Source organism: Bubalus bubalis, chromosome 2, assembly GCF_019923935.1.
Source record: "Bubalus bubalis isolate 160015118507 breed Murrah chromosome 2, NDDB_SH_1, whole genome shotgun sequence".
NCBI classification, from domain to species: domain Eukaryota; kingdom Metazoa; phylum Chordata; class Mammalia; order Artiodactyla; family Bovidae; genus Bubalus; species Bubalus bubalis.
Window position 1 is genome coordinate 5022188 of NC_059158.1, and position 71750 is coordinate 5093937.

General features: G+C 43.6%; 2 protein-coding genes across 6 annotated transcripts; both read right to left on the minus strand.

Moving 5' to 3' along the window:
- Positions 1–869: 869 nt before the first annotated feature.
- On the minus strand, positions 870–25864 carry BLOC1S5 (biogenesis of lysosomal organelles complex 1 subunit 5). 2 transcript variants are annotated; one of them, XM_044926828.1, is made up of 5 exons: positions 25810–25864; positions 24615–24697; positions 16340–16469; positions 10189–10247; positions 870–2805 (listed from the first exon to the last, which is right to left on the minus strand). In XM_044926828.1, exons 1-5 carry the CDS (start codon positions 25847–25849, stop codon positions 2626–2628), a joined length of 492 nt encoding a protein of 163 aa, XP_044782763.1. In that variant the 5' UTR covers positions 25850–25864; the 3' UTR covers positions 870–2625. The 2 variants fall into 2 exon arrangements, with proteins under 2 accessions (XP_044782763.1, XP_006044829.1); XM_006044767.3 differs by lacking the exon at positions 25810–25864 and adding an exon at positions 25643–25803.
- A 9678-nt stretch (positions 25865–35542) lies between these two features.
- EEF1E1 (eukaryotic translation elongation factor 1 epsilon 1) lies at positions 35543–51504 on the minus strand. Of its 4 annotated transcripts, none has more exons than XM_006044764.3 (5): positions 51346–51504; positions 47112–47312; positions 42329–42424; positions 40984–41146; positions 36621–36799 (listed from the first exon to the last, which is right to left on the minus strand). In XM_006044764.3, exons 1-4 carry the CDS (start codon positions 51430–51432, stop codon positions 41021–41023), a joined length of 510 nt encoding a protein of 169 aa, XP_006044826.1. In that variant the 5' UTR covers positions 51433–51504; the 3' UTR covers positions 36621–36799; positions 40984–41020. The 4 variants fall into 4 exon arrangements, with proteins under 4 accessions (XP_006044824.1, XP_006044826.1, XP_006044825.1 ...); XM_006044763.3 differs by lacking the exon at positions 36621–36799 and adding an exon at positions 39277–39946; XM_006044762.3 differs by lacking the exon at positions 40984–41146 and having other exon boundaries at positions 35543–36799.
- Between the last annotated feature and the right edge of the window lie 20246 nt (positions 51505–71750).

The following is a 71750-nucleotide window of genomic DNA, read 5'->3' on the forward strand; positions in this document are numbered from 1 at the left end:
CAATTCTAAACGTGATAAATAATTCTAAACTTCTAATATACTGAAAACAAAGTTTCAGAATATATAAAACAAAAACTAACGTAATTACAGAGAGAAATTAGAAAATCCACTAGAACACAAAATTTTAACACCTCTTAGGATCTGAAAGATCAAGTAGAAGAAAAAGAACATTAAAATAGAGACAATTTGGCCAATAGAATTAACAGTTTGGTCTAATGAACACCCAACAACTGGAAATACGCATACTTTCAAGCACTAACACAACGTTTACAAAAACTGACCTTATTTTAGGTCAGATGGCAAATCTCAACAAACTGTAACATTTCAGTCTTATATGAGTCTATTCTTGGACCACAGTCTAATGAAAGCAGAAATCAATAAGAACAGAACTGAGAAGTCTACATGTTAGGGAAAAAAAAAAAATCCACATATGCAAGTAAAAAGAAAAGAAATCATGACGAAAAATAAAAAAAAGTGAGAATTTTAAAACATTTCTACAGCACTTTATATTGACAAAACAGTATTTCATTTCATTAGAAAGTAATCCTGTGAGCCACCCAGAAGCTATATTCTCTCTGCTAGACAGCGTAACAGCAGAAATGCTGTTTATTATGTAACTACTAAAGCAAAATTTTATATATAAATAAAATGCATATCAAAAGTGATTTAGAAACTGAGAAATATAAGTGAAAGTGTTCACTACTAAAAATATTAAAAGGAAAGAGAACCAACCATCTCTTTTAGAAGGTATATTAAATAGCTAAGAAAGTTACAAAGAAGAGATTTAGCATCAATGTTTAAAGCTCAAAAAGTTCATAAAGTCATTTGGTTTAAGAAGGCCCTTAGATCCTCATATAATATATACAAACTCATATGGTAAAGTCTTTATTATTCACACGACATGAATGAACATGGTCAAAAATCTATGCACAAGTGGAGGAATCGTTACTGCTCACACGCACGGTCCTGGTTTCCTGGTTCCAGCCTCTGTTCAGTGGTGCACTGGCAATTAATAGCTCTTCTGAAACTGCCTACAGTACAAAGGGAATTTTCATTTAGGGTTCCCCTCCCTTTTCATGTGCAGGATATTTTTGGAAGTATGTTTTCTTTTTCCATCCACTGAAAAGAGAATTAAGAAAATTCCAACATGCCTGCGTGTCAGCAAGTACTCTTTTTGGTCCAGGTACCAGAGGATGATGGATGAGCTTGTCAAGCCTACAGTAGCGGACAGAGGGAGTTGGCAGAAGTTCTGTGTTATTGAAAGAAATTTCAAATACTTATTTCATCTCCTCTATTAACTTTAATCACATTTTCAACATGCAGCCAAGAATGAAGCTTTGACAGTAAGCCATAAATTTACACAGGCAGGCATTGTCACTTTTCTGCAGGAGCAACGCTAAGATAACACAAGCGAGCTGGGTATTTTCTTTCTTGTGCCTCTCTTCACTGAAGAGCAATGAAAAGACCTGAAAGGTCTATCCATACCTCATTCATTTGCCATAAATCTCTTGAAATTATTGCATATAATTCTGCTTGGTTCATGGTAAATAAAAATCTATTTTGTTCCTCAATTAGACTGTTAAATGCAGATTTTTAAAGATCACAGTGATGACAGAACTGGTACATGTTTCATCATAATACACCTGCTTATGAGAACAGACGTTCAACACTAAAAAGGATTTACATTTAACATGGATCATTTGCCGTGTGGGCAAATACTTCTGGTTTACTCAGAGCCAGGATCTTTATACGGTTCCAGAGGGAGGCCTTGGCAGAATTTGCTGATTACTCATTAAATGGCTGAAACATGTAGAGACGTTATTTATCTTACAAAGCTTACCCACAGCAAAAACAGACGTAAAAATGAGGTAAAGACTATGGGCAAGATTATGGTTCTTGGAAAGGTTAAAAGTCAACCGTGTTTCTGGTAAGCTTTTCCTTGTAAGCATGTTTTAAACAAAGCTGAAAACATGAAGTGTTGGAAGGCCACAATCTTAACAAGCGTGTCTTGTTGTCCAGCGAAAACACAGCATTATACAACTTCTCCCAGCGGGCCGCTCAGAGACCAGCGTGGCCCCATGTCACAGCAGAGACGCAGTTCTGATGCTCCTCTCTCTTCAACATGATCTCTGCTCCCAGGACAGCTGTTTCTGTCTACATTACTCACGAATAACACTGTATACATTCCTTCAAGAGCCAAGGAGGCCACGACAGGCAGACACCATCTCTGCTTTCTAAGCCACAATGATAAACTAACATTAACCCTGCAGAAGGATGAATTAAATTACTTCCCTAAGAAGTCTGTACTTACGGTTAGTTCTCCGAGATAATCAATCAATGGAAAGCAAGACTGGTCCACATTAACCGAGAGCACGTGGATACCGCTTTCCTCCAACTCCTTCCCCTTTGAATGATCATTTAGAGGCACTTGAAACTGGAAAGATGTGGCACTCCTCTAGGAAACAGGGAAGCCTCCAGGAGAGGGCTCCATCTTCCGACAGAAGAGTGCCATCGAGTATATTGCTAAGCTTGAAGCAGAGGCTAAATGGTTTGGTGGGAGGTTTTTTTTTGAGGGGGGAACGTCAGTTTTTTCTCGTTAGTTCGTCACTGCTGTGGTTCACGTTCTCAGAAGGTTGAGAACCTTGCCAGGCCCTTCTCCATCTCGGCGTACTGCTCGCGCAGCTTCTCCACGGCCTTCCTGTGCTCCTCGTCCACTTCTGCCTGCTTGCTGTGCTGCTCTTTCATGAAATCCTCCCACTGCGTCACGTGCTGTTTCTCACTAGCTATTAAAAGGTCATTATGAATCTGAGAAAAGAAAATTTGAAAGTCACATGACATTTTCCAGACAATTATTTTGCCATGCAGGGAGACAAAAATAATTTTATCTCTTGACATTTGCTCACTGCAGCATAACAATCAGCTTGTAAGTCACAATGATAAAACTCCGTTAACAGTTTTAATGTCCAACAAGAAAACAACATATCAGACACATCTAAGGCCTCTCTTACTATGCCTGAAAGTGGGCATTCACATTTCTGAAATTTCAAAAATATCTAGTATTTTAAACAACAGATCCAAACACAATCCAAGTAAATTTTCATACGTCTATTTCTCCAATTCCATTTAATTGCATATAATTTAAAATTAAAGAATATATGCCAAAAGAATTGCTGTTGCAAGAAATTAAAATGCATGTCTTACACAAAATATCTTTTAGACACATTTAAAAGAACCACAGGTTATTAATCAATAGGCAAGAACTCAAGCAATCTCTTTAGTTCAGTTCCAATTCTTAAAGCAAATAAACACCAAAAGTATCTGCATCAAATATCCTAAGTTCATCTTGAGATGTTTCTTAATATTTCTGTATGAGGACACTAAATGGACTTCTTCATGGCCACTGAGCTACTAAATCGTAGATGCAAAGGTAGGACTCGCTGACACCCAAACCTAAGCCTTTTCTATCACAAATGCAAATCAGATCATTTCAGGGAAGTTTTTACACAGATGGCTAAAAGTCTTACATACACGCACACACAAAGCTATTGCAAGAGTATTTTTCTGCCAATCTGATCTAAAGTTCCTCAGCACCAAGGCTTTCCAAGTAAAAAGAGGTCAGGAGTGAATCTGAAGTTTCAGTTAGAGTGAAACAACCCCCTCAAGTACGCCCCTCGACCCAGGGGGTCTGAGCAGGCGGACCGTCGTGTGGAGAGACCAGGGTGGAGGTCTGCCGATCCAATGCGTTGGGGAAACAGGTTAGACAAAAGGCAAAACATGACTTTAACCTTTCAGCCTCAGAGGCGGTCCTTCTTCAAAAGATAAATAAAACATTAAGAGTTCATTAAATTCTTTTCATGGAACTTTGGCAAAACTATTATATTCTAAGAGAAAAGCCATAGTCAGATAAGAAAAATGCAAATAAACTTTATCAAAATGACACCCTGGCGTGAGCTGGAAATTAATTTCTAATAAGCACAGAGGACAGGAACTAACTCCGCATGCTCAGAAGCAGGTTAAAGAGCGCCCTAAGCCGGCAGGAGCGAAGGTCGTCTCGGGGGTCGTCTACTGCAGCTGTCAGGGAACGCAGCGCACCTGGCTGTGACTGCCGAGAACGGAGCCTAGACGGGGCGCCCACCTGCTCCTCCCTGAAGCAGCAAAGATGCCCCCAAGCGCATCCCAACAGGAGCACGCCTCCTGGCCTAACAAGCCAGTGACTGTTCACAATTAAAAAGGACTCTCCCAAATAAGGGACAGGGTGGGTGGGAGGCAGGCTCACGAGGGAGGGGATACATGTATACTTATGGCTGATTCATGTTGTAACACGGCAGAACCAACACAACATTGTAAAGCAATTATCCTCCAATTAAGGTGTCTCCTGTGCCTCAAACCGTAAAGAATCTGCCTGCAATGCAGGAGACCCAGGTTCGATCTCTGGGTCAGGAAGATCCTCTGGAGAAGGGAACTGCAACCCACTCCAGTATTCTTGCCTGGAGAATCCCATGGACAGAGGAGCCTGGCGGGCTGCAGTCCACGGGGTCGCAAAGAGTGGGACACGACTGGGTGACTAACACTACTACTACTACCCTCCAATTAAAAATAAATTAAAAAAAAAAAGGAACAATCTTTTGTAAACAGTGAGCTAACTTCAGACGACCACCTCCTGGGCGCAGTGATTCTGCTTTGAAGGTCAAATAAAGGGACTCTGTGTCAGTGTGAAACAAGGATTCCTCTAGCTGAAACACTCTTGAAAAATCATAGTCACATCTGTCGTTATGCTCAACAGATTCACACACAACTAAGAGAAGAACACAATATAGCAATCAAACTATTTACCTGTAATAAGTTAAAATTACCGGTAATAGGTAATTATGGTTTGCAGTTAAAATTTCTAGCAGCTACCAAAAATGTGCATATTAAATTATACATTCAAAAGTTGATGTTCATGGTGGTGGGAGTAATTAGTATTTTTGGCGAGCAATCTGCAAAAATCGATTAAAACAGAAAGTGTAAATATTTATGGCTCAGTAGTTTCTCTTGGATTAGCATTTCCCCTTCATTTTTATTAAAGAAGTATTACAGAGCCTAGAAACAAATTCAAACACAAGAATATAAAGGGACAGCCCCCTCCTCCACCCCACACACACATCAAATGCATTTCCTTTTTTCTAGCGCTGTTACTAGTTGCATGGCTGCACCTGTAGTCTTTTTCCTATGTTTATACAAACATGTACTTAACAACTAATGGAGCCATATCACACGCGCTGGTCCGCATGGACAATTTTTCAATAATGATACAATACATACTAATGGTGCACACAGCAGGAGCGGGGAGAGCTCTGCCTGAGTGGAGGCCACAAGAGGGGGCACTGTGCGAACAAAGTTTACATCCGTGACACACGCAACAGAAAGGCTGGTTTTTATTACCACCAGGCGCGGGCAGTGCTGAATAAGGTCAGTGACGCAGGACTCCTCACCCCCAGAGCCTTCTTTGGTCTGAGTTCTAAACAATTGCTGAGGTTACTGCTGAAGTTCAGTAATACCCAACTTTCAAATTAGGACATTTTCATTGTTTATCCTTTAATAATAAACTCTGAAGTTAATTTAAAGGACTTCAGGTACAGAGCCAATCCTGGACAAACTGAGTTGCCTACACACATTTCATTTCCAAAGTAAACTCCGAACAGCTCAGAATCATGTCACATGCTTTCCTTAGATGCTCGGCCCCTCTAACCCCGGGGTCACTCAATATTCTTGCGTTTAAAAAACAACAACAACAACAACAAACAGCAGAGCAATCGCAGAAATCAAGTCTGAATTAGTTCAAATCTAGAATTCTACACTACAATGTTTACCTAAGTTTACATATTTTTACTCTGTACTTAAAATTTTTTATCCTGTGGAGACTGCGACCCACTGCAATGGTTTCCAAAGAAATATAGTATTGCAATTTCTAAAATTTGCTGTGAAATGTACTTTTTATGAATCTCTTCCAGACTTATGTTTAATACTTTCCCGAACTATGTATGTGTGCATTTTATTGCAATTAAAAAACCTTCTAGTTTCAGGGTGGGTGGGGTTCCCAGATGAAATCAATTTCATACTCAAAGATGTAGACACATTTGTTTTCTCAAGATAAAAAAAGAAAACCCCACTATAAAAGAAAATAAAGGAGAAGTTTACTAAGGAGCTGTAACTCGGTACTAAAAGTAATTAGCTGTAAAGGTTTTGTCTCTTTCTACAACAGAGAAATAGTAATAATAACCCAGCTTCCTTATGTCCCATTAGAGATAAACGTGAAGTCAGTCCTGAAGGCAAACTGTGTCCAGGACCAGGTCTATAAAAGAAGTGATGGACACAAACATTTTTGCATGCGTTACTCTAAGCTGGTAATTCTCAACTGGGGGGTGATTCTGACGCTCCTGTCCTCTGTCCCCCAGATTTTTGGTTATTACAATGCAGGTTGGGGGGAAGGGGTTATACTGGCATCTGGTGGGTAGCGGCCAAGGATGTGCTGAACATCCTACATAAGACTCTACAACAGAGATTTATCTGCTCCAAAATGTCAACAGTGCAGAGGGTGAAAAACCTGGATCTAAGGGAAATCTCTGAATAAACCAACGGTCGTCTAAAAGGTTCTCTGGAGTATCTGTAAGCAATACATGTGCCTTTAATCTTACATATGCCTTACGCAGATAAACGAGAAAGTACTAAGTGTCAGAATAACAAGTGTAGTTATTTTCAGTACTTAAAACACTATGTACGGTCACCCTGAGGGATCTGTGGGGTGCTGATTCCAGGACCCTCATGGATACCAAAGTCCGCAGATGCTCAAGGCCCTTAGAGAAATGGTACAGGACACGGCATGTAACCTGTACATCTTTCCACACGTTTAAAGTCATCTCCAGATTACGCATAATACCTAATACAATGTAAATGCTATGCAAGTACAATGTAAGAGGTCTAGAAACCGCTGCTGGCATGTGGCAAATTCAAGTTTTGCGTTTTGGAACTTTCTGGAATTTAAAAAATATCCATTTAGAACATTTTGGGTGAATTCACAGATGCAGAACCAGCAGATACAGACAGCCTAGTGTACTGACCCACTACCTGCCATCCCCAAACTCTATCAAGAGAAATGGCTAAGCCACACTACCTCACTGCTCTCCTAACAAAACAAGATGACGACTAAATCTAGTAAGTACTTGTGGACAAGATGAATCAAAGGATTCACATTCACTTTATTATTATCTCTAGTCTGACTGAACAGAGCTTCAAAAGTTGATGCTTGTGCGTGAACCCTGTAAACTAGTGTCAGATATCAATCAACTCAGCGTCTGCTTTTGACGGCTTATTTAAGTCACTGCATTTTATCCGCCGTGTATTTTCATTTCACTGCTCTTATTGGTAGCACCCAATATGCAGCTTGCATTAGTTACTAGTTTTTAAGGCATATGTCAAAGAGCTGGGGAATGTGCCTTTGTTGTTCTGAGTGTACTTTTAGGTATCAATTGCGGGAAATGTGACTTGGATGAATGACGTTTATCATGATTTACTTCCCACAGAATTCCACAAATTGTCTCGATATGAAAGCAATAACGATCAAAGGCAATGGTCTATTTTATTCCATTACTACTCCCATCTTTCTTTGTTCTGAGAGCCATTCAAACACACAAAATGCAGCCAAGGGAATAACCAAGGAGCGGTTCACATTAGACTGTAAAATGCAGCTAGAGGTCAATTTTGCTTGGTACAGACTTGCTAGATGAGAAAATAAACCTCACTTCTCTGTCTTATATATATGTAGTCCCAAACCTCTGCCATACACAGTTTTGGCAAAACCAGGTAGGACAGTTGAAAAAGAAAAAGACTTTAAAGATCCTTATTTCAAGTGCTCTGCTAACTAGATAAGTACAAATAAAGATATTTCAATATATTCTAAAATCCTGATTTTTAATGTGTATTCCATTAAAAAAAAAACAGTTCAATAACAATCTCTGAGATAACACCTATATTTAAGATGAAAATCCCCAAGGGCTTTATTATTTCTTGAGGCTCTCTTTTTTTTTTAATCAAGGGACAGTATCTTTTAATTTAGAAAATCATCAACAGGAAGGATTCTCAAGAACTTCACCAGCTCTACAGACCACAGCAGGGCTCTTATCCATAGTGATTGCCTGCATCTTACCCCAACACTCGAGCTGGTGGGGAAAAATGCCACCTGACACTTGGAGAGTAAGACTGTTTCACATAAATTACGCAGCACAGCGGGCCAGGCACCTGAGCCATCCACCACCCGGTGAGCACCACCAGCATTTGTGGTGAAGCTCAAGGGCTTACCCAAGGGCACGTGGTTAGCTAACAAAGGCAAGCAGCTAACAACACAAGATACCACGTCTTTTTTCCCCAATCTGGTAATTTTCCTACTTAGACACTGTTAATACACCAAATGTGAAAAAAGTTCAAAGAGTCAAGAAGAACCATCCATCCCCAGTATAATTTTAGGTTAGTTCTGCTCAAGAATGGCAAGAATTGCCATTTTATAAAAAATCAAATTGCTCTGAGAATGTCTTAGAAACGAAGATCAATAACGAGTGCACAGTCACATTAAGAAAAAAAAAAAAGACTCTTTTTCACTTTTATTTTGAAAGCCATGAGAACTCCACGTTAGCCAGGGCTCTATCATAGTCTCCCTGATTCTCAAACGCAAACACGTCCCTGGTGCTTCCGCAACAAACTGCTTCACATCTCACGCCTGGTTCTTTGTGCTCCTCTCCGGAAAGACCCACGTGGATACTCCACGGGCCAGCTCCCTGGACCTCTCCCATCCATTGCTTCGCTCCCCTTGTCCCCTGTCCTACAATATCTTTCTTCCCATCTTCCATCACTCACATTCCTACACGAGGATCAAGGTTGGGCTGGGGTGCCCCCATCCTCCTAGTAAATACACTTTTTGCCCGGACCATGCAAAGTTCCCCACAACTTTATGACAGGTCTTAACTTCATCCTACATTCTATTCGTGTCAGTGGTTTGGGACTCCTAGATCTTTAGCTTCTGCATGTACAAACTGCCTTAAACTAAAATTTTTCACCCCCAGTGGCACCTAGTCAAGTAGAGACCAGAACAATACCTGCGGTCCAGCCGGCCCCGGCCACCCCGCCCACGGTGGCGCCCTCACCGTGCTCTCTGGACACCGGGCGGGTACGACACCCCGACTTCCCCGGCCAGCACGGCCTTGCCAGGTCACAGGTGTGCTGGCGACAGCCCTGCTTACCCCCCTGGCCCACTGGGATCCTGTTCCTCCCAGGCAGCCTTCCCACCTGGCTTAATCATCAAGTCCTTTTGGTAAGGCTTGATTCATCAAACTGCTGAATCTTTAAACTTCATATCAACATTAAGAGTTGAACAGAAAGTTGAGAAATTTAAACTTGGGCAAGGTTCTTTTTTTTTTTTTTTTTTTTGCAGTGGCAGATCTATACCATTATCAACCACACACTGCAGAGAAATGGAGACAGTAATACTTGCTGATATACTACATGCAAAAAGGCAGTATTTTCCATATTTCTTAACAAGCATATTTCTACTGGCTTAGAGCAAAAAGTAAGTTATGAAAATTCTTTAAACTATAAGTTAAAACACCAAAGTATCACGGGAACTTAAATTCTTGTGCTGTTTTTCCACACCTGAATTTAGTTAAGATATAATTTAAATAAGCAAAGCACTACCCAGCAAGTGATTCACACACTCTCAGATTAGTCATTAAAGAGCCCATCCACAGGCACGAATGCCTCCTCCTCTAGAAAAAATATACATCATACACTCAAGGCCTCAGGCTCAAAGACTGCTATTTCCAAGCTGGTGAGTATTTTCTGTTTCATGTAAAAGTCCTATTCTTTCTTCTCCTAGACAGAAATCCATTTTCAGGGAAAACACGGAAATGTTGAAAAGGAAAAAAAAAGAAGTCTGCAATCTAAATTATAAAAATACACAGTGCAATTATCTGACTTCACTGACTCAGCACAGCTTCAATGAATCAGCCATTTTTTAATCTTTAAAAATCACTGCATAAAAGAAAACAAATTCAGAGGTTTTTTTTTTTGTTTTTTTTTTTAACCAAAAGTAACTGCTAATAATATGATGATAAAAGCCCTGGAGTTACAGGCTCCATTATCCAAAGGTTCCACTTTTACCTTTTTTTGCTCCTGTTCCCTCTGCTGGAGTCTACGGACCGAGTCAGTAGCTGCTTGCACTGAAATAAAACAGACAGTGGATTTTCAGTCACCAGCCCTTACTCAAGGGGAGACTTATCTGGATTAAAAAACAAAAGGACAAACAAAAAAACACTTGGATTGTCTTAGATCTCAAGAAACTACACCAAAAAAACTGGTTTTGTTCACAGCATGGTGGCTAAAAGTGAAAAAAAAAAAAAAAAAGGATTCGGAACGGCATAATGAGTACTACTATCATTTGTAAGCCAAGGACATTTAGTACCGATTTCGATGACAAGTCATCATTAACAACCTCAAGATTCTCTGAAAAGACATAAAACACCTGATAAACGTATTATTCCCTTCTGATGGAGGCAGCCTTTACAGCGTCTCTGATTCATCAACTTCCTCCCTCCTTTTCCTCACCCGTACTGCCGCTCCCTTGCAGGCAGGACTTGATACCCAGAAAGCGCCAATGACCTTCTACTATTCTTCTTCCCTTCTCTCCCATCTTTTAATTCACCCTGGCCAGACTGCCAGACTCAGGTTTCTCTGGACTGCTTGCTTTCGAGTCAGTTCCCTTTTCAATGAATTAAAACAGCTGGTAATAATTACTGTAGCTAATTGCTGAGTATGACTATGTGCCAAGAGCTGTGCTAAGTACTGTCCACGTTTTACTCCTCTCCACTTTCCTACTAGGTGAGGATCACCGTCCCATTTTACAGATTTTTGGCATCTATAAAAAAATGGAGGTGTGAAGAAGTGAAATGTCCGTAATGGCATAACGTGACTGACAGACACGAGAGCGGGGCTTAAAATCAGACCCCGGCTCTGCAGACTCGGCTCTCACCTTCAATGCTCTACCCCTCTCACGATTTCAGCAAGGACAGTGGTCCATCACGCCAAACCTCTTCATTTCCCAGACCCATTTTATTTCTGCACACACGTTTTCACTTACTGCGCTGGCTGGCGTGCAGGCTGAGAGTCAGCCTCAGTCAGTCACACCTAGAGTTGAGCTCTTACTACCTGTGTGACTGCTCTGGAGCCTGTCTGCTTCCTCACTCATTCAGCCATTTGTCAGGTGATCTCCTGAGCAGCTACTAGGTGCCAGGTGCTACCGCTGCTGCTCCTCACCTCTCAGAATCCTTGTTCCTCATTTGTGAAATGAACGTAATGACTGGTGAGAGGACTTCAGAGCTGATAGGAGAAATAGGTAACGAAGTAGACAGCATGCTTAAAAACCACGGAAAGAGTAACACTAATAGTAAAAAAACACTAATGAGTGCAGAGCAGAGGTTCTTGCACATAGTAAGCAGTCAAGAAAGTTACTGCTGCTATTACTCTACACCCTGGCCCCTCCCTAGTGCTTTCCTCATTCCTCTCCTCTAGTTATAATGTTTACGTTTCAAAAGCCCACTCCCACGAAAGTGCCTTCATAAAGCCCTCCAGATGAACCCTTTCCCTATGTGGACTTACTCTTATTTGAAATTCTTTTCTCAGGCAGGTGTAAATCCTACCACGTGACCTTGCACCGCCTCAAACAGAGGCTTCCCCAGCTGTTTCACAAGCAGGCCTTCCACCCGCCCCGAGCCAGCCCCAGTGAGCTCCGAGCTCCGTGCAGGGCAGGCGCTGGGACTTCCTCCAGAAGAATGTTAGGCCCTCCCTGTGCAAGCATGGCAAAGAGGAGGATGCCACTGTTAAAAAGTCAAGTTTTTATCAGCAGCCATTTGTTCTAGTCCTATCAAAGATAATACTGAAGTACTAAAAGTGAAGGTTCCCAATCATTGTTTGTTCTAATAGAAAAGCTGAAAACAAAATAGGAGTTGATTAGATCTGCCTTCTTTCTGTGGTATATTAATATTACATCATGTCTCCTGAGCAGTGGTTCCATCATTTCCTGGTTTCCTTCCCCACTGGTTCTGCACATAACTTTTAAAAAGTACATTTTATGGACTTTGGGTGCTTCATCATTTTCTGGGCTTAATCTAAGAGTTACAGGAACATGACATTTATTTTTTCGTTTAAAAATTTAATTCGAACACCTCTGACAAAGGCACACTTTCCTTCCTTATCACAATTATCTTTGTATTTAGAATATCCATTTGTAGAAATTTCAGTCTCTGAAGTAATGTATTTTTTAACTTTTCATCCACATGACCAAAAAAAGGTTTGCTTTCCGAATTTAAGGAAACCCGTTTTCCTAAAATCTAAGAAAACTACCTTAGAAGTGACTACACTTTTCTTTTCCCTTTCCTCACAAGTCGAGACTCCACGAGGAAAAGGCTCATTTCTCTAACCTTTCCTGTCTCTTCTACACCACGTTTCGGTTGTTCCTAATTCAGTAGCAACAGGAACAGATTCTATGAAGAACTGAGATGCCTCACCCCACCATAACCACCCCACCCCCTGAAAAATGAGAAAAAGAAAGTGGGTTGACAAGATTCTTAGAACTCTAACATGCTTTAATTTGCAGAGAAACAGAGCGGGGGAGTAGGGAGAAAGGGATACAATAGGGAGAGACAGATAAGACAATTCTGAAAGGAAGCCTCAGCATTCTCCACAGATGCTCCCTAAGAAAACTAATCATACGAGTTTATTAAAAGACATCAAACACACAGCATGAAAAACGGGACTAAGGAAACAAACAGAACTATAACCACATCATTATAGATCTAAAAACCAATCAAAAACAGAAAGAAATTGAATAGTCTTAAGACTAAACAATTGGCAGCATTATTACTGCAGAACGGAAAGCAAATACTGTAAAACCTCACTTGTAGACAAAGTTAGGGGTCACAACTGAGAGGCTGGGGGGAGAAGCAGAGGGAGGGGTGAGGGCCTGGCCCGCCCCGCCCCCGGCACCTAATGCAGAAACGACAGCGCTCTAACTTCTGCCTGTCTTTTAATCATTATTTTTCTGAGTGATCTTTCAGTAACAACTCTCTCTTACAATAAAGAAAAAATTATTTTATTATATTTCCTTCAGTTTTACTTGAGATTTTGTTCTGCTAAATTCAAGTAAAATTTAAAATTAATACCTTAACTCAAAAATTGCCCGAGCCCATTCTTACCAAAAGTTCTCTTCTGCCCCTCACACCTTCCCAACTGTTCATTCAGTTGCCACCTCCACTCAGCCTTCTATTTTGATACATATACACAAAGATGTCGGCGTGATAATTCACCAAAGTTAAAAACCACCGGTTATCTTTAGATAATTAAACTGATTTATTGCTTTCTTCTTTTTCTTATTTTCTTATTTCTACTTTCTTATTACTTAGACATATATCCTTTTGTTTAAATAATGAAAAATAAAGTCTTAAAAAGAGAGAGGAAGGCAGGAAGGTAGAGAAAATTCTTTTACTATGGCCTTGTTAATTAACTTAAATTGAGAAACACCCTAGAGACCTTCTGTCCTTCTTACCCTCTCAAAGGAGGACTGGTTCCTGATTTTTTTTTTTTTCTTTTTTTTAAATTTTATTTTATTTTTTAACTTTACAATATTGTATTGGTTTTGCCATATATCAAAATGAATCTGCCACAGGTATACATGTGCTCCCCATCCTGAACCCTCCTTCCTCCTCCCTCCCCATACCATCCCTCTGGGTCGTCCCAGTGCACCAGCCCCAAGCATCCAGTATTGTGCATCGAACCTGGACTGGCGACTCGTTTCATATGAGATATTATACATGTTTCAATGCCATTCTCCCAAATCATCCCACCCTCTTCCTGATTTTAAGCAAGCAGAACAGACACTCAGCAGTGTCTCTGGGATGGAGAAATGTAAAGGCTGTGTCCTGCTGACAGGGTGCTGCGTGGGTCACTCTCCCCGCTTACGCACCCTCCCAGAGCTCAGGGACTTTCCGGGGTTAAGATTTCCAGAAGCCACAGGTGATTCTTGGCTCTGTCGCCCCTGCTCACCCAATGCTAAGACACTCAGCTAGGATTCTATTTACGTCTCCGTGTCAACAGTCCAGGATGCGCCCCCACCCCCAACGCCCCACTGTAGCTCAGTTTCACGCACAGTGTTAGACCAACAGCTGGAGATCCGCACTCCAAGCTCTGGGAGTCTCAGCTGACCGCATGCCCAGCTCAGCTCTTAGATGTGTGGAGCTAAGACAGGCCTGACGGGCACAAGACAAAACTCCACCGTCACTAACCTTGCCGCTTAACTGTGATCTACTCAGATGAGAGTGTGTCCCATAGATAAACACAAGCCAGCACCGCGGCTTAAAAGATCAACTTTTCAAACATGAGATTCCCCAGGAACAGCAGCTGGGCCCGGGCCAATTCTTAAAAAACTATGTTGGCTCTAAAAGCAAACGATTATCTCCATTATACCTGTGAGGTTTGTGATAACAGATACAAGGACATCTTCAGGCCGGAGCCTACTGGGGAAGCCATTCCTGTTTCTGGCAGCAGCAGTACCCCCAAGGCTGCTGTGCGTTTCTAATGCTAAAACTTTCATTATCGCCTCACATTTTAATTCTACCTTTTAGGAAAATACATTTACCGTCTGGATTCCCTGTGACCTCTAAAAACTTTGCTATTTCACTGTGAAGACTATGCTTTAAACAAAATTTTTTTTAAGTTATTTTTGGCTGTGCTGGATCTTCACTGATGCACGTGGGCTTTCTCCAGCTGCAGCGAGTGGGGCCACTCTCTAGCTGTGGTGTGCAGGCCTCTCACTGTGATAGCTCCTTTTGGTGTGGAGCACAGACGCTAGAGCGTGCAGGCTCAGAAGCTGCGACGCAGGAACGTAGTGGCCCCACGGATCCAGGGATCGTGGGCCAGGGACCAAACCTGGGTCCCCTGCACTGGCAGACAGATTCTTAACCACTGGGCCACCAGGAAGTCCAAGACTATGCATTTAACATGAGGCTTCCCATCAGAAATAGCAATGACCCAGGAATTAAACTGACTGAAAAATCCATTCATAGTTTTTAAAAAATACTAATTGTAATCCCACTTATTTTTATATACTCAAAGTGTATAAAAGGAAAGTTACAGCACATCTCAAAAGCATACACAGGCATTCTGATCAATAAATCTGAGTTTTATTTCCAGTGTAAGTCTAGACAGCTTCTCAAGGTTAAGGAATTGACTGTATGAAGGAGCAAGGGCATGTCTGCAGCGACACGTAAAGCCTGAGATCAGGTTTAGACTCTTCCCTCTTCCACTCAGAGAAACCACATGTCGCCCTGTCCTTTCCACCCTGCTCTGAGCATCCGAGGGCGCAGACTCACCCGGACTTGCACACACACCCTCATGTAACTCGGTCATTAACCAAGCCCTCCCGCCACTTCCCCTCACAGGCCACTATGTCACCAGCCTTTGCTTTCTTTAAAAAAAAAAAAAAAAAAAAACTTGTTTACTTGGCTGCACCAGGTCTCAGCTGTGGCATGCGGACTCTTAGTTGCGGTATGTGGGATCTGTTAACAGTTCCCTGTCTAGGCATGGAACCCAGGCCCCTGCAGCGGGAGCACGGAGTCTTAGCCACTGGGCCACCAGGGAAGTCCTGGTGCTTCCCTTTTCCCCTAGAAAGACTCTGCTTCGTTTTCCACAGCCTCATTATCTGCCAGCACCTCTGTCCTTGGACAAACTGAACAGCATCAATGTGGGTTTGAGGGGAAGCCCCAAGTTTCTTCTAACACCTCTAATTTTAAACTCAGTTACTCATAAAACTCCTTTGATTTTGTAATTTGATATGTTTAAAAAATATTCTTTTTAGCAAACATCTTTCCACATTAAAACATTTTGCTTAATGCAAAAAGTGATAAAACACAAACATTTACAACAGGACTTTTTTTTAAGTTAAAAACTCTGGTGTCTTGCTTGGCAACGAAGCTTCATTGCAAACCCTAATTCTTGGCCATCAAACATTTTCTTGCAGAATCATTTCTTAAGGTAAAAAAAGGTTTCAATTTTCTTATGTCCTGGAAGGGTAATCTTGCACGCCCACCTTGCTGGGGAGGTTGATGCTCTGAACATCAAGGGGGACACACACTGATCACCTGACTTCTGAAACTGGTCGGCTTCCCTCTCTCGTCTCCACCTCCCACCAAACACCCCGGAAATCTGTTTGGGCAGAGCGTGCGTTATGAAATAAAGCAATATAAAAAAAACGCTGGCTTACATCTCTGGAGAACTTGGTTTAAGCTGTCTTGCATTGTTGCTCTACACGTTGGAAGAGTATATTCATTTGTCTCATGGATCATATTCTTCAAATTTTCAAGAACTCGCATTTCTCGAAGACCACGTTTTTCCTATTAAAAGAAAAGTACATATTGTGCCTTAAATCTTAGCAATTACTTTCTGAGACTTCCACCCAAGTTCTGGTTGCTATGCTACTACTTATTACTGAAATTCATACAGCCTTCTTCTAATTATTTGGCGATGACTGAGGTCACAACCTGGAGGTATTTTTTTTTAAATTATGAAATGCTTCAAAAGTTGCAAATATGAGTCATATTTTCATACCAATGTTTAAAAATGGGCATGAGAAACACTAAAAGAAGAAGAAGAGAGGCCTAGACTCCATGCCTTTCATCTGTGGCAAAGAAATGATCAGATTTTAAGTTATATTTTGTTGTTCTTATCATCATAAAGCTTCTATTATTATGCTGATCCCACTTCACTCAAATAAAAGTGTGTGGAAAAAGTAGTAACGTGTGGGTTCTTCCCTGTGTAGAAGAGAGTTACCACTGAGGGCCTGAAACCACCTTACAAAGGCCTGCCTGCATGGTTGGCTTTGTGGGGAGTGGGAACTTGACCAGCCAACAGCTCCCAAGCAGGTAACACTTCCCGTGAATGACAAGACACCTCTTTCCTTCCAGGAGTCCGGAACTCTGATACGTGCCAGGCAGAGGCCGTCTACTTGTCGGGTCCCCAATAAGAACCCTGGACCCCCAGGCTCAGATGCGCTGCCCCGGAAGACAACACATCACATTGCCACAACCCACTCCCGGGGCAGTGAAGCGTGCCCCGTATGACTCCACCGGGTGAGACACTCTTGGAAGCTTCTGCCTGACTTCCTCTAGACGCCTCCCCAGGCACCTGTTCCCTTTGCGAGTCTGCTCTGCCTCCTTTGGCCACGATAGACCTTGGGCACCAGCCTGCTGAGAAGTGCTGGTGAACTGATGCATGGGGGTGGTCCTGGGACCTGGAGCCCAGCCCCAGCTTCAGAAAGCTGAGCTTAACCCACCCTCCCGCTTGGGTGGGGTCGACTGAGTGACTTGCTTCCAGAGAATAAAGCGGGGACTGAGAAAAACATGGACTTCACAGTGGAGTCAACAAAGGTGACCTCGTGAGTGACGTCATGATGACGGCATGCACCTCCCGAGGTGACGTGACCAGAAGGACGTGCTCCCTCGCTGGGACGCCTTCCCAGAGTGTGTCAGCCCCGTCTAATCCTAAGGAAAACATTAGACAGACCCAGACGGGGCCACACTCTACAGGATACTGGCCAGAACTCAAGACTGTCAAGATCAAGAGAAACAAGGAAAGCCCAAAAAATTGTCACAGACCAAAGCGGACTAGAGAGACATGACAATTAAAAGCAGTGTGCTGCCCTGGATTAGGTCCCGGGACAGGAAGAGGGCTGTAATGGAAAAACTGGTGAAATGTGCGTAAAGTCTGGTGTTTCATTAGCAGTAATGTTCCAGTGTCAGTTTCTTAGTTTTTACTGATGTAGCACAGTAATTAATATAAAAGATTAATAATGGGAGAAAGTGGGTGAGGGGTACACGAGAACTTTGTGCTGTATTAGTAAGTTTACTGTAAATCTTAAAATAATACAATGCAAAAAGTTCATTGAAAATGAAGACTGGTAAACGTGATTATGAGGAAATAATGGTATAGTTGTTACTAGAGGTTTTGTTTTGAACCATCTTATGGAGCAGCTGGGGTAAGATATTTCACTCTAATTTTTCCATAATAAAAAATTTTAAACTTATACAGAAGTTGAGAGAGAATGAAAGAATGAAACTTGGTTTCTGATGTATAACACCCCATAAAATTACAGACCCGGTGAACTTTTCTCAAATTGAAACTGATAACAAGTGCTCATATAATGTGCTTAAGACAGTACTTGGCACAAAACACTTAAAAATGTTAGCAATTATTCAGAGTATTAGTATAGTTATTATATTTTTACATTAAAGTCGTAATTTAATAGTATCAGAGAGGAAATGAGACTGATGTAATATTTAAATTTTCTTTTCTTCAAATAATATTCCCACAAGTCCTAAAACCATACTGTATATATATATAAATTTATTACATGTCATATGGGGGAGAGACTTTTTCCTTTTATTTAATAATCTGAGATACTTTTACAACCTAACCAAAATGAGAGATCAGATGTCAAGTGAAATTTTACTTTGTCCTGCCTTTCAAGCGATTTTTCTCTTTAATAAATCAACATTCAAATGTATCAACATGAACCTTCCCAACTCTTCTCATTACTGTACCTATGTGAACAATCTTTTTTTCTCCCTCAAATTTAATCCACATTGCCTCCACCTTTTCTGTATTTCTCTAACATCTATGTTTTTTCTCAGATCAAACATCAGCCCCTCTTCTGAAAAGTTCCCTCCCAACTCAGCTGAGAGTTATTCCCTCTTCTGAGATCTCAATCACTGTGCTTATTTTATCATCATAATTTCATCATCACAATCTGCTCTCTGCAGATGGTAAATCCCTGGAGGTAGAGACTGTTTCTTATTTGTTTTTGCGTATCTGCTGAGGCAGACAGTTCTGGATCCGTTCCCCTCTTCTCTCTCCCTCTGAACACCCAAATACCATTTGGTGGTGATCACCAAGCATTCCTAGAGTCGCTGCGGTGGTGGTGTGCCTGCTCGGTCGTGTTCAACTCTTTGCGACCTCAAGGATTGTAACCCACCAGGCTCCTCTCACTCTGGAACTTTCCAGGCAAGACCACTGCAGTGGGTTGCCATTTCCTCCTCCAGGGAATCTCTCCCACCCAGGGATCAAACCTGTGTTTCTTGCATCTCCTGTGTTAGCAGGTGGACTCCTTACCACTGAGCCACCTGGGAAGCATTTGGTGGTAAAGGTGCCTGTGGAACAGATACCACTAGCTGCCTCCCACTTGCCTTCCCTACTGCTGCAGGAAACGCACACATGATGGCTGGCTTCCCGAAGCCACCCTGTGAGCAAGAGGACGTGAGCAGCCCTCCCGGAGGAAAGGCTGAGGTTGTGGGCCTCTGGCCACGGTGGGAGGAAAGGAGAGCCACTCTCTTCAGGGCTCTGTCCCTAGGAACCAGTACGTTCCTCCAGACACAGTCGGGTATATTCAGGAACTCTTGAGTAAAACGGAGAATGAAACTTGCTGAAGATGAAGCAAGGAGCTGGTGCAGGACCGCAGGTCATGAACTGTGACCCATGCGGGCCTCCCCTCTCAGAGGTCCGGCACCTCCTTACTCGCTGAGACCACCAGGCGGACGCACACCAGAGGGGCCCCGCCGGGATCTCTGTTCACAGCACTGACTGGAATCGGGGGAATAAAAGCGCTGTGCAAAGTCGGGAGCAAGACAGTCAAGGGTCCTGAAACTCTAGCAAACACAAAAAGAGGGCCTGCAGTATTACACCAGGACGCCGATAACTGAAGTAACGCTGCCACCGTGTGGCCCTTACTCCTTTCTTCTGGAGACAAAATTTTATAAAGAAAAAGGTCATTGTTGCCAGGGGCATTAACTTTTAAAAATACATACACTACAAACAAGCTTCTCTTTAAACGTGAGCCAGTTTGCTTCAAGTGAACCACATTTAAACGGTCTAGAGAAGACGAAACTCACCACGTTCAACGTCATGTAATCTGTAATGGAAAAGAATCTGAAAAACAATGTGTGTGCATAACTCAATCCCTTTGCTGTGTACCTGAAACACTGTTAATAACTGTACTTTAATTAAAAAAAAAAAAAGAAAGATGGGAAACTTCCAGGAAGCCCTGACCGCTCTCCTCACCCTTCCTCCGCTTTCGTTAAGTAGAGGAGGGTATTATTTGGGCCAAGAAAAGAGCTGTAAATAGCGCAGGTATCTACTCAACTCTAAATCTCTAAAACACTCTCAGTGTCTCCCTCACAATTTGAAGGGGAAAGGTTAGAGTGTAACAGAAAAGGCAGCTGAGCCCGATGCAGAGGAATTTCCACTGAACTCCCAGAAAGACCGCCCCAGAGGTGACCGTGGGAGAGGCCAGCACCAGGGATCTTTCATGAAGACGACCCAACAGGCAGCTGCAGAGCGCACCAACACGCTGACGAAACGCTCTGAGCCCTCCAGAGACCATTCTCCCGTGAGCACAGGAGTCAGCCCGGCTGCATGAAGAGGGGCCTGGGTCTGGCTCACCCACAGATACAGCGCTGGTTCCTAACTCGAGTCTCACACAAAGTAAGTGCTCAAGACGCTCTGTTGGACCTTCTACAACAAGCTTACATCTACCACATCCAGTGTGAACATTTTCTTCTTTAGCAAACAATCTCCTTCCCAGGTGGTGCTAGTGGTAAAGAATCCACCTCCCAATGCAAGAGACATCAGAGATGTGGGTTTGATCCCTGGGTCGGGAATATCGCCTGGATAAGGGAAGCAACCCACTCCAGTATTCTTGCCTGGGGAATCCCATGGACAGAGGGGCCTGGTGGGCTGCAGTCCACGGGGTCACAAAGACTTGAACACAACTGAGCACACGCACACACACAGGTCTTTAGAGACACATTTACAAACTTTAAAAAAAACAAAAACTGTTTAGTATTTCAAATTAGTCAGCCTGGGGCAGAGGGGAGAAAGATGACATATGGAAAAACCAGTGCATGTTGGAAAAGCCAAGTTTTGGCCCAAGCTCTACCACCTGCTCCCCTGGATCATACTAGGCACCTCCAACACACCAGACACTCTTTCAGGCACTTGGATACAACAAAGCATAAGAACAGTTAACTGTCTACATTCTCGTGAAGGGCAACAGGCAATAAACAAGCAGAGAGTAAGAAAAACATAGGTAGTAATATGGGAGGCAGAAGTCTAAGGTGGTCCCTGAGACCCCCACCCCCAGATACACCCTGTGCTGTGATGTGCCCCAAGCGGTGTCAATAGGACAAGAACTGAGAACTTCCAGAGGTTCAAGCTGGATTTAGAAAAGGCAGAGGAACCAGAGATCCAATTGCCAACATCCACTGGATCATCGAAAAAGCAATAGAGTTCCAGAAAAACATCTACTTCTGCTTCATTGACTATGCCAAAGCCTCTGACGGTGTGATTAACAACAAACTGTGGAAAATTCTTAGAGAGATGGGCGTACCAGACCACCTTACCTGCCTCCTGAGAAATCTGTATGCAGGTCAATAACCTCAGATGTGCAGATGAAACCATCATTATGGCAGAAAGCAAAGAGGCACTAAAGAGCCTCTTGATGAAAGTGAAAGAGGACACTGAAAAAGCTGGCTTAAAACTCAACATTCAAAAAACTAACATCCTGGCATCTTGTCCCATCACTTCATGGCAAATAGATGAGGAAACAATGGAAACAGAGACAGACTTTATTTTCTTGGGGCTCCAAAATCACTGAAGATGGTGACTGCAGCCATGAAATTAAAAGATGCTTGCTCCTTGGAAGAAAAGCTATGACCAACCTAGACAGCATATTAACAAGCAGAGACGTCACTTTTCCGACAAGGGTCTGTCTAGTCAAAGCTATGGTTTTCCTGTAGTCATGTATGGATATGAGAGTTGGACCATAAAGAAAGCTGAATTGATGCTTTTGTACTGTGGTGTTGGAGAAGACTCTTGAGAGTCCCTTGGACTGCAAGGAGATCCAACCGGTCCATCCTAAAGGAAATCAACCCTGACTATTCCTTGGAAGGACTGATGCTGAAGTTGAAGCACCAATACTTTGGCCCCCTGATGTGAAGAGCTGACTCATTAGAAAAGATCCTGATGCTGGGAAAGACTGAAGGCGGGAGGAGAAGGGGACGTGCTGCAGTCCATGGGGTCGCAAAGAATTGGACATGACTGAGTGACTGAACAACAGCAACATGGCTCAGTCCTGCTGGACTCTGCGACCCCACGGACTGTAGCCCTCCAGGCTCCTCTGTCCACAGGATTCTCCAGGCAAGAATGCTGGAGTGGGTTGCCATTTCTTACTCCAGGGGATCTCCCTGACCCAGGGTCAAACCTCTATCTTCTGCATTGGCAGGCAGATTCTTTAGAGCTGCACCACACGGAAAGCCCAGACACCTGTCAGTTACTCAGTCAAACCCCAATGAAGTCCTGCTGTGAAGCTATTCTACAGTTTACTTAAAGTCTCACATCAGCTGACTTTAAGGGAGACCATCCCAAGGAGGCCTGACTTCATCAGTGAGTTCTTAACAAGGCCTGGGCTCTTCTTGGCAAGAGAGACTTGAAGCATGAAAGGGATTCCACCTGATGGAGTCTCCACTTGTTAAGTCTTTGAGTGAGTGAGTAAGTGAAGGTTGCTCAGTCGTGTCCGACTCTTTGCGACCCCATGGACTATACAGTCCATGGAATTCTCCAGGTCAGAATATTGGAGTGGGTAACCTTTCCTTTCTTCAGGGGATCTTCCCAACCCAGGGATTGAACCCAGGTCTCCCGCATTGCAGGCAGACTCTTTATTAGCTGATCCACAAGGGGAGCCCAAATCTTTGAAGAGGAGACCATATGGCAAGGAAGGTGGGTGGCTTCTAGGAGCTGAGTGACTCCCAGCTAACAGCAAGCAAGGAAATGGGACCTTCGTCTACCTCAGTGAGGAAGTGAGTCCCGCCAGTCACAGGAATCAGGAGGACCCTGAGCACCAAGTAACGATGGAGCCTGGCCCAGCCCCGGATTTTCACCCTGTAAGACCTTGAGCAGAGTACCCACCACACTGTACCTAGACTTTCTTCTCACTAAGGAACCGCCAACGATCTTTACATAGCAGGATAAGGGGACAGGGTCTAGTGAGTTTTCCGTGTGAGGGATAACTATTCTTATCCTGCAACAAAAGTAATGATGACAAGGAAAACCAACAGCCACCTTCAGGTACCAGAAAAGATTCCAAGAGACACACGCCTTTCATCTTCAGAACAACGCTGTGAAGCAGGTGTTCTGCAGACTCTGCGTCTGCCGAGCCCAGAAACGGTGTCCAGAGCAGCGCCCTGTCCGTGCCTCCTGGGTGCTCTGTACCAGAGGCTTTCTGGACTTGTAAAGGGTTTATGGAAACCTTCCCTCCTTTTGGCAGACCAAAGACTTCCTGCTTGGAGTCTCACTTGAAAATAAAATCCTGACTCATAGATCACAAAATTGTTTGTGTAACACCATTAACCACCATCAACCTATCAGGAGCTTGGGGTGTTACTACACAATGCACAGTGAACCAATTATACATGTGAAAAACCACAGTCAAACGCAAGAGGATGGCAGGCTGGCGCATCACGACTGGGAACAGAACATAAGAGGCTGGGTGGCAGATGGTCCCGCTACAAAGACAGGGACCAGGTCACAACAGGATACTGGCCTTTGTCTACAGACAGAAAATGACATCCGAGGGCTTTAAACTCTCTGGCAGAGTCCCTTCGACTGTCAATCCTACAGGAAATCAACCCTGAAAACTCACTGGAAGGACTGAAGCTGAAGCTGAAGCTCCAATACTTTGGCCACCTGATTCAAAGAGCCAACTCACTGGAAAAGACCCTGACGATGGGAGAGACTGAAGGCAAAAGAGGGAGGCAGAGGATGAGCTGGTTAGACAGCATCACGGACTCAATGAATTTAAGCGAACTCTGGGAGAGTGGAGGACAGAGGAGACTTACATGCTACAGTCCAGGGGGTCACAAAGAGTTGGACACGACTGAGTGACTCAACAACTACTACTCTGGCAGCAGCGTGAAGACTAGATTTGACTGGGTTGATAGGGCAGGCACACCGATCAGAGAGGACACATTTATGCAGTAATGTCTAGAAACTTGATCGCCGAATGTGACCTACAGGGGAGGGAATAGCCAGGGGTGATTCTCATGCTTTAACTTGAGAGCTTTGGGTAGATGCTGCTGCCTCAAATGAGAAAAAAAGAATACAGAAAAGGGGTCTGGAAAATTGACCCATCCATCTTTAAAATCTTTTCTTTTTTTTTTTTTTTACTATACCTCATCTTACAGAAGAAAAACTGAGCTCAACAGACAGTAAACAAGCCAAAGCAGACCCCAGACCTGGAGCCCAAGACTCCTCCCACCTACACTTGTGCTCCCTCTATTCATGTCAATGCCTCTTAATAAATTTTACTTTGTATATTTTATGGACACAAGAACAGAAATCAGAGATTTTAAAACTAGAGAATTTCCCTTCTGTGTATTAACACACTAGCAGATCAGGGTGGTATCTTTGCAAAATGAGTTGCAAATACTCACTTCAAATTCTTTCACAAAATAACGGGTTTCACCTTGGATAACTGGTCTGTGATCTAAGAGCCTTGAATGAATTTCTCCAAGATCTGTAAAGAGAAAATGAAATTCAAGGTCAACCCATGCTAAGTGACACAATCTCTAGCTTGTTTCACTCTTCCTGTTCCCCATAAACATAAGCAGGTTAAAATCCGGTTGAGACTATGGATTATCCCGTTAATAAATTGGTAAAGCAGTTTTGACAACAATTAGGCAATATCTAATAAAGTGAAGGCATATACACCCAGCAATTTCATGCCGAGATTAAAATCCAGTTCAGACTATGGATCTGGTTAGTAAATCGCTTAAGTAGTTTTGAGAGAGCAATTTGGCCACATCTAGTAAAGTTAGAGAAGGAAATGGCAACCCACTCCAGTGTTCTTGCCTGGAGAATCCCAGGGACGGCGGAGCCTGGTGGGCTGCCGTCTATGGGGTCGCACAGAATCGGACACGACTGAAGCGACTTAGCAGCAGCAGTAAAGTTAGAAGACATGCACACCCAGCAATTTCATGCCTAAGTATGTGCCCTAGAAAAACCTCTTATACAAAAGAGAGAGAATGTATGATTGTTTACTACGGGACGAGTATAAGGAGAGGGAAAAAAAGGGAGGGGAACACCCTAATATACTCATGGATACTACAAAGCAGTGAATGGAAATGAATACAGTGGGTTAACACTTATTAACATGGACAAATCCCACAAATAAAACGTCAAGCACAAAAGCAAGTTTCAGAAGGATAAAGCAAGTAATATAAACTTTCACAACAGGCGGCTTCTACAAGGAAGCAGGAGGGGCTGGGTCGGTTTGCCGTTGCTGAGAGGCACCTGCCGCGGAGAAAAGGGGGCGCACCCGGGCCAGGGTCCCCCACCCCCAGCCTGCCGCAAACCCGAGGCCGCCGGGGCTCGACCTGCGGCTCGGCCCCGGGTCAGAGGGCGCCGCCTGGTCGCTGGGGCTGCGCTGGGACCACCAGGCGAGAGCCCTGCTACGCCATACCCTTGATAATAAGGTGCGCCGGCGAGCCCGCGAACCCCAGAGAGTCCTTCTTCTTGCCGCCGCTGCCGCCACCTAGGGCGGCCTCGCAACCCACCGGGGTCTCCGTCCCACCGCCGCTCATCCCGAACAGCTCCGCCCACCCGCGACCGCGCTGCGCCTGCGCGCACCTCTGCGGCCTGCTCTCCCTGCGCGGGGTTTTGGCGTCATCAAAGGGCGTCGGGGAAGCCGAGTCAACCCAGGGGCGGTTCCCGTAAGGGCACTTCAGTGTAGCCAGTGACCTGACCTTGAAGGAAGCCGGTGCCGCCATGCTGGATTAGGGCAGGTGCTGCCGGCAGAGGAGGATGTCTGAAAGTTAGAGCTAAACTTATTCCCCCTCCCTAAACCCGCTGGCAATGGCAACCCACTCCAGTACTTTTGCCTGGAAAATCCCATGGATGGAGGAGCCTCGTGGGCTACAGTCCATGGGGTCGCTAAGAGTCGGACACGACTGAGCGACTTCACTTTCACTTTTTACTTTCATGCATTGGAGAATTCTTGCCCGGAGAGTCCCAGAGACGGCGGAGCCTGGTGGGCTGCTGTCTATGGGGTCGCAGAGAGTCGAACTCGACTGAAGCGACTTAGCAGCAGCAGCAGCAGCAAACCCTCTTGAGAGGTTTGGAGAGGTTGGCGGAGAGGGAATTTAGTTATAGAATAATATTAATAATGTGTGTGTGTTAAGTCATTCAGTCGTGTCCGACTCTTTGCGATCCCATGGACTGTAGCCCGCCAGGCTCCTGTGTCTATGGGATTTTCCAGGCAAGAATACTGGAGTGGGTTGCCATTCCCTTCTCCAGGGAATATTAATAATAGTGGCATAAATATATTATCCGTACTGTTACCAGCCACCAGTATTTTACAGAGGGTTTTGACGTGCCTGCTTTGCCACCTTGGTCGTTATGGCAACTCTGGGGAACAGTTTTGTCATTTCTAATAAATGAAGAAATAGGTCTAGAGATTAGTTTGCCCAAATCACTTCTCCGAGTCATTCATGCCCATGTAAAAAGCAAAAAGTGTCTGTTCTTGGCATCTGTATTTACAAAATCTCAACCAGTTGTTCCGTAGGCTAAGAGAAAACGCGTGTAATTATGGAAGGGACCGTTTCTTGCTAGGCGGCTTTGATTTGTAGTCGTGAAGAAACAAATCCGGTGCTGACAAGAATCTAGTGCTGCTGTGTGGTAAACTTTATAATAAAGTTCATTTTGTAGTCTCAACAAGCCTTCCTGCCTGTTGAAAGGAGAGGACAGTGCAACTTGACAGAGTCTTCACCTCCTGTGTTCATCCAGTGTTTCTAAGACTCATCTCTTAATCCCTCCCTTTCTCCCTCCTCTCTTCCCACACAGTGCTTACCCTCAAGGGTTTCTCTAGCCACCAAAATTTACAACCTAGGGCGTTATAATGATAGTATGGAAGAAGGTGCAGCACACAGGTGGGACACCTGGGGACAGGAGGTGGTCAGGAGAGACTTCCCAGAGGAGGTATATTTTGTCTTCAGATCTGAAATGAGGTGTTAGGTGGGGTGGGGTGAAGATGGAACTTTGGAATTTCTAGCAGAGGAAATAAAGAGGCATAAAATACATGAATTCATAAACAGAATGTGAACTTGGCTTATTGCAAGTTATTGAGTCAGGGTTCTAACTTTTCATTTCCCTCCCTTTGGCATCTACCTCCAGAAAACATAATTATTTTTAAAGCCCTTCATTATCCTCCTCACATCTAGGCACTTTTCCTACTCAAGTTTTCTTCTGCACCTGCAAGACTAAGTCTTCTCTAAGCTTGTCTCTGAGTGTCTTTGAACTACGGAAAAGCCTGGGCAGGCTTGATACCTAGCAGGACCCTGTGGGGTTCCTGGGCACAAAACCTCTCGGTGGTCCCCATTTCTTGATTACAGGGAATAGAATTCATTCAGCCTCCGTGACCTTCCCTGAGTTCCAAGGAGCAGGTTCAAACAGTTGTTAATTAGTAAAGGGAGGGGATGTGGAGACAAGAGAGGAACAGTTAACAGAACCAATAATGTCTAGAGTTCCCTAGTGGTCGAGTAGTTAAGACTCCGTGTTCTCACTGCTGTAGATAAATAGATAGTGAAAGTCGCTCTGTCATGTCCGACTCTTTGCAACCCCATGGACTATATATATATAGTCCATGGAATTCTCCAGGCCAGAATACTGGATTGGGTAGCCTTTCCGTTCTCCAGGGGATCTTCCCAACCCAGAGATCAAACCCAGGTCTCCTGGATTGTAGGCGGATTCTTTACCAGCTGAGCCACAAGGGAAGCCCAATACTGGAATGGGTAACTTATCCCTTCTCCAGCGGATATTCCCGACCCAGGAATCAAACCAGTGTCTTCTGCATTGCAGGCGGAGTCTTTACCAACTGAGCTCTCAGGGAAGCCCCTCACTGCTGTAGTCTGGGTTCAGTTCCTGATTGGGGAACTAGGGTCCCTGCAAGCTAGGAGGCAAAAAAAAAAAAAAAAAAAAAAATAGTGCAGCCTCGGGGCAGGGCGCTGGTTCCCCCTCAAGGGATACACAGAACAATGTCCTTGAGCTTTTCTGCAGATACTGAAACCCCTACCAGGTGGGAGAAGTTAACTGAAAGATGCCCACAAGCACGTGTAGACCCCAGACTGGTTGGAAAACAGAAGGTTGATGATGCTGACTCCCACTTACCACATCAGCAGCCCATCAGAAGAGTGTCCATGAGCTGATCACACCCTGTTTGAACCATTCCTATAAAACTCTCACTACCCCCTCCACGCTGGGACACACAGTTTTAAAGCTGTTTTTTTCTACTTCTTTTCTACTTCACCCAAAACTCTTATCTCCAAAGCTTAATTCGGTGTTGGGGTACAGAGGCTGGATTCACCTTCAGGCTCCCTCTTCACGAGTGATCACTTCTCCCACATTACTGTGGAGTTAAAAATGAACATTCTGGATTGTGCCTCCCCAAGTTCTGTTTTAGTGGTTCTGGGGTAGCTGCTCCCTCCCCTTCTCCAATTGCCAGTTGATTAGGAGATAATCGATAAAAGAACTCCAGGTGCAGTAGTTAACACTTTCGAATCAGACAGAACTGGTTTCAAATTCTGGCTGTGCCACTTGCCTGAATTTCCTTTTCTACAAAATGGCCATAAAATATCCATATTATAAAGCTGTAATGATTAAAAAAGATTAAACTTGTACTTAGAACTGTGCCTGGCACATATCAAATGCTCAATAAATATTATTTCAATAACCTCCTGCATCTTCTTTTAAAGCCCTGTATAATCTGCTCTCATTCTTCCAGCCTGCCTTTAGCTGCCTTTACCATTATAATTTCTTGCATATGTTTTGCACTTTACGATTCATAAACTGTTATACACATAACATGGGCTTCCCAGGTGGTAAAGAATCCACCTGCAAATGCAGGAGATGAGCGTTTGATCCCTGGGTGGGGAAGATACCTTGGAGAAGCAAATGGCAAACCACTCTAGTGTTCTTGCCTGGGTGATCCCATGGACAGAGGAGCCTGGTGGGCTACAATCCATGGGGTCACAAAAGAGTTGGACACAACTGAGCAACTAAACAACAACAACACGTAACATACCACATTCTCAATCTTCACATTAATCTATTTGAGGAAATATTAAAATACCCATTTTCAGGACTTCCCTGGTGGTCCTGTGGCTAAGACTTTGTGCTTCCGATGTAGGGGGGATGGGTTCCATGCCTGGTTGAGGAACTAAGATCCCACGTGCTGTGAGACGTGACCCCCCCAAAAAAAAATAATTAAAACCCCCAAATACCCATTTTTTAACTACAGAAACTCAGGATTAGAGAATGTGGGTGAGACTAACATGTCTACAACATGTACACTCAGGACAGCACGCTGCTCCGCCATCAAGAGAAGGACTTTGTTCCCCTTCCAGGTCGGTCAGTCTGGACTGACCTTGTGACTTCCTTTGACCAGTAGAACCTATTTTTGAAGTGGGTTAACAAATTAAAAATGGAAGAAACTGAAGAATAGAAAGGAAAATATTAGATGGTCTTTAGGGGTAATGGCAACCCACTCCAGTGTTCTTGCCTGGAGAATCCCAGGGACGGTGGAGCCTGGTGGGCTGCCGTCTATGGGGTCGCAGAGTCGGACACAACTGAAGTGACTTAGCAGCTTAGCAGGGATAATATACTTAATATTACTGTGTATTAATCATATAAAGTTTTGGAAATGCCTCTGGCACGCTAAGCCCAGAGGCGGGTGTGTTGTGAAACAACGTTCTGCGTGTTGGTGTCAGCTGTCTTCTAGGAGCAGCTTTACCGTTCTGATCTTTCCTGGACCGAATCCCTCTTGTTGCCCTGAGCGCTGCTTCAGCGGAGCTCTGTCCCTTGAGAACATGCAGTGCTTCACCGTGAGAGCTGCTGCTATGAAGCTGGTATTGCGACAGAGACAACCGATGGGAAGTCAGGATGCTCTGACAGCACGCTGGGCCCACCTCCAGAACACTGGACTCGGATGTGAAAAACGACACGAGCACCCGTTTGTGGATGAGTGCAGCTGCTCTGTGTCACCCAAGCTTCTGACAGGTGGCTCTCGTGGTGGGGTTGTCACACCAGACCTGTTGAATCAGAAACTCAAACGGGGACCCGGCAATCTGTGTTTTGGGAAGCCCATGGTGATTACCATTCATGCTCCAGCCTGAGAACCACTGCATTCATGCCAGTGTCAGTCATCCATGCCCAAAACTTCTGACAGCGACTGTTAACTCTAGTGTACTTTCACACAAGTCACAAGGCTCGAGTCAAATGCCTACGAGTCAGGAGCTGGTGAGCTGGTGAGGCCAACCAGAGGGCCAAACATTCCCTGGTGGCTCAGATGATAAAGAATCTGCCTGGGATGAGGAAGACCTGGGTTTCATCCCTGGGTCAGAAAGATCCCCTGGAGAAGGAAACAGCAACCCAGTCCAGTATTCGTGCCTAGAGAATCCCACGGACAGAGGAGCCGAGCCTGGTGGGCTAGAGTCCATGGGGTCACAGAGAGTCAGACACTAGTGAACGACTGTATGTGTGTTGCAGGAGGTCGGGAAAAACTGGGCTAGTGGAAGAAGGATAACCCATTTTTGCACAAACAGACTAGTTCGTGGACTGCACCAAAGAAACTTTGTAATTTGTAATCAGATGGCTGGAAGTTTGTGGTCTTGTGCAAAGCAGGCCTGGGGCCTTGCTGTTTAGAGCAATGCCTTGTCAGGTTAGCTGTGTGACTATTGTATTTCAAGCTTAACTTGGACAGACAGGCCTGCCAGGCACAAATTTCTCAAGCAGATGATGTTCGGGGTGGGGGACAAAAATTATCCACAGCAAGGCCTCAAGCACAGATGACCCTCAGCAGAAATGGCAAGCCTAGTCCGTGGGATCCCTCCTACAGCTCACGAGCCCTGGGGACCCAGCCTCTCTGAAGTGGAAGAGACAGCACGGATGGGCCATCACATTAACTCGGCAGGCTGGAAGAGCTGAGGCGCTTTCATTCTCTCCACAAAGAAACCCAAGTTTAAAAGATGAAAATATTCCTCAAGGAATAGTGCTAATGGAAGAAGAAACCCTTGAGCCACAGAAGCAAAAGTGGCCAGCATCTCAAATTCTCCTGACTTCCTGTCTCCCTGCTTTTGGTCTCGCTCGTAAGTGAAAGATGAGTTTTGCTAGGTAAGGTAGCAGTTGGAATTAGTTTTATTCATCAGCAGGAGGGAGAATAAGGCAGAGCCTGCAGGAATATGGGCTCCAGCAACAAGTAATCATTATTGCAAAATCAAATTCCCCATCTCATCTCGGATATGCCTGTATGTAACCCTGGAGCTGGGCTTCAGTGTTATAAATCCAGACCTAAGACGTGGAGGAGTGGGATGAGGAGCCCCTTGTGTACCGAGAACCTCTGCCTGGCAAGAGATATATGATGGCAACTTTCCCCCATTGCTTTTGCAGTAAAATTCACCCAGAGCTCCAGAAGAGTTGGGAATGTAATTCAGCTTCAATAAATCAAGACTAAAATTAAGATGGCCAGATATGTAGCTGCCTACTCAGGTGCATGGAGAATTTGAAATTTAGCGCCCTGGTAATGGGCCGGAACAGGTTATCCAATCATGGAGAGAAAGAAGAAATATTGCTCTCTGGGGTTAGAAAGCTAAATGCTCAAATCCATGACACCACCACATCTCTACCAAAGCTAGATTAATATTAAAGTTTGTGTAACATCTGATTCTTTTTTTAAGTAATGAAGTCAAATGATAGGAAAAAATAACACATACATGAAAGAGCTATACTTCGTAATCATTCTAACTTGACTCCTTGTCAAAGAACTGTGTCTTTCATCTCTTGGTGTGATGTATGTGTAACTGATTGTTACAAAGTTCTATTCTTTCCTAACAATACTTCTGCTTAAACTTTCATCAACACATCTTGAAGCTTTTCTGGAAGGACTTTAGCAGGGCTCTCACGTTTAGCACCAGGAGAGGGTGATCTGCCCATTCATTCCACTTCTACCTCCCTGCCTTGGTCCCTGAAGGAAAACTAATGTGCCCATCGAAGACTGTGGGGACTCTGGCTTCAGACTTAACTGGGCGGAGCCAATGGGGGACCTATATGCTTAACAGGGAGTGAAAATGAGAATGCTCACACATCTATTAAAACTCCTTGGTGTGAGGCTTCCCTGGAGGTCCAGTGGTTAAGCATCCACCTTGCAAGGTAGGGGACACTGGCTTGATCCCTGGCTGGGAAGATCCCACATGCCACGGGGCAGCTAAGCCTGCGCACCACAACCACTGAAGCCTGCATGTCCCAGCGCCTGCTCACTGCAACTAGAGAAAGCCCGCATGCAGCAATGAAGACCCAGTGCAGCCAAATACAAATTAAAAAACAACAAACAGTGCAATGATCTTACTGCTGAGTGTGGATGGTGATGGGATAATTTACATTAGGTCACTTTTCCTACCATCTTGGGCGAGCATCTGCCTGCCAGGGACCAACAACCATAGAGCCCACTGCTGCTGCTAAGTCGCTTCAGTCGTGTCTGACTCTGTGCGACCCCATAGACGGCAGCCCACCAGGCTCCCCCGTCCCTGGGATTCTCCAGGCAAGAACACTGGAGTGGGTTGCCATTTCCTTCTCCAATGCGGAAAGTGAAAAGTGAAAGGGAAGTTGGTCAGTCGTGTCTGACCCTCAGCGACCCCATGGACTATAGCCTTCCAGGCTCCTCCATCCATGGGATTTTCCAGGCAAGAGTACTGGAGTGGGGTGCCATTGCCTTCTCCACAGAGCTCCACAAATCACTTCAAACCCCAGTGCACGCAAGGATGACAGGTGACGTCCTCCAATTCTGCAACTGTATGATTCCCGTTCACGCCAGCTGTGGCCTCAATGGGTGATCAGCATGTTGGTCAATCTCAGCCTCTGCCATGGTTCCTAAATTAACATGAGATAATGTGTATGTTCGGAGAAGGCAATGGCACCCCACTCCAGTACTCTTGCCTGGGAAATCCCATGGAAGGAGGAGCCTGGTGGGCTGCATCCATGGGGTCACTAAGAGTCGGACACGACTGAGTGACTGCACTTTCACTTTTCACTTTCATGCATTGGAGAAGGAAATGGCAGCCCACTCGTGTTCTTGCCTGGAGAATCCCAGGGACGGGGGAGCCTGGTGGGCACCCGTCTATGGGGTTGGATGGGGTCGGACACGACTGAAGCGACTTAGCAGCAGCAGCAATGTGTATGTTGTAAAGTGCCTGGTACAGAGCCCAGAACACAGACATGACTACGGTTATCTCATTATTTCTATTTACCTTCAGAGAATCCACAGGCTCTGTGGATGACACAGTTACACACTTGCCCTCATCGAGTTTCCAATCCAATCGCCTGTAAACAAATTCCAGAAACAGTATGCAAAGCATCCTTGGGAGAGGCTGCCAGCTGCTCAGCACCCCTTGAAAGTATGTGAGAGCAGACTTTCCTGCCTACTCGCTGTGACAGAGACAGCCTTGTGCCCACCCATCCCTTCTTCCCTCCCTCCTCACTGACAGGGCACAGGTTTTACTCTGGCGGGCGATGTGTGTGCTAAAGAACTACATTTCTGGCCTCCCTCCCAGTGGGGAGGAACAAAGTCATGTAAATAGATAGATATTGCTGAACAGGGCTTCCAGGAAAGGTCCTTCAAGTGAATTGACTCAGCTGGAAGAGGACTCTTCTTGCCCTTCCTCCTGGCTTCTTTCTCTGGATCTTAATCATGGACTTAAAGTCTGGAGCCAATTGCCAACTTGGACCATGAGGTGAACTTGAGAAAACAGAAGACTACTTGTTTTGTATGAAGAAGTAGCTGGATGCCTACCAGCAACTGTGGACTGTCTTCTTTCACATGAGAAAAAAACAATCCCTTGGTTTTTCTGCTATCCACCTGTACCTAAATGCAATTCGCACTTAAACACTTTTCTTGGTTAGCTCAAGATATACTTAATGCTACATTCTTTCAACAAACATATCCAGAATCTACTGTTATGTGCCACTCATTGTTTTTGACGGCTGAAAAAGTACCTCTGGTGGGAGACAAGCGATCAAAAAGAGCACAGTGATGTTCAGAGCCAGAATGGGAGGCGGGGGAGATGGGGTGGTCAGCATGGACCTGGTTTTCAGGGCATGACAAAGTTGAACACTGAAGAAGTTATCAAAGAAAGGGCATTTCAGGCCGAGAAGTGCCTGACGGAGATGACCAGAAGCCCAGCAGCCTAAGAGGAACTGAATGGTTTCAATTTAGACGCTAAGAGCATCATTTAATCTTCACCTGGGGGAACAGGTTTTTCTTTTCTGCCACCCTCTCACTGTCCAAGATCATCCTGGCATGCAGTACGTGAGAACCTGTTTGTTTTTTGTTTGATTGCACCGTGGGGCTCGCAAGATCTTAGTTCCCTGACCAGGGATGGAACTCAAGTTCTCGGTAGTAAGGGCGTCAAGTCCTGACCAGTGGACCTCCAGGGAATTCCCTGGTGATAACCTGTTGAAGCAACGTTGAACTCTGCAGTGAAGAACTGACTAGCAGATATAAGGAAGCCCAGAGGGTTAAGACTCACAAGGCACAAGTGGGAAGAGGGTCCGTTCAGTAAAGAAGCGTCCTCTGCCCCTTTCCTCACAGCGGACCTACACTGAAGTAAAAGAATGAAATGCTCAGGATGGGAGGGCTGGCTAGCCCGTCTCTCCTCTCTCCTGTCTGTCCTGCTTACCTCCCCGGGTCCAGGGGAGACCAGAGAAGTGTTAGGGGAAGGTGTGATTCGCAGTAGTTGAATTTAAGGTGGAAGGCTTACAGCAGACCCAGCTGCGAGAGTGGTTCGCCTGAAAAGTCAGACCAAGCAAGCCCACCTCTGTGGTTCACAAACTCCCAAGATGAACTTGAGCCCTGTAGTCTCTGAATATGCAAATACAAGTCGACAGTTTCTAATACAGAGGCTACTTTGTAAAATTAAAAATGCTCCAAGTAGCAATGAGTTGTGAAATCCAACCCTGTATAAACTGTCTTCATCTAAGGGCTTCTCTGGTGGTTCAGGGATAAAGAATCCACCTGCCAATACGGGAGACCCGGGTTCAGTCCATGGTTGGGAAGATCCCCTGGAGATGGAAAGGGCAATCCACTTCAGTATTCTTACCTGGGAAATCCCATGGACGGGGAGCCTCTCGGGCTACAGTCCATGGGGGGGTCACAAAAACCAACTACCCAACAACAAATTACAGTATACTCAACACTCTTGCCTATTAACTCTCTTTACTCAGGAGGGGTGGGGCTCTTATAAAGGGAAACCTTTACTGATAGCCAGGGGCTGCACGTTAAGGCTTTTTTTCCCACACACATTGTCTCCACGAATCCTCAAAAGTTTAGAGAGTCATCTTTATTTTTACATATTAAGAAAACGTGGTTACCTGATTTGCTTCAGGTCACGCATGCAGCTAGTATGTGATCAAAGCAGCATGGGGCCAAAAGGAGGTGATGGACATTTCCCAAGTCTCTGCTCTTCGCACTTGAACTTTGAATTGTCTTCTACTGAGACTCAGCCGGGGCACCAAAATCTTACATCATAATAAAGTGCTCAAAGACTCCGCTTTTCCTCCAGTTTGTAAATGTAAGCTCTTTAGCTCTCAATCACTGATTATTTATTGACTCAGCTGCTAGGAGTTATAAATTATATTGGTTTGTTAATAAAGTGTGAGTTTTTGTTCTTTAGGGCATTGAGGCAGCCTTTCTATGTTGGTTCTTATTAATAGTTTAGAAAAATCTAGTAGTTACAGAGTCAAAATTAGGGGGATGGTGGGAATTTCCCATCCCTTTTTAGCTGCTGCATATTCCAATACGCCCAAGGCCAACAAAAGAACCATTAACTCGAGGGAACATATTTTATCCCACTTCCCTCTCGGGCAGAGCAGCAGTTGGTTTCATGTCAATGAATACTGACTACAGGAAAGAAAGAAACAAAAAAGGTTTTTCTCAACCACCTTTACTGACTCACATAAATATCGAAAGACAAATCCATCTGTCTTCCCTTTTTGTCTCCTTGGTGACAATTTACTCTAGCTGTTAATAAACAAACTACTAGAAATACACAGAAGGGGAAAATGAATTTTACAAGATGAGAGAGGTCAATAAACAGTCAAATATGTCAATTACTGGAAGGACTTTTTTTTTTAAGATTAAACCACTGATTTGCAACTTTTATTAACAGAAATCTCATCTATATCTATAAAAACCAAGATAACTGATAACTTGATTTCAACTCAAGTTTTGACAGCAGTTGAAGTTTTACATTAAAAAAACTGCAAAATGTCAACTGAAAAAACAGACAAAATGCTGGGACATGAGTTTGTACTTAAATTCTACCAACTTCAACAAATAGAGAATGGGTGCATATCGGTTCACGTCAGTCCTCTGGTCCGAAACACACTTCCCACTGGACATGGGTTATTTCCTCTTCTGGGCGGGGCGCGGTGGCTTCTACTGGGAATTAGTATATAGTCTGTTCTTGACGAAGACAACACTAGACAGATGCTGCCTAATCCCTGGACAGTGCTGAATGTGACAAAACCAGCGCGACACGTTAAGGTATCTCTCCTTCTCTTGAACTGTCAGGTCAACCTAAGCAGAGATGAAAAACACACACAACACAGACATTACGTAAGTGCCACTATTAATATCACTCGAGCGGGAGACAGAAACTGGGGGGAACCCCCCACGGTGATCAAAGCCAACATATTCAAACAGGAGCGAACCATCTCAGCCACTTGGATGAGCTCTCCATTTGTTTAAGGCTTTCATGTTGCCGTCAAGACCAGACGTGCTTCTGAGCGAAACCTCAAGTTTTCAACAAATGAAAAGTCTACATTAAATCAGGATCTGGAAGACCAGAGAGTTTTTTTTTTTATTGAAGAGAATAGCTTCTGAGAGACTAAGATAGGGTTCTTTCTCCAGTATTTTTCACAAACCTAAAATAAGGAAGGTTTATTGGCATCTAACATACTTAACTGGAGAAGGCAATGGCACCCCACTCCAGTACTCTTGCCTGGAAAATCCCATGGATGGAGGAGCCTGGTGGGCTGCAGTCCATGGGGTCGCTGAGGGTCGGACACGACTAAGCGATTTCACTTTCACTTTTCACTTTCATGCATTGGAGAAGGAAATGGCAACCCACTCCAGTGTTCTTGCCTGGAGAATCCCAGGGATGGGGGAGCCTCGTGGGCTGTCTTTGGGGTCACATAGAGTCGGACATGACTGAAGTGACTCAGCAGCAGCAGCAACATACTCAACAAGGGAATACAAGGTAAACTCACATACATACATATCTACAAATATACACACACACACATTTCTGGATGGCTGCTGTATATAAACGTGCAGACAACTGCTGATTTCTACTAAACTCTGGAGAAATACACAATGACTCTTTTACTGTTGAGTAATCATCGCTTAACAGAAGAAGGAAGGGCTATTTCCAGGGTGTGTGTCTCGGATGAACAACAGTCATTCTGAATTCTCTTTGCAGTAAAGCTGAACTTGATCTTTAGAGGATGTAGCAGCTCACAGCTCACAGCTCATTGGAGAAGGCAATGGCACCCCACTCCAGTACTCTTGCCTGGAAAATCCCATGGACGGAGGAGCCTGGTAGGCTGCAGTCCATGGGGTTGCTAAGAGTCGGGCACGACTGAGCAACTTCACTTTCACTTTTCACTGTCATGCATTGCAGAAGGAAATGGCAACCCACTCCAGTGTTCTTGCCTGGAGAATCCCAGGGACGGGGGAGCCTGGTGGGCTGCCGTCTACGGGGTCGCACAGAGTCGGACGCGACTGAAGCGACTTAGCAGCAGCAGTAGCAGCAGCACCAGCTCACAGAACTGACTGTCCCGCTATAAGGAGGCCCAGAGACTTGGTTAGGGAAAGATGCAATCAACACCGTGGGTCAGACCTCCGATCACTTCACTGGGCTCAGACCCCAGTCCAGGCAACTTGAAGCCTTTTATCTGAGCCAAATTTTGGATTGGAATCATGAAGAGGTGTCAGGCAAGAGGCCAGCAGGCCAGCCACAGACCAGGTAAGACTAGTGTAGTTCCTTCTCCTGTTGTTAGTTCATTTATTTAACATATTGCAAGTCTCCATGAAACTGACTAGGAATGTTCACAAACACACAAAATCTCAGTCACCCTCTGGGACTGCAAACCCATTAGCCATCTGCTTGTTGCGTATTCCTGGGTCCACAGGCAAATACTCTCCTAAGGCACCAGCTCAGCAACACTGAAGGACAAATCACTCTGGCATTTGATAATTATTACAGAATAGAAAATATTATAAAGGGTAGACAGGTAGCATTTTCTCAATAAATGTTTAATTGAACTCATATTTTCCTTTCATGTTTACTACCAGGCAATTTAAATAGAAAAGCGGATAAGGGATGGTATGGGGAGGGAGGGGGGAGGAGGGTTCAGGATGGGGAACACATGTATACCTGTGGCGGATTCATTTTGATGTTTGGCAAAACTAATACAATTATGTAAAATTTAAAAATAAAATAAAATTAAAAAAAAAATTGAAACAGAAACTTAAAATTCACCAATATACCATAAAAGAAAAAAAAAAAAAAAAGAAAAGCGGATAGAAGTCATCCGGCCTTCCTTTTTGCCTTCATGACATTAGGATACAAGTGTACTAATATCTGATCTGTTAACATCATCTTTGATGTCAAATGTTTATCTCTGTTGGACCAGTTTACCAGCAGTGAGAGTCTCATTGCTACTGTTACATAAAACTTCACTTTCCGGTTTAAATCCTACATGCAAAGTGCTATTCATTGTTGTTTTGTTGATAGGTCGTAGTTGTGTCCGATTCTTTTGTGATTCTGTGACCTGTAGCCCGCCAAGCTCCTCTGTCCACGGGATTTCCCAGGCAAGAACACTGGAGTGGATGGCCATTCCCTTCTCCAGGGGATCTTTCCAAGCCAGGGACTGAACCCAGGTCTTCTGCATTGCAGGCAAATTATTTTCTGTCTGAGCCACCAGGGAAGCCCACTTTCACACAAACACATACATATGTACATATATGCATAAATAAAATTCAAAACCAACTTCAAAAAACCTCTTTACTGATGGCTAAAGCAAACAGAAGTAGCAAGTATTACTCCAACTTGATTTCATGTCAGCTGTTGATACATATGGTGAGTCCAATTTGACTGCGTACAATCTGACTAATTTCAGAACTCTTTGATTTTAAAAAGCCTCTACTCAGCTGTTTTGTGAGATGTTATTGTTCAGAATGAATTAAAATGCACAAAGAAAGCATTTCCAAATAGTGAGGCTTGTCTGATCTGGGTTCAAGTTGTTCACTCAAGTTTTGACGCGGGGGAAGGGCGGCGTCTGTTTTACAATCTACCCTTCAGAGCAGCCCGTGCGGTCAGGCTGGCGAGCGCCGCCAGCAGGCCTGCTCCCGAAGAGGGCAGCAGCCCACACCAGCGCGCGCAGAATCAGGGCTTCACCACCTAAAAGCTGCGCGCTGTCCAGCCTCCAGTGTCAGGAAGACAACAGACCCACAGCAGAAAATAATTTTTATTCCAAGAGCTTCTGAAGTTTCTTCTAACATTTCCTAATTGATTCTTTTAATTAGATGATCTGTGTTAGAGAACGTAAATTTGTTCGCTTTCCCTCAGGACATTTTGCTAGAGTACAACCTGTTTCCAGGAAGATCACGTTACACTTAACTTCTGGTTTTGTTACCACCACTACTCTTTCGGAAAACATGCTGTAAACAGAGAAACAAACAGAAGACTTGACTCTCACCAAACTTACATTATTTTACAACTCTTGGGAAGGGATCCCCATCAGCTACTTTACTTATAACTGGTTTCCCACCATCCCTTTCTAGCTGAATTTTTCTTTTTCTTTAATAATGGGAAACACAATGCGATTCTTCTGGTTAACACTTCCTGCTTCTCACTGGTCTGCAAGCCAGTGTGTCTGCAGTGATGTTCATCCTTCCTAGTGAACCATTTCTTCCTATTTATACTGGCGCTCTATAACCAGTTTGAACTGTAAGGCCAAACAGATAATATTCCTAGTCACTAATTTTCCATGAAGACATGTCAGAAACACTCTGAGCGACCCTTTTCAGATCAGAGGAAATGCTGGTCTGCGGGCTTTCCGGCAGACTCCACGCTGCCTCCGGGACACTCTTTACAGCTGGCGTTCCTGGATTGTTCGGTAGCTATTTCTTTTTTACTTCTTTCTTTCTAAAAGAATGATACCTCCACTGGTGTTCCAAACTCCAAAACAAATGTATTTCAATTGATAACAATCTTATAGTTGAGCAGCACGTAACGTTACAAAGGATTTTAATAATCTTGAGTAACAGCCTGTTCATGGGGGCTGCTGTGTACCGGTGAAATCACTTCAAGAGAGCAATGAGTCACTGGGCTGATCACGAACGGCCACAGTAACTGGCCGTGCAACAAAGGAGGAACAACGTAATGCTCCCCAGAGGGAATTAAGAGACCAGATCTCAGGAGTGACTCGGCCACAGCTAAAAGCGGGCTCACGCGAAACAAAACACAGCGGGATCATTTGATGACTTGAAGGTTCCCTGCTTCATACACGGTGCTGACTGCACTGATTACATATTAAGTATTTAATAATGTGAACAAGGAAATGAAGGAACATATGAGGGTAAAAACAAATACACAGCCAAGAAAAACAAGAAGCTATGGGATGAACTTGAGCATGGAGCTATCTGAACCTCCCATCAACCCTGCCTGAAATTAATACCCAGAAATCACTTCTCACCTGGGTAAGTTTACACCCAACTCAGCAGGGGTGTCATTCAACACCACAGGGCAACACGGTCACAGCACAGGCTCCGTCTGTGAGGCCTGTTCCTTGAGAAGGTGTTTCCTGCTCCGATGTAACCTGCCTGCGCGTGCAGCAGAGTGGAGGCTTCGGTTGTGGACTCATTTGATGAACCCAAGGGGACGGTGAAGTGATTTACATATTATTCCACTCAATTTTGTTTCAGAAAAAATGAGCATGAGATCCTTAATCATAATATTGTAATCATATAAAGAGGATATACATCTCAAAAAAATAGAGATATAAATAAGCAGGGATCACTGAATACTGTCAATGGAAGACTAGGTTTTTGGGTTTTTTTGAAGCTTTATTTCGTTTACTCATTTTTGGCTGAGCCATATGGCTTGTGGCAGCTCAGTTTCCCCGACCAGGGACTGAACCCAGGCCACAGGAGTGAGAGCCCAGAATAGTAACCATTAGGCCACCAGGGAATTCCCAGAAGCCTCGTTTTAACAGACGGCACTGAATGAAACACTTCCAACCTGCTTGAGAACCACAGGCCCTTGTGGGCACCTAGAATCAGTGAAATAGCCTGGCAGCTGGTACATTAGGGAATGAGGACCTTGTTCACTCTGCTGGCAAAGATTTCCACACAAGCTCCCTCCTTCTGAGTATTTCCTTTCCCTACTGCATGACCTGTATAAGCCACAGTGAGAAGAAAGTGAAATAAGCACTGGTTTGCAAGAGTCACACTTCCTTATAGTCTTTTATTTTTTAATTAGAGGGGAGAAATGCTCATCTTCTTAATGACAGCGCGTGTGTGGTTTCTCTGACACAGCTCAGCGTGGAGACAGGACTGAACACGTGTATTTGGACTGACCAAGAGCTGAGGATTCAAGTTACACATCCAGCAATCTAGGCTGGATGGGGAAGAAAGTGCACAGGCTTGAAAAAAGGGTAGAAACTGAGTTACTTCAGGTAACAAAGGGACCAGGGAGTAAGACTGGAGTAAGAGAGGAGGTCGCAGAAGGTGGGCTACTAAAAGCAGGAGTGGACAGGTGATGGCGAGGTCCAGGTAAGGAGGACAACCAAGTCCAAAGGGGCCACAAAGAAAAGCAAGACCAAGAACAGGAACAAAACCAAGCATGTCAAGGAACAGGAAGCTCCTATGTGTGATGGATCCATGGAAGGAAGGAATATTTGCATAAGGTACCTTATATAAAAATAATCCCTTTCATTTGATAAGGTGAAAATGCAAATTTGATTTAAATTCAAGACAAATGAAAAAAAGGCATTCTGAACATTGCAGACAAAAAGAGCCAATAACTATTTGAATACTCACAATAAAGCGATGAAGCCCATAATATAATAGGATATCTGCTAATGTGAAGTTATATCCTGTAAGGTAGACTTTATCTTCAAGATATGAATTAAGATCCTAGAAAAACAAATAACAAAATATTAATTTAAAAAACAATAAAAATAAACAATTATACATTTGATTTGAAACATTTAGAAAGCTATTAGAAAGCAAAACACTGAAATTTAATAAATTCAATCTTTGACAATAACAAATTTATTTGAAATCACAAATCATACATCAACTCATTTTTAAAAACAGGATAATTATTATTCATCTTATTTTATTTTAAATAAATAAGAAAATATTAGAAAATGATATTCACAGTGCCATCTATGGTAATTTCAAAGACTCCAACTGTTTCTTTGGGGAGATGGGGGAACATTTTATAAATCATGCTCATGTTAGATTTATTTTCTCCATTGAAATATAAAAAGCTCCTCAACAACTCCTACGTCTTAAGAGAATTAAAATGTATTGGTTTGTTAGATTTTTTAATATATGTATGTTTTTAACTTCTTAATTGAGAATAAATACGTGTAACGCGTTAAAATTAATCAGATTTTTATCTACCACCACAACCACTGGTAGGTGCATAATTCACTTAATGTTAAGGGCATCCACACTGTGGTGCAATCAATGTTCAAAACTTTTTCATCTCAGAAAGCTAATGCTCTGAACTTTTTAAACCAACTTCCCCTTTCTCTCATCCCCAAGGCCCTGGCAGCCACTATTCTGCTTTCTGTTTCTATGATTTTGTTCACAGCATTTTGTATATGCTGTATATGAGCAGAACCATGCACTATTATTTGTCTTTCTGTGACTGGCTTATTTCACTTAGCATAATATTCTTAAGATTTATCCATGATGCAGCCTGTGTCACAATTTCCTTCTTTATTAAGGCTGATTAACATTCCTATGTAATCATTCCAGAAAAACTTCTTAAGCTGCAGAGACAGCAGTTTGTTTTCATTTTCAAATCATATGCCACATGCTTGGCACACAGTGGTTCAGTAGTCAGTAAACGTTAGCTGAATTGAATCTGAGCTCTTTGAATTTGCCCAAGCCTTCATTTAAAGACAGTCATTTTCAAAACTGTTTATGAATATGGGATTGTAAGGGGTGGTACAGATGATGACGTTAAAAAAATATGTACATAGACAAGGAAACAGATGCATAAGAATCAAAATAAAACTGGGCAGAGAAGGTAAAACACAATGGTACATACAGGCTATCACTTAGTTCCCTAGCAATCTGTTGGATAGAAATGTTCTTCCCTCCAAATGTCTTCATATGAAACAAGTTTGATACAGCATAAGAATAAAATATCTGCAGTTAAGAACTATCTCTAAAAGAATCTGAAATAATAATTTAACACTGCTTTGTATAGTGTATATATTCTTAAAATATTCCATATCTATGTTTTAGTTAGGGCTTCCCTGGTGGCTCAGAATCCATCAGCAGTGCGGGAGACCTGTGTTCGATCCCTGGGTTGGGAAGATCCCCTGGAGGAGGGCATGGCAACACACTCCAGTATTCTTGCCTGGAGAATCCCATGCACAGAGGAGCCGAGCCTGGCGGGCTCCAGTCCATGGGGTTTCAAAAGTCACAAAGACACAACTAAGCGACTAAGCATGGCACAGCATGGTTTTCGTTATAAAGACTCTTTTAAGGGGATACTCTTTAGTTATAAAAACTTTAAAATGGAGTTTCAAAAACTATCAAGAGTTAATATTTTTCTGATTAGTGATATAAATCAAAATTTTCAGAAATTAAATTTTGATTTTTCAGAAATTGAATTCTGAAATTTAAAACACAGAATTTCACACTCAAAATATTCGTGGAAAAGAACTAAAGTGTGATGTTCATTATTCTGGCCTAGGGGATTCCATGGACTGTATAGTCCATGGGGTTGCAAGGAGTCAGACACGACTGAGGGACTTCACTTCTTCACTTCACTTCTTTGATATTCTTTATTTGGTTAGACATTCCTCTCAAAGGACTACCATACTGATTAATAGTGACAATTCTTTGGGAAGATCCCCTGGAGAAGGGGAAGACTACCCACTCAATTATCCTGGCCTGGAGAATTCCATGGACTGTACAGTCTGTGCGGAGAAGGCAATGGCACCCTACTCCAGTACTCTTGCCTGGAAAATCCCGTGGATGGAGGAGCCTGGTAGGCTGCAGTCCATGGGGTCACTAAGAGTTGGACAGGACTGAGCAACTTCACTTTCACTTTTCACTTTCATGCATTGGAGAAGGAAATGGCAACCCACTCCAGTGTTCTTGCCTGGAGAATCCCAGGGATGGGGGAGCCTGGTGGGCTGCCGTCTATGGGGTTGCACAGAGTCGGACACGACTGAAGCGACTTAGCAGCAGCAGTACAGTCCGTGAGGTTGCAAAGTTTCTGACACAACTGAGCGACTTTCATACATCCTTCATCTGGATCCAAATGTTAGTGTATCGTAATGCCTGCTTTTTTTAAAAAAATAATTTTATTTATTTTTGGCTGTGCTGTGCAGGTTCTTCTCTAGTTACAGAGAGTGGGGGCTACTCTCTAGGTGTGGCACATGGGCTCCAGGGCTTCAGCAGCTGCGGCATGTGGGCTCAGCAGCTCTGGAGCATGAGGGATCTTCCTGGGCGTGCTTAGTTGTGTCTGACTGTTCGCGACCCTGTGCACTGTAGCCCACCAGGCTCCTCTGCCCATGGGATTTTTCAGGCAACAATACTGGAGTGGGTTTCCATTTCCTACTCCAGGGATCTTCCTGGACCAGGGATCCAACCTGTTTCTCCTGCGCTGGCAGGTGGATTCTTCACCCTGAGCCACAGAGGAAGCCCAATGCCTGTTTTTTAATTACATATTACCTTGGCTCTGAGCCACTGTGGTTTTACCTTTGAAATGGAACTTTCACAAGTAAATTAAATCCTTTTACAATATTCTTATAGCAAGATTTTTTTAAAAAGTAAAAAAAACAGAAACAGCCCAGTATAAAAACAGGCAAAGAAGATATGTAAGGAAATTTTTTTAAAAGATGATGAAAATGCTCATGTTATGAAAAAAAGGCCACAGCATTAATAATGTCACACATTCAAAAACAGCAAAGTAAACAAAGAGATCACTTTTTGGCTTTGTCATGAAATTGGGGTGGTACAGGAGGAAAAGGGGTAACATTTTTGTCAGCAGGGGTTTTGTGGAAGAGGCCATGGTCATCATATACTGGCAAACTACAATAAAACACTTTTCTGGAAGGCAAATGAGCAACATAGCCTTAGAAATGTATATAGCTTTGGTCCAACAATTTCCCTTGCAGGAGTTTAGCCTAAGGAAACAAATGGAATGCGTTAAAATATTTAGCCACAGCCTGGTAATTACATGGGTACAGACTAAATGCTGACACAACTATATGACAGAATACTAACAGGATCATCAGAGAGAATATAAGTGAGTATTTATGGACTTAAAAGGGCTTCCCTGGTGGCAGAGTGGTAAAGAACCTGCTTGCCAATGCAGGAGACAGAGGTTCGATCCCTGATCTGGGAAGATCCCATGTGCCTTGGAGCAACTGCGCCCGTGCGCCTCCCTAGCTGAGCTTGTGCTCTAGAGCCTGGAAGCCGCAGCTACAGAGCCGCTGGGCCCGTGCTCCACCACAAGAGAAACGACTGCAACGAGAAGCCTGCTCACTGAAACTAGAGTGACGCCCCGCTCGATGCAACCAGAGAAAGCTGGTGCAGCAACAAATACCCAGCCCAGCCATAAAAAAATAAAAAACAGTACTAAAACAACAAACAAAAACACTTAAAAAAAAAGGATAGTTGATCATGATAGACCTATAAAGGAAAAAGATCTGGAATTTATTTTCTACCAGTTCTATTGATGGTATCTGTCAGGAACAGAATTTAAACCACTTCCCCCAGAATGATAAATGAAAAGCTTTCAGTACTATGAGTTCTTCTCATACAACTTACATTACCAATTTATAACTGGCATAAAATTAGGAAACAGAAAGGATTCCTACAATGATGTGGTTGACTGGGTGATGTCTAAGGTTCCTTCAAATGTTAAGCTTTAAAAAAAAAAACTGCTTTATTTTTATATAGGTAACAAAAATAATTTTATTTAGAAACTTTCATTTTTGGTAATTCTAGAGCCATATTTGGTTTCTATTTTATAACAATAGATTCTTTAATTCTAATTTGATTTCTTTAGAAAGAAAATACAAATCCTAGAGCATTAAGTCTCAAGGGAGGGAAATGGGAATTCTCACATCAATCGGACAGGCTTTTCTCAAACTACAACCCCCTCAAACTCTGATTCCTTCTTTCCTTTAAGAAAGTACTTTGCTGCTTAGAGAATCAGAACTACTGACTGGGGGAAATAAGTATCAAGCAATCAAATAAAAGAAAAAATCATAAAAAGCTATAATTATGGACTGTGATGAGTGCTACAAAGGAAAAGCACAGGATGTTAGTAAAGAAAAGCATTTAAACAAGAAAGTGCATCTGTGTGAGAGAGGTAGTAGCCAAGGATGTGACTGAGGAAGGGTATCTGAGCTGAGGTCCGAGCTGAGGGGCGGGCAGAGTCTGTTCCAGGGAAAGGCAGCAACAGATACAAGCAGGGAAAGACAGGAACAGGTATAAAGTATCTCGAGGTAGAGGAAACAGTAAAGAGACCAGGAGCTTCAGTTACTGCATCTCAGGGAAAACAGATCCCGGCTATTAATAGTTCACACACGGCAGCCCATAAACAGACATCTCGCCATACCTTCAGGACCGTGTGGATGTCGTCTTTACTGGAGTGTCCGTCCACTCGCGTTACCCTGTACTCTAACCACTGCTGAACCACGGCCTTCTCCTCTGCCGTGCTCCCCAGCAAATACTCCTTGTTGGCCTGCTTGACTAGGTGAGCTGCTATGGTAGTCAGTCCCGTTAGACTCGGACCATTGTTTGTCTGAAGAACCGGAATCTCACACAGAAAGAAAAAAAAATCTCAAAATACCATCACAACTGATAAGTTCTAAATCCTAAACTTTTTCTTTTTTTTAAAAATACTCTTAATTTATTAAATAGGCTTCTCTGGTGGCTCATTGGTAAAAAATCCACCTGACAATGCAGGAGACACAGGTTTGATCCCTAGGTCTAGAAGATTCCCTGAAGAAGGAAATAGCAACCCACTCCAGTATTCTTGCCTGGAAAACCCCATGAACAGAGAAGCCTGGTGGGCTAGAGTCCCATGGGGTCGCAAAGAGTTGGACTCAACTGAGCAAGTAAGCATGCATGCATGTAGATATTAAACTATATACAAATCAAAGTCAGGAAAATAACAGTTATATTAGTTTACATTTGATAATAGTTGCTTGATGTCATGAAACTGGTGGTAACATTGCAAAAACAGAGTAATGATATTTCTACCTAATTTATAACTACATATGTACAAAAATAGAAAATGGAAATCCTAATAATACCACATTAATTTCGATCAAGATTACCCACACCCTATTTAGCAAGGTGAACGAATGTGCTTACATAAACCCAATTTTGTAAGAACAAAAACGAGAAACAATTGTAGTGAACACTGAATTCGTGTTGATACAGCTAGAACCACCAAATGAGTTGTAGCCTGGCTTAAGTGACATGTGATCTAATGTGAGTAGTTACCTCATTAACTAATTAGTTAACTCATTATATGGTATGGACTGTGATGGTGATTTTGCTGCCATGGATTGCATATTCATCAATTTTGGGGTGATTTGAATGAGTACACTCATAATAAAAGTCTATAATAAAGTCAGGGCTTCAGGTAATCATCTGAAAAACAATTCTACTTTTTAAAGTTTTCCTGATTATAACAGCAATACAAAGGATCAGATTGTAAGAAACTGCTAATTAATTTAAGTTTTTGATGCAAAACTAGGCAAAATATTGAGAAATTTAAAAGAAAATGGGAAGTATCACAAATAGGGAGACCAACCAATTATAAAGAACAAGTAAACAATCTAAACGACTTCAGGAAACCGCAAGGGAACATTTTCAGAAGACGGCTGCTCTTTCCTGCTCTTTTCAGCCTCCTGAACTCAGTGACTTACTCTATACAGGGCCCTTTCACACTTGAACCTGGGTCAACAAGACCATGTGACGTATACGGGAAGATTAACGTTTTATGGATACAGATTCAAAGGTTACCTCCTAAACAATAAAGGAAGTAACCAGAGGCCTTCTAGCTTTCCCCTTCCACACCAGCTATTTCCATTCACTAGCTAGCTCCCTGAACGCTCACTTTTGCCTTTACCCTTAAGCGAAACCGTCACTTCTAAGATCGCCAATAATCTCCTTTAAAAATGCATTAAAAAGTAAACATATGAAGCTCGCTGAGGGTGCTGCCAGTGTTCCATTCCCTGACTGTGACGGTGTGCACTTTATGGCGGTGGTTTAGTCACTGAGTTGTGTCTGACTCTTGTAACCCCGTGGACTGCAGCCTGCCAGGCTCCTCTGTCCATGGGATTCTCCAGGCAAGAATACTGGAGTGAGTTGTCATTTCCTTCTCCAGCACTTTATGGTAGGTAAAGAGACTGTGCTTCCAGTGTGGGAGGGAGGCAGGGAAGGAAGAAAGAGGAAAAAAGAGAAAGAGGGAGAGGGCAGGAGGGAGGAAGGAAGGAAGAAACAGAGAGGAGAGAAAGAAAGGGGAAAGAAAAGAACTCACGATTGCTGAGTGTGGGAGGAAAAGGACAATTTTAAAGAGAACTATTTGTAAAAATAAATTATCCACAACCGCATCGCAGGAAGTCAAAAAATTCCTGGTTACTTTCTCGTCTAATCGCTACATCTTCTAAGATGTAAGAGGCAAGTAATTGCATCCTCAGTTCAAGATCAAGAACCAAGGTTACCAGGTAGGTTTGTGATGGGGGAGTCAGGATTTCAATAAAGTACAACTGGCTGGGAAGTTCATTTTCTTTCGTTCACACAGTCTAAGCAGACAAACTTTATGCAGTTGCAATCATGGGACATGTACTATTTCACATTCATCTTAAGGTTCCATGATCTTCAAAGTAATCACTTTCAATAGCTACATAAATAATATCTCAATGTGCTGATGTACTATAACTTAACAATGGTTCTCCCAGAGTTGCATTTCTGGATTGTTTTGAAATTTTAATTATTATTGATATTATTGCAGAGAATGCCTTACTGCTGGCTAACTGCTGTCAGTTGTCTTCCCCCCAAAAAATGAATGAATCTTATCGTAGGTCATCATCCCTTTCCCCAAACACATCAACAGAAACCTTCAACAGCTGCCCTCTGCTTAAAAAAAAAAGAAAAAGAAAAAGTTTAAAATAAGAAACCACACCTTGAACTCCACAACCCTCACAACTGGGACTCCAACTATAATTCTGGGTTTACCTTGTATTGCATCATCCATCACATTGCTCTACTTGTTACCTCAAATTACCCAATCTTACATAATTTATTAGTTTTATACACTTTAAACACCAACTTTTCATGAAGTTTCCAAACTCATTTTTATAGTCAGAATTAACTTTCTCTTTCACACTCATCAATAGCGCTTTCCTGCACTCAGTAACTATTCTGTTCTGCTTAAAAAGAGCCCCCATGACTTTTTCTCATGCTGGATGGTAAACTCCCTGAAGGCAGGATTCATGTTTGGCAAATGTGTGGGGAAAAAAAACAAACCAAATGACAGAGAAGCAGCAGCAGGAGAGGAATCAGCTGGAGGCCAGAGAAAAAGGAAAAAGCAGGTCTCTCTGGCTCCAGTCAGTAGGCTTGTCTTCTGCAAGTCACACATCTTCTCATGTGTGTGTCTATGTGTGTTCAGCTGTGTCCAACTCTGTGTGTGCGTGGATTCAGCTATGTCCGACCCTGTGTGAGTGTGTTCAGCTGTGTGCGATTCTCTGCAATCCCATGGACTGTAGCCTGCCAGGCTTTTCTGTTTACAGATTTTTCCAGGCAAGAAGTACGTTGCCATTTCCTATCCCAAGGGGATCTTCCCGACCCAGGGATCCAACCGGAGTCTCCTGCATTAGCAGGCGGGTTCTTTACTACTGAGCCACCTGGGAAACCCTTTCTAGACTTCAGTCTAACTTGTAAAAACTACAACACGACTGATTCGGAGATGAAGCAGTCTTCGGTTCTTCCGAAGAAGTCAGAAAAAGGGAAAAAAAGAACCGAAGAAGTCAGAAGAAAGAAAGAAAAAAAAAAGTTCATCTAGAAAAAAATCCCCAAGGGGCAAAAACCTTATATAATCCAAAGTTGTTTTCCTATAGTCCCCTCCTCTAACACAGTCATTCCTCCTGCGCAACCACTTCGCTTTATAAAACACAGAAGCCCTTCAAAGCCCTTAGAAATCTGAGTTCCCATGCCTCACTAGGTCCAGACCGCGGAACTTCCCCCCAGATCTCAGCACGCTGAACAAGGAACTTGATCAGACCTTAGAACAGGATTCCACTAAGAGATCTTGCGGCCGTCCACGCCGCAATGCAGCACTTTTCAGCACTGTAACCAAAATAGCTGCGATGTGTGTCCACTCAGCTGAAAACCAAGCCTCCGGAGGGGACGGGAGGGGCACGGCCGCCTCGACCACCGCCGTACCCCCGGGCCTGGCACGGTGGACCCCGCACCCCGTTTGCTCTCTGAGGACCCCTTCCCTTTCCCAGAGCGGGAACCCGAGGGCTCTCTGAGGCCCACCCCCCCCCCCCCCCCCCCCGCCTTCCGAGAGCGGGAACCCGAGGGCTCTCTGAGGATTCCCTCGCTTTCCCAGAGCGCGACGATGACAGTTTGGCAGGAGGGAAAGTTCGGGGCGAGCGGAGCATTCCTCTCGCTCCCTCAACTCCCTCCGGGAGCCAGGGCCGCAGAAGACTGGGAGCGCAGACACGTGAGGAGAAGCCGGGCAGCATCCTCGCTCCGCAGCCTCCCCCGCTCGGCCCGGCCCTACCCGGCCGCGCTCCCGTTCCCCTCTCCCGCTCCGCGCCGCCTCCGCTTCTCACCTGGCGCTCGCCCTGAGCGCTGTACTTGTTCCCTTTACTCAGCCCCAGAGACTTCTCCAGCAGCGTCAGCTCCGCGGCCGCCGCCATCTTCCGGCAGAGCTCCCGGCAAGGATCTCCTGCATTGGCTGAGAGGGACGTCCCGCTCCCTCAAACGTCACCGGCTATTGGCTGAACTCAGGGGGCGTGCCAACACGCAGGAGGCGGGGTTAATGAGGGCGGGGCCGAAGGCGGGGTGTGTGACAGGTGGAGAGAGGTTGGCCAGCCTCAGAGATGCACCCAGGGTAGCAGCAGAATTCTGAATTTAAAGATTATTCAGAGAGCGCTGGGTATGTTAGTGTCCAGTAATTTGCGTAGCCCAAGAAAGTCAGCCTTTACTTGTTTTAATGATCTTTACTTACAAAACCTCTAAGATGTAATAGTGATGCAATTTATGTATATATATATTTATGTGTATTATGTATATATATGGTTTCCCAGGTGGCCCTAGTGGTAAAGAATCCACCTGCCAATGCAGGAGACGCAAGAGACCTGGGTTGGATACCTGGGTGGGGCGATCCCCTGGGGGAGGAAGTGGTAACCCACTCCAATGTTCTTGCCTGAGAAATCCCATGGACAGTTCAGTTCAGTTGTTCAGTTGTGTCCGACTCTTTGCGACACCATGGACTGCAGCATGCCAGGCTTCCCTGTCCATCATCAACTCCCGAAGTTTAATCAAACTCTCATGTCCATCGAGTAGGTGATGGCATCCAACCATCTCATCCTCTGTCATCCCCTTCTCCTCTTGCCTTCAATCTTTCCCAGCATCAGGGTCTTTTCCAATGGGTCAGTTCTTCGCATCAGGTAGCCAAAGTATCGGAGTTTCAGCTTCAGTATCTGTCCTTCCAGTGAGTACTCAGGACTTATTTCCTTTAGGATGGACTGGTTGGATCTCCTTGCAGTCCAAGGGACTCTTAAGAGTCTTCTCCAACAGCACAGTTCAAAAGCATCAATTCTTTGGCGCTCAGCTTTCTTTATAGTCCAACTCTCACATCCACCCATGACTACTGGAAAAACCATAGCTTTGACTAGACGGACCTTGGTTGACAAAGTAATGTCTCTGCTTTTTAATATACTGTCTAGGTTGATGATAGCTTTTATTCCAAGGAGTAAGCGTCTTTTAATTTCATGGGTTCTGTCCTGGAAAGCTACAGAGTCCGTGGGGCCCAAGAGTTGGACACCACTGAGTGACTGAGCACAGCGTGCACATGTGTATTTATGTTTAACCTATGTGTATGTATTCAGTGGTGATACAATTTATGAAGCTTCGGTATATAAATAAACAATGCACATAACCTACTCTTCCTAAGTTGCTATAGTCTTACATCTTCAAAGTAGAAAATGGGATAGTATATGTTGAATCTCAAATATTTCCAAAATATTACTGAAGATAATTTCCACACTATCGAATGAATAAACAATGTGTATACTAGTCTGAGAGAAGTGGAAAAGAGCTACAAGATAGTTGATCACTAAGTCAGAAATACAGAAGTCTAGTGGGAAATGCTATCACTGGGTGACACCCTCCCTACCCTAAAATATTTAATGAGTTAATTCTGGCAGCAGAAATAAAGGTAAGGAAAAGAAAATTTGGCCAAAAAGACAGAAAAAAAAGACAAAGGAAATTCCAGTGTAAGTGGATTATTCAGCATTAATTATCCTTGTTTTCCTTATATAGAGACTTGAATGACTATTTCTCTACTTCCAAAAAGGCCAGTCCTCTGATAAAATTCACTCACATATTTTTCAGTGTTTAAGTATACTGCTTGTAATGAAAGATTTAAAACATATCTACAATGATCTAATTCCAATGGGTGCTATAGTTAAAATAAGACTAGATCTAAATCACCTAATCTAAGATTCGAGGGCCTTCTCTGGTGGTCCAGTGGTTAAGACTCTGCTCTCTCAATGTAGGGGGCCTGGGTTTGATTTCTGGTCAGGGAACTAGACCCCACATGCTGCAACTAAAGATCTTGAATGCCTCAAGGAAGACCTGGAGAAATCAAGTAAATGAACATATTTTTAAAAGGTTTGATTTGAATTCTAGTATCAAGTATCAGGGGCTTCCCAGGTGGTGCTAGTGATGAAGAACCTACCTACCAATGTAGGAGACATAAGAGATGTGGGTTCACTCCCTGGGTCAGGAAGATTCCTTGGAGGAGGGCACAAAACCACTCCAGTATTCTTGCCCGGATAATCCCATGGGCAGAGGAGCTTGGAAGGCTACAGTCCATGGGGTCACCAAGAGTCAGACACGACTAAAATGACTTAGTGCCTGTGTTCACATACACACACACACACACACACACACAGGGTATCAGAAAGGACAGCACCCAGATAAGGAGTAGATTGGATACATGGGTGAAATATCCCTTTGTAATGTATGCAGTCTGATTTGAAATATTATAGATAGATTTTGTACTTTAAAAGAAAGCTTTATAAGTTTATTTCTTCCCTTCAAATTCTGAAGATTTTTAACCTCGAATTTCCTTTTCTTCCCTGGTAGTCTTCCTTTTGTTGTGAATGTGCCTAACTGGGGAATAAAATTGGTTGACCACGGCAGTGGTTCTAAGATGGACCAGAGAGCAGGTGGTGCCATATTTAAACCAGACCTCAGGAGTCAGAGATGCTGGTTTCTCATTAGCATGAACTAGTGGTGTTGCTCCGGGAAGGCAGGTAACCTTATTGGGACTCAGTTTCCCCAAGTATAATACAAAGGGTTAGATATCCTCTCTGGTTTCTTTTGATGCTGACGTCCAGTTTTTCAATATTTCAAGAATTTTGCCTTAAAGTGAACATGTATTTTTGTACCACTATAATTTTGTCATTGTAATTTTGTAATATGACTATACCACAGTCAGCCCCGACAACATTTGTCGGGGCTGACTGTGGTATATAAATCAAACGTTTGCTTGTTTGAACATATTTGGCGCTGGCCATGGAAGGGGGGTGTCTAATGTTCCTCTCATACTTTCTCACCTTAATACCAACGGATGTGGGATCTAGTTTCCTGACCATGAATTGAACCGAGCCCCCTATATTGGGAGTGCAGAATCTTAACTACTAGACCACCAGGGAGGTCCCAGAAGTTTTTCTATATAGAAGTGTTCCAGTTGTGCCCAAGGAGCCGTGGCTGCGCGGGCGCAGGAGGGCCTAGAGGAGCTATCCCATGTTGAAGGTCAGGAAGGGCAGCGGTGAGGAGATACCCCTTGTCCAAGGTAAGGAGCAGTGGCTGCACTTTGCTGGAGCAGCCGTGAAGAGATACCCCACGCCCAAGGTAAGAGAAACCCAAGTAAGACGGTGGGTGTTGCAAGAGGGCATCAGAGGGCAGACGCACTGAAACCATACTCACAGAAAACTAGTCAGTCTAATCACACTAGGACCACAGCCTTGTCTAACTCAATGAAACTAAGCCATGCCCGTGGGGCAACCCAAGATGGGTGGGTCATGGTGGAGAGATCTGACAGAATGTGGTCCACTGGAGAAGGGAATGGCAAACCACTTCAGTATTCTTGCCTTGAGAACCCCATGAACAGTATGAAAAGGCAAAATGATAGGATACTGAAAGAGGAACTCCCCAGGTCAGTAGGTGCCCAATAGGCTACTGGAGATCAGTGGAGAAATAACTCCAGAAAGAATGAAGGGATGGAGCCAAAGCAAAAAGAATACCCAGCTGTGGATGTGACTGGTGATAGAAGCAAGGTCCAATGCTGTAAAAAGCAATATTGCATAGGAACCTGGAATGTCAGGTCCATGAATCAACGCAAATTGGAAGTGGTCAAACAAGAGATGGCAAGAGTGAATGTCGACATTCTAGGAATCAGCGAACTAAAATGGACTGGCATGGGTGAATTTAACTCAGATGACCATTATATCTACTACTGCAGGCAGGAATCCCTCAGAAGAAATGGAGTGGCCATCATGGGCAACAAAGGAGTCCAAAATGCAGTACTTGGATGCAATCTCAAAAACGACAGAATGATCTCTGTTCGTTTCCAAGGCAAACCATTCAATATCACAGTAATCCAAGTCTATGCCCCAACCAGTAATGCTGAAGAAGCTGAAGTTGAACAGTTCTGTGAAGACCTACAAGACCTTTTAGAACTAACACCCAAAAAAGATGTCCTTTTCATTATAGGGGACTGGAATGCAAAAGTAGGAAATCAAGAAACACCTGGAGTAACAGGCAAATTTGGCCTTGGAATACGGAATGAAGCAGGGCAAAGACTAATGGAATTTTGCCAAGAAAATGCACTGGTCATAGCAAACACCTTCTTCCAACAACACAAGAGAAGATTCTATACATGGACATCACCAGATGGTCAACACCGAAATCAGACTGATTACATTCTTTGCAGCCAAAGATGAAGAAGCTCTATACAGTCAGCAAAACAAGACCAGGAGCTGACTGTGGCTCAGACCATGAACTCCTTATTGCCAAATTCAGACTTAGATTGAAGAAAGTAGGGTAAACCACTAGACCATTCAGGTATGACCTAAATCAAATCCCTTATGATTATACAGTGGAAGTGAGAAATAGATTTAAGGGCCTAAATCTGATAGAGTGCCTGATGAATTATGGAATGAGGTTCGTGACATTGTACAGAAGACAGGGATCAAGACCATCCCCCTGGAAAAGAAATGCAAAAAAGCAAAATGGCTGTCTGGGGAGGCCGTACAAATAGCTGTGAAAAGAAGAGAAGCCAAAAGCAAAGGAGAAAAGGAAAGATATAAGCATCTGAATGCAGAGTTCCAAAGAATAGCAAGAAGAGATAAGAAAGCCTTCCTCAGTGATCAATGCAAAGAAATAGAGGAAAACAACAGAATGGGAAAGACTAGAGATCTCTTCGGAGAAGGCAATGGCACTCCACTCCAGTACTCTTGCCTGGAAAATCCCATGGACGGAAGGGCCTGGTGGGCTGCAGTCCATGGGGTCGGGAAGAGTCGGACACGACTGAGCAACTTCACTTTCACTTTTCACTTTCATGCATTGGAGAAGGAAATGGCAACCCACTCCAGTGTTCTTGCCTGGAGAATCCCAGGGACGGGGGAGCCTGGTGGGCTGCCGTCTGTGGGGTCGCACAGAGTCGGACATGACTGAAGCGACTTAGCAGCAGCAGCAGAGATCTCTTCAAGAAAATTAGAGACACCAAGGGAAAATTTCATGCAAAGATGGGTGCGATAAAGGACAGAAATAGTATGGACCTAACAGAAGCAGAAGATATTAAGAAGAGATGGCAAGAATACACAGAAGAACTGTACAAAAAAGATCTTCACGACCCAGATAATCACGATGGTGTGATCACTGACCTAGAGCCAGACATCCTGGAATGTGAAGTCAAGTGGGCCTTAGAAAGCATCACTACGAACAAAGCTAGTGGAGGTGATGGAATTCCAGTTGAGCTATTTCATATCCTCAAAGATGTTGCTGTGAAAGTGCTGCACTCAATATGCCAGCAAATTTGGAAAACTCAGCAGTGGCCACAGGACTGGAAAAGGTCAGTTTTCATTCCAATCCCAAAGAAAGGCAATGCCAAAGAATGCTCATACTACCACACAATTGCACTCTTCTCACACGCTAGTAAAGTAATGTTCAAAATTCTCCAAGCCAGGCTTCAGCAATATGTGAACCGTGAACTTCCTGATGTTCAAGCTGGTTTTAGAAAAGGCAGAGGAACCAGAGATCAAATTGCCAACATCCGCTGGATCATGGAAAAAGCAAGAGAGTTCCAGAAAAACATCTATTTCTGCTTTATTGACTATGCCAAAGCCTTTGACTGTGTGGATCACAATAAACTGTGGACAATTCTGAAAGAGATGGGAATACCAGACCACCTGACCTGCCTCTTGAGAAACCTGTATGCAGGTCAGGAAGCAACAGTTAGAACTGGACATGGAACAACAGACTGGTTCCAAATAGGAAAAGGAGTACGTCAAGGCTGTATATTGTCACCCTGCTTATTTAACTTATATGCAGAGTACATCATGAGAAATGCTGGGCTGGAAGAAGCACAAGCTGGAATCAAGATTGCTGGGAAAAATATCAATAACGTCAGATATGCAGATGACACCACCCTTATGGCAGAAAGTGAGGAGGAACTAAAAAGCCTCCTGATGAAAGTGAAAGTGGAGAGTGAAAAAGTTGGCTTAAAGCTCAACATTCAGAAAACAGAGATCATGGCATCTGGTCCTATCACTTCATGGGAAATAGATGGGGAAACAGTGGAAACAGTGTCAGACTTTATTTTTCTGGGCTCCAAAATCACTGCGGATGGTGACTGCAGCCATGAAATTAAAAGACGCTTACTCCTTGGAAGGAAAGTTATGACCAACCTAGATAGCATATTCAAAAGCAGAGACATTACTTTGCCAACAAAGGTTCGTCTAGTCAAGGCTATGGTTTTTCCTGTGGTCATGTATGGATGTGAGAGTTGGACTGTGAAGAAGACTGAGTGCCGAAGAATTGATGCTTTTGAACTGTGGTGTTGGAGAAGACTCTTGAGAGTCCCTTGGACTGCAAGGAGATCCAACCAGTCTATTCTGAAAGAGATCAGCCCTGGGATTTCTTTGGAAGGAATGATGCTAAAGCTGAAACTCCAGTACTTTGGCCAACTCATTCGAAGAGTTGACTCATTGGAAAAGACTCTGATGCTGGGAGGGATTGGGGGCAGGAGGAGAAGGGGACGACAGAGGATGAGATGGCTGGATGGCATCACTGACTCAATGGACGTGAGTCTGAGTGAACTCCAGAGTTAGTGATGGACAGGGAGGCCTGGCGTGCTGCGATTCATGGGGTCGCAGAGTCGGACATGACTGAGCGACTGAACTGAACTGAACTGAGCATGTCCATCACATCAGTGATGCCATCCAACCATCTCATCCTCTGTCATCCCCTTCTCCTCCTACCTTTAATCTTTCCCAGCATCAGGGTCTTTTCCAAGGAGTTAGTTCTTTGCATCAGGTGGTCAAAGTATCAGAGTTTCACCTTCAGTATCTGTCCTTCCAGTGAATATTCAGGACTAACTTCCCTTAGGATGGACTGGTTGGATCTACTTGCAGTCCAAGGGACTCTCAAGAGTCTTCTCCAACACCACAGTTCAAAAGCATCAATTCTTTGGCACTCAACTTTCTTTGTAGTCCAACTCTCATGTCCATACATGACTACTGGAAAAAACCATAGCTTTGGCTATATTGATCTTTGTTGGCAAAGTAATCTGCTTTTTAATATGCTGTCTAGGTTGGTCATAGCTTTTCTTCCAAGGAGAAAGTGTCTTTTAATTGCATGGCTGCAGTCACCATCTGCAGTGATTTTGGAGACCAAAACAATAAAATCTCTCACTGTTTCCATTGTTTCCCCGTCTATTTGCCATGAAGTGATGGGACTAGATGCCGTGATCTTAGTTTTCTGAATGTTGAGCTTTAAGCCAACTTTTTCACTCTCCTCTTTCACTTTCATCAAGAGGCTCTTTAGTTCTTCACTTTCTCCCATAAGGGTGGTGTCATCTGCATATCTGAGGTTATTGATGTTGATATTGTTTTGCATATCCCAGTGAAATAATGGATCCAGGCAATGATTATCAATAACTTCACATCACACAAACGGAGGCAAAGAGACAGAATGAGCTTCTGAGAGAGGTACATTCATCACCTAGGAGGTAGTCTTGCCAGTTGAGTCTAAATTTGATTAAGTCTTTTATCAAACAATCAGTTCACAGGAAATAATAATAGGAAAGAAGAACAAATTAAGTGAAACCATGGATAGGCAATCAGCAAATTCTAAACCACAGCCAACTCTATAGGACAAGTGAGTGGACTGATCATTTCAGACCATTAGTAAGTAATTTGCAAAGAAAAAAAGAAAAGGCAGAGGGGAGATGGAACCGATAAATGTAAAGAGTTATAAGGACATATCAATAAATTACAATGTATGAATCTTTTTTTCCAAACTTAATTCTAAAAACAAAAAAAAGCTGTTATTAAATAAGAAAAATGTTGATGGTCATTTATGACAGTGACAGGTGTCCACGACACTCCATTTATATGCCAGGAATATTAATTAAATTAAAGTGCCCAAATCCACATGGCTAGATGTATGGAGAGAGTAACGTAGAAATTTACAATACTATATGTAAAATAGATAGCCAATGGGAATTTGCTGTGTGACTCAGGGAACTCAAACAGGGGCTCTGTGACAGACTGAAGGGTGGATGGGGAGGGAGACGGGAGGGAGGTTCGGAAGGAAGGGGACATGGGTATATCTATGCTGATTCTTGTTGATGTTTGCCAGAAAATCTCAAAATTCTGTAAAGCAATTATCAATTTTAAAAAAGTAAAAAAAAAATCCACATGGCTAATAGATCTATGCATGAATCACCTGGAGGATCTAAAAATTGCAGATGTCATGCCATACTCCTTGGAGATCCTGATTCATTTTGTCTGAGGTGGGAATAGGCATTGGTATTAAAAAAAATATCCTCTGGTGATTTTAAGGATATGGAAAAGATACATGCACTCAAATGTTCATTGAAGCACTGTTTACAGTAGCTAAGACATGGAAGCCACCTAACTGTCCATCAACAGAGGAATGGATAAAGAAGATGTGGTTCATACATACAGTGGAATATGAGCCATAAAAAAGAATGAAATAATGCCATTTACAGCAACTTGGATGAACCCAGAGATTATTATACTAAGTGAAGTATGACAAAGACAGATATCATATGATACTGCTTATATTTGGAATCTGAAAAAATGATACAAATGAATTTATTTACAAAACAGAAATAGACTCATGGACATAGAAAACAAATTTATGGTTATCAAAGGGGAAATGTGGGGGGCAGTGATAAACTAGGAGGTTGGGATTAATACACACAATATATATATAGTATAGAGAAGGACCTACTGTATAGGACAAGGAACAATACTCAGTGTCTTGTAATAATCTGTAAGGGAAAAGAGTCTGAAAAAGAACATATATGTCTGTTTATCTGCATCGCTTTACTATATGCTTCAAAAGTGTACAGAATACAACATTGTAAATTGATTGTACTTGGATTAAAGAAAAGGAAAAAAAATTCCCTGGTGATTCTAATGCAAAGTCAGGGTTGAGACCCTCCTGTAATAGATGGAAAATCTGGACTTTTGACTTAACTTTCCGGTTCTGAAGCCCACACACTTGTAACTTCCCACTGTCCTTTCCCCTGTTTTTATGATGAGTGGATGCATGGTGTCAACATTAAGCCTCAGAATGATAAGAGAGGTTGTATTTTATTTACAATAGTCAATAATCTGCATATTTGACTTGGAAATATCCATGCAGGGACCATGTTGCTCATAAAAAAAAAACCAAAAAACTTGACAATTTGATTTTGTGAAATGGAACCCTTCTCTAATCTGCTGCTGTCCTAGTCAAGTTTTAAATCTACAGTACCTGAGGATACAAATTAAACGTCAAAGGAAATTAATTTGTCAAATGGAACACAAACCGGCTGATTTTCTTTTCTGGAGCAGGCCTGACAGCTTTCTGTCTGTCATCTCGGCATCTGTTAAAACGAGCTGCATGTGCCAGAAACCGTTACTGTATCAGATCGCTCTTAGCGGTGCCTGTCTGAAAATGTTCAGTTCTAGAACTTCACTTTCTGTTGTAGAAGACGCTGCGATCTTAAACCGGGGTTTAAACCCACGTTTCATCGCCATCAACGCGTGGTAAATAAGGTGATGCAGGTGAGTGCCTGCTGTGATGTCGTGCAGGTAACTCCCACATCCACGTCTGTCCTGCATTTATCCCAAGGGTTCATTAAGCCATTACTACGCACCAGCCCTGAATGAAGCGCTAGGGCCACATGGACAAACAATAGCTCTGGTACAGGGAGCCTTGAGGGAAGAGGCTTGAAGACAGGATTAGAATTGTGTGGGACGAATAAAGAATAGTGTGAGAGACAAGGAGCAGGACACACAGAGAAAGGCAATACAGAGAAGCCCTGCCTCTGGAACTGGGGAAGGTCAGCGAAGGGTTCCTGGAGGTCAAGGTGTCTGAGCTGAGACTGGAGGGAGGAAAAGGTGTTTTTCAGGTGACAGGTGAGATGGAGTGGTGGTGCAGAGGTTGAGGGGTTGGGGATTGCACAGGCTGCTGCTTACCTGCTCGGTTGTGTTCGCCTCTCTGTGACCCAGTGGACTGTAGCCCACCAGGCTTCTCTGTCCATGGAATTCTTCAGGCAAGAATACTGGTGTGGGTTGCCGTGTACCTCCTCCAGGGGATCTCCCTGACACAGGGATCAAGGCTGCATCTCCTGCTTGGCAGGTGGATTCTTTACCACTGAGCCAGCAGGGAAGCCTGGGATTGCACATACACAGGCTGTACATCGAACAGAACACTATCCTTGCAGGAGCTGTTCTGGGTCAGTGCGGGAGAGGGAAGCTGGGCAAGCAAGCAGGTGCTGGGCCAGAAGGTGTCTCATCAACTGCGTTAAGAAATCTTTGCTTCAAAGGAAAGTGCTTACAGTATTGGTGGGAACGTAAATCGGTGCAGCCTCCGTGGAGAAGAACACGGAGGTCCCTCAGAAAACTAAAAAAGAATTGCCATGTAATCCAACAATCCCCAGGCTGGGCATATATCTGGAGAAAACTCTAATTCAAAACGATACCTGTGCCCCAATGTTCACTGCAGCACTCATATTTACAATAGGCAGGACATGGAAGCAACCCAAATGTCCATCAAGAGATGAATGGGTAAAGAAGATGTGGTACATACATACAGTAGAATATCATTCAGCCAGAAAGAGGATGAAATAATGAAGCATCAATAATGGATGAACCTCAAGATTATCATACCTGGGAAATTTCCTGGCAGTCTAGTGGTTAGGACTTGGCATTTTTCACTGCCGAGGGCCTGGGTTCAATCCCTGGTTGCGGAACTGAGTTCTTGGAAGCTGTGCTGCAGGCCCCCCTCCCACCCCCGACCCCCCCAAAAAGAGAGAGAGAGATACAAATGAACTTATTTACAAAGCAGAAACAAAGTCACAGATGTAGGAAACAAATTTATGGTTACCATAAGTGGGGATAAATTAGAGGGTTACATTAGGGATTATAATAAATTAGGATTAACGCTACTATGGATAAACGAGGTCCTACTGTATAGCACGGGGGGCTATATTAAATAACCTTGTAAAAACCTACAGTGGAAAAGGATATGAAAACGAATGCATGTTCATGTATAACTGAGTCACTTCGCTGTACATCAGAAACCACCACAAAGTTGTAAATCAGCTACCCCTCAGTTGCTGCTTGGAATTCCGCAGATGACCTGGCCGCCTCTATAGTAGTCTCAGTTTTTGCTTTAAATGAGGCAACTGAAACTCATGTTTCTCTACTTTGTTTGATTTCATATCAAGCATCCTCCCAATTGAGAGGCATTTTTCAAATTCCCTTAAAGTTTGTGAACAAGAATCTCCAAGGAGGTTTGCTGTCTTTGCTCCTGATTTGTGTTCTCTCATTAGCTTGGAGCTCTTTCCAGGCTCTCTGGTGTTAAATTAATAACAAATGATGTGGAGCTGACAGGTAGGTGAAGATATGGGGAGCTATGATATTAAAAAAAAAATCTCAATCCATTATGTAGCACAGTGTGCAACACTCTGTCAGGTTTTGCCTGTAGGTATCCTAATTTTCCTTAAATATTTTGCTCACATCTTTTTGAGCCCAGAGGGTGGGAACACAGCCCTGAGCAGCTCTCTAACAGACTCGGTAGCATACACGGGTGTGATCCTGAATACTGAACGGTGCCAGTGTGGGGGATTATATGAAACTGCACTGAATAAAACAAAAACGATAACTGTACTTTCTTGGTGGAGGAATTGTCTGATTTTCATTGGAAGTTATAAGGGGTCCTATTCTGGATCCATTTCAACATTATTTCCTTACCAGCAAAGCCATCCGACTCTGACTGCCCAAAATGAGCGCACTCCTTGTCATCATAAGCATTTAAGCAGTGCCAGACCATCTACCAAGAGTTCCTTGGAAATGATTCTCAGCAAGTATGTAGAATATTGACAGAATTAATTTGGCGGTGTTTCAACTGCATGCATTCAGTTTGTTTCGTCTATTCAATTTCAGTGCAATCTTTCTTTAAAAAGAGTTAATAAGGAACATTTCAGACATACACACAAGTAGAGAGAGTAATATGATAAATCCTTATTAATGATCACACAGTTTCAACACATAAAATTTCTTTTGAGAAGTGCGTTTGGGTGAAGTCCGGGAGTTGGTGATGGACAGGGAGGCCTGGTGTGCTGCAGTCCATGGGGTTGCAAAGAGTTGGACACAACTGAGTGACTGAACTGAACTATGAAAAATGAATGGAGAAACTGATGGATGATGTCCGAGGGTTCTATGATTCCATTCTATAGGTAACGTATGCCTCCCTCTCTTGAAGGGTCCCTCTCTCTGTATTCAGTTCAGTCACTCAGTCGTGTCCGACTCTTTGCGACCCCATGGACTGCAGCACACCAGGCCTCCCTGTTCATCACCAACTCCCAGAGCTTGCTCAAACTCATGTCCAATGAGTCGGTGATGCCATCTAACCATTTCATCTTCTCTCATCCCCTTCTCCTGCCTTCAATCTTTCCCAGTATCAGGGTCTTTTCCAGTGAGTCAGTTCTTCCCATCAGGTGGCCAAAGTATTGGAGCTTCAGCATCAGTCCTTCCAATGATATTTTTTAAAAAATATTTATTTATTTGGCTGTGCTGGGTCTTAGTTGCAGCACACCTGATCTTTAGTTGCAGCATGCAACTTTTAATTTTGGCACGTGGGATCTAATTCCCTGACCAGGGATCAACCACTCCCCATGCGCTGGGAGTGCAAGGACTTTAATGCCTCCACAAATGTGGCAGGGGCTCCTAGTATCTGCCATTAGAGACATTTGTATTCAAAAAAGGTGAAGACACACAGCAGTTACAGGTTCATAAAACTCTGGAGTTCAACTGGGCATGTGTTGCCAGGTCCACGATTAGGGCGCAATTCCGATGCCTGGGAACGATTCCCAGTGGCTCTTGGCTTCACCCTCTGAAATAGGCTTCCTTTTCCATGAAATGTGCCCTTGTTTGAAACTGAATAATTTCTCAATCTAGTTTCTAACCATAGAAATCTGAGCATTCAAAGGCATCGTTTCATGTTTACTGTCTGTGCTCTCAATTCAAGCTAATGTAATTCTCTTAAAAATTCATAGTTTGTGTGTGTGTGTGTGTGTGTGAATTTATCTGTAATCCCTTCTATTATCTAAAAGAAACACTTGAAATCTCTCGACTAAACCTTTCTGCAGTTTAGATTGCCTGTAAGACAGCGCCCGAGGAACCGAGGCTTTAAGACTCTAAGACTTGTCTATTTGAAATGAGTGCTGCCTTATGCAGAGAAGGCACCCCACTCCAGTACTCTTGCCTGGAAAATCCCATGGATGGAGGAGCGTGGTAGGCTGCAGTCCATGTGGTCGCTGAGTCAGACAAGACTGAGCGACTTCACTTTCACTTTTCACTTTCATGCATTGGAGAAGGAAATGGCAACCCACTCCAGTGTTCTTGCCTGGAGAATCCCAGGGATGGGGGAGCCTGGTGGGCTGCTGTCTATGGGGTCTCGCAGAGTTGGACACGGCTGAATCGACTTAGCAGCAGCAGCAGCAGCTGCCTTATAAGATCTTCACAAAAGGCGTACAATCACATCCTTGGCTTCATCTGTAGACCATGATTTCCTGACATTTTTTGGGTTTGATCTTTGTCTGAAAGGCATTTCTTAATCTTAGCACTGTTTGCTACTTGGAAAGCTGGCAGGAGAGTTTTATTTTTGAGCCTAAGAAGTCCCGATTTCTTTGTATCTAGCAGTTCTTTAGTTTACTGAGTCTGTTTCTCTACTCGCCTTCTCTACAGTGGCAAATAGAGGCAGGCAGCACCTTCCATACTCTGCTTGGAAGTCTCCTAGACTATCCCTTTCAGAAGTACACATTCTATTTCCATGTTCCCATAGCCACGGTGTTACTACATTTTCAGCCACAACCTCACAAGTTGCCCCTTTCCTCTGGTCTCCTAGAACATTTTCTTTTCCTTTGAGCTCTCACCAACAGTCTCCTTGGGGCCGTCATCAAGGTTCTGTCAAGTCACTCAAAGGCCTTCGGGGCTCCTACCAAGCTCTCAGTCCTGAAAACTGGCATATTTCTAGGATTTAGTTGGGATAGCATCCCACATCCAGGCATCCGAATCCTTGGTCATGGAGACCTCAGTTCAATTCAGTCGCTCAGTCATGTCCAATTCTTTGTGACCCCATGGACTGCCTCCCTGTCCATCACCAACTCCCGGAGTTTGCTCAGACTGATGTCTATTGAGTCAGTGATGCTATCCAACCATCTCATCCTCTGTCATCCCCTTCTCCTGCCTTCAGTCTTTCCCAGCATCAGAGCCTTTTCCAATGAGTCAGTTTTTCCCATCAGGTGGCCAAAGTAATGGAGGTTCAGCTTTAGCATCAGTCCTTCCAATAAATGGGGAGAACTGCAGGACAAAAATTCACTCACAGGCCTTGAATTTCCAAAATAGGTGATAAATAAGGGAATCACATAACCATTATTTTTCTGTCATACATTATTTATGAGGATGGCTTTCTTTAATAGTGTTAAAATGGTTGGTATTTGTTTAAAAAAAAAACAGCAGCACATTTAAAACTTTTTATTACAGTATAACTTGCCTACCAAAAAGCTCACTCAGCATAAACATACACATCAGTGAAATTTCATCAATAGAACACACTTGTGTAGCTCTGACTTACATTAAGCTCAAAGGCAACATCACCTGTATCCTTATAATCCTTCTGGTCAGGACCTAGCCCAAGAGTAACCACCAGAAATTAATTTTGCCTGTTTGTTGAACTTCATATAATCATGTAGTAAGCACTCTTTACCAGGGCTTCCCTGGTGGTTCATATGGTAAAGCATCTCCCTGCAATGCAGGAGACCCGGGTTCAACCCCTGGGTTGGGAAGATCCCCTGGAGAAGGAAATGGCAACCCACTCCAGTATTCTTGCCTGGGGAAATCCCATGGACAGAGAAGCCTGGTAGGCTACAGTCCATGTGGTTGAAAAGAGTCGGACACCACTGAGAGACTTCACTTCCACTTTCAAGCACTCTTTAAAAAGTACTTTCAATGTTTTATTGAGGCATAATTGACACACAATAAATTGCATATATTTGGAGTTACAATTTGATGGGTTTTGACAGATGAATACACCCATGAAATCATCACCACGATCAAGATAATTAACATATTCATCGCCCCCAAAGTTCCCTTATCTACTTTCTCCACCACCCCGGCCTCTCCTCTCCCCAGGCCACCACGTCTGTCATCACGGATTAGTTTGCATTTCCTAGAGTTTTATATAAGTGGAATCATACAGAATGTACTCTTTTTTCTGGTCTTTCATTGCCCACCATTATTTTGAGACTTGCCCATGCTGCTATGTGTATCGATGCATGCGTGCTCAGTCGCGTCTAACTCTGCAACTCCGTGAACTGTGGTCCACTACGCTCTTCTGTTCATGGGTTTTCCCAGGCAAGAATACTGGGGTGGGTTGCCATTCCCTCCTCCGGGGGATCGTCCTGACTCAGGGATTGAACCTGAGTCTCGCGTCTCCTGCGTTGGCAGGTGGATCCTTCATCACTACTGGCAGATTGTATTAGTATTATTGTCCTTGGTGTTAATATTACTGAGTCCACCCACATGGATTGCAGTGTCTCCTTACGTGAGGATTATATGACTACTTCTCTGCCTGCAGATGCCAGGGGCGGACATTTGGCTTATGTCGGTCAATGACTGGCGAGTGGAAGCTTTAAGAGCCGCGGTGTGGTTTGGTCTGAGCTCTTTTCCTTGCCACTGGGTTGCTGTGTCCCAGACCCAGGGCGTTTCTTCAGCCCGAATCTGAAGGCACATAAAACAATTGCTGACCTACAGGTGCAATGGATAATGAGCAAGAATCATTGTTATTGTGGGCAGTAGTTACATATAAGCACTTCTTCACACATGAGAAAATCAACTAGAAATACTGAATCATTGGTTGTGTTTTTATAATAACACATTCCAACTGCCAATATCTAATTCTAGTATCCAAATTTTTAAGGCTTCTTCCGTTTTAATCAGTCTTCTTATTCTTTCTTATTTATTCTTCTTATTCTTTCTTATTTCCTTTTGGAGAAGGAAATGGCAACCCACTCTAGTGTTCTTGCCTGGAGAATCCCATGGACAGAGGAGCCTGGCGGGCCACAGTCCATGGGGTGGCAAGAGTTGGACATGACTTAGCGACTAAACCACTATATTTCCTTTACCTTTAAAATGAGTTTACCTTGAATCAAGAAAGAAATTACACAGCATTCTAAAGCAACTCTACTCCAATAAAAAGTAATTTAGAAATAACAAAAAAAGAGAGAGAAATCATTCTGAGTGCCTAGATTATCTCATTTAATCCTTGCTCGTCCAGTTTCTCCTCTTCAGAACACTGTTATGGTATAGACAGTTGCTTCCAAACTCAGTTGGTAAAGACTGCCTGCAACGTGGGAGACCTGGGTTAGATCCCTGAGTTGGAAAGATCCCCTGCAGAAGGGAAAGGCTACCCACTCCAGTATTGTGGCCTGGAGAACTCCATGGACTGTGTAGTCCATGGGACTGCAAAGAGTCGGACACGACTGAGCGACTTTCCATTTCCAAACTGTGCTCTGTGAATCCCAAGAATATTTCTTCTCCTCCGCTTGGCTCCATGCTCTGAATTAGAGGCATGATGCTCAGAACCTTCTTCCAATCCTCCTTTCAGTCATCTGTACCGCATTCTTGTTCTGCTTCATCCACAGAATACTGGAGTGGGTTGCCACTTCCTACTCCAGGGGATCTTCCCAACCCCAGAAAATGAACCCACGTCTCTTGCATTGGCAGGAGGGTTCTTTACCACTAGCGCCATCTGGGAAGCCCCGTTCATGCTGGGCTTGGGCTAGCTGGCAAAGCTGTAACTCTCCAAAAGGAGTCACTTTTTGTCTTAATATTGTCTGAGAATCCATCTCAAACTGTGCTTGGTTTCCACTTTATATGTTAAAATCCATTCTTGATCTACAAAATTCATGCACTTTATTTGGGCCGATTATAAAACTTGTTGTCCCAGGAAGGTTTTAAATTCCCATTTCTGAAAGCTTACTTCTAAATTTGTTATTACTACCAGTTATTGATATTACCTAGTTGGAAGAATCATTATAAAAGACACTTTGAAAATCGAGTTATTGTGCAGTTGTTGAAAAATACCTTTACCAGATGATTCTTGTCTGTAGCTGACTTTTAAAGGCTTTCAAGCCTGTTACTCTGTAGCTGGGCTGTTGTTTGGGAACTGACCAGCTGATGTCACTATGGGACCGTGAATGCAGGCATGGTTCCAAGTCCTTGGCTTAGAGGAACTTTGGACTGGCATCCTGGCAGCCTTGGGAAAGATAACCTCCCCCCACCCAGTGCCAGCCTCTGCCCAACCTCCTCTCTCCCACTGCCTGTGTAGTTTATAAAATTGAGAACGAGCTGACAGATTTAATTTTGATGGAGAATTACCTGTAGGCAAGAGGGCAATCAAACCCATACTGTTAAGGAGAGGGGGCTGAGATAATGAAACTATTATCTCTGTTTTGTGAATGGTGAGGGTCAGGCTAATAATCCGTCAGTTTCTTCTTGCTTCCACTGTCTTAGGTACAAGTAACTTGAAAAGTGCAAGTGAAGTCGTTCAGTTGTGTCCCACTCTTTGAGACCACACGGACTGTAGCCTACCAGGCTCCTCCATCCATGGGATTCTCCAGGCGAGAGTACTGGAGTGGGGTGCCACTGCCTTCTCCAGCGGATCTTCCCAAACCAGGGATCAAACCTGGGTCTCCTGCATTGCAGGCAGACGCTTTACCCTCTGAGCCACCAGGGAAGCCTTACAACTAACTTAGAATGACCTCTAACGGGGATTAACTGGGTGGTGTATTTTCTAGACTTCTTATTCGCCGTGTCCTTTTCTGCGCCTGCTGTTGATCTGGGTGGGCTGTCATAGAGTCCCAGTTGGACTTGAGATTTCAGATCAGTCTCTTGGTCACAGTTTTTTGGCAAATCTTGGAGGTGAGGTACAGGGGGGAAGGTTAGGTGTAAGACCTAATAAGAATCTTGAAATTTTCTGTAAATAGAAGGTATTTATGCCACTGTTTGTTATCATGCACAGGCTCTCAGAGGCCACAGATAAGCCTTCCTGAGTTTAAAGGTTAAAGTTGTGTTAAACTGAAACATTGCTAATCAATTATACTTCAATTAAATGCACACACACACACATATACAAAACAGTTTATTTGGAATCATAAAAGTGCACACAGTTGCTTAAAACAAAAAAAAATAAAGTGTTTGAAGGACAGACCTGCTGACTTGGGGTCACTGTGTTCCCTACACTGGTCCACTCAGGCTGCCATAATAAATGTCAGGACTGGGTGCTTAAGCAACAGAAGTTCATTCTCTCACAATTCTGAAGGCTGGAAGTTCAACATCGAGGTGGTGGAAGGTTCCCTTGGAGGGCAGGACTGGTTCCTTCTGAGGCTCCTGTCTTCCCCAGCTTGTGGACAGCCATCTTTGCCCTGCGTCCTCATGTGACCACCCCCTGGGCTTGTGTGCATCCTGGCATCTGCCCTTCTGTCTGCATTTCCTTTTCACAAAAGGACACTAGTCAGGTTGGATTAGGACCCACCCTAAGGACCTCATTTTAATTTAATCACCTTCAAAGACCCATCTCTAAAGGCAGACACATTCAGAGGTGCTGGGGGTTTAGGACTTCAGCAGATGATTGGGGTGGGGGGCACGATTCAGTCCATAACGCCTCTTCCACCCCCTCCCTAGTCTACAAATGAGCTGACCAGTCTGAGGTGTTGATTTATTTGACTGAAATATGGTCCCCTGCTGCTGCTCTCTGATTGTGGCGCGAGGGCTTCTCGTTGCTGCGGCTTCTCCTGTTCGGAGCACAGGCTCTGGGCTCACGGGCTCGGTAGTTGTGGCTCGTAGGCTTAGGTGTCCTGCAGCACATGGGATCTTCCCAGAACACAGACTGAACCCGTGTTGCCTGCATTGGCAGGGGGATTCTTAAGCACTGGACCACCAGGGAAGTCCCTCTCTCTTTTCTTAAAAAAAAAAAAAAAAAAAAAAAAAAGTGTTTCTTTATTTGGCTGTACCAGGTCTTACTCTCAGCATAGGAGATCTCTGATCTTCACTGCAGCCTGTGGGATCTAGTTCCCTGACTCAGGACCCGTGCACTGGGAGCAGAGAGTCATAGCCACGGGGCCATCAGGGAAGTTCCAGCAAAATCCCTTTTTTTATGCCATGGGTTGGTGTCCAGATCATTATGCAGACTTAAAATATATAAATCATTGTTATAAATAGATTTTATCTAATAAAATATACTATAAAATGTAAAATTTATAAATTTTAATAAACATTCATAAATACATAATAAACTATAAAATATCACATTTTATCTCAAAAGAATTCTATTTTAACTTAACAGAGAATTGTATATATCCTATGGCTTCTTTCCTAGCCACACTCCATCAAAAAAAATTATGATATAAAAATATCTCAGTGAGTTAGTGACTTAAAAATTAAAACACATCCATTTAAAATGTTGTCAACTGGTTCATCATTGCAGTAGATCTTATTATTGTTTACAGTTATGCATGGCCCTTCTGGGGGTGGAATCCTAATCTCCCATATTCATGTGACATGGTGTGGACAATAAAAATGACCATAAGGCACATATGATACTTTAAGACACTGAAATGTGGGAGATATTTTGTTACCCAGCATAACCTGGTCTGATAACTATAAGTCTATGATGTCATAAAATAATATTATACCAACATGGGATTTAAAAATATCTCAACTTTGCATGACAGTGGAAAACAATAATTAATTTGGTTTTCATCCAAGTGATTTCTGGATGAAAATGGATACTTCCCAGGCTTTTAGATAAGAAAACTGAGGATGAGGAGGCAGCCAAGGAGAAAAAGGAGAGAGGACTTTCTCCAGATGGAGATCTGATCCGGGGAACTTGCCTCTCAGATCTCTTCTTATATTTGACCCTCCCTGTCTCCCTTCTCCAGTTGTCTATTTCAACTTCATTAAGCTCAGTGGGAGACATGTTGAGAACCTCCCTTCAAGATGAATTAATTCATTACTTTCCAATAAATAGATTGAGATGAATCTAGCACCTGGACAGTTTGTTTTAAGATGCTTATCAACTTGAGCTCGTGCAAGTTCTGTGCCGTATGCAGGGAGGAAGCTCTGAAACTGGTTGAAAGGAG

Excerpts from the sequence above, each read along its gene's own strand:
- BLOC1S5 (XM_006044767.3), bottom strand. The coding sequence starts at position 25,763 with ATGAGCGGCGGTGGGACGGAGACCCCGGTGGGTTGCGAGGCCGCCCTA. Across the intron at positions 24,698-25,642 it reads GGCGCACCTTATTATCAAGG|ATCTTGGAGAAATTCATTCA; the intron begins GTATGGCGTAGC and ends TTCTCTTTACAG. Across the intron at positions 10,248-16,339 it reads AAACCAAGTTCTCCAGAGAT|TGCAAGCAGCTACTGACTCG; the intron begins GTAAGCCAGCGT and ends GTTTTATTTCAG.
- EEF1E1 (XM_006044762.3), bottom strand. The coding sequence starts at position 51,432 with ATGGCGGCGGCCGCGGAGCTGACGCTGCTGGAGAAGTCTCTGGGGCTG. Across the intron at positions 42,425-47,111 it reads ACATCCACACGGTCCTGAAG|GATCTTAATTCATATCTTGA; the intron begins GTATGGCGAGAT and ends TTGTTTTTCTAG. Across the intron at positions 36,800-42,328 it reads ATGGGCTTCATCGCTTTATT|GTTGACCTGACAGTTCAAGA; the intron begins GTGAGTATTCAA and ends ATCTCTGCTTAG.